Source organism: Arachis hypogaea, chromosome 17, assembly GCF_003086295.3.
Source record: "Arachis hypogaea cultivar Tifrunner chromosome 17, arahy.Tifrunner.gnm2.J5K5, whole genome shotgun sequence".
Classification (NCBI taxonomy): domain Eukaryota; kingdom Viridiplantae; phylum Streptophyta; class Magnoliopsida; order Fabales; family Fabaceae; genus Arachis; species Arachis hypogaea.
The window spans coordinates 127,370,800-127,441,247 of NC_092052.1; the positions used below are offsets into that span (position 1 = coordinate 127,370,800).

The following is a 70,448-nucleotide window of genomic DNA, read 5'->3' on the forward strand; positions in this document are numbered from 1 at the left end:
TATAAACTGCATAAAAATATTTTGAGAGAGATGGAGGAAAACATCAAATTAAGCGCAAAATTTTGAAGTGAAAATCGTTCGAATTTGTCACGGTGATTATTAGATCTGTGGTAATTGAGAGAACTCATCTCAAGTTGGCCACGAACAAATAAAACCGTCGAAAAATTCCAAAAATTTAGCCACGGAGGTACAAGACGTTGCAAGTGATTAACACGATCATGTAAATTTACCACTGTTTTTGATTTGTGGGTATCTTTCCGTTGATAACGCCCGTATTTCTGGTAGTGTATGTGAACTTAATTAGATTATAGGTTGACATCAAAAACTAAATCCATAAAACAGATTTGATAGAGAATTAATTTTTCCTTTTAACCAATAATCAATCAATAAAATAGTAGATGATAAAAAAAATATGCTCCTAGTAAATTGTACTTTTACGAATAGAAAATATTTTTTTATAATTATATGCTTTCTCCGAGTTGATAATACGTCTTCGCGGATTATATTTTTATGAATAAAAAATATTCTTTTTACAATACGCTTTCTATAAATTATTTGTTATGGAGGATGCTTCTATAAAGATATGTCTAAAATATCTTTTTGTAAAGATATTTACGTGTCGTATTATTATTGGACGTATTAATGAACCTATTATTTTTTAATTTCTTAATAAATTAGAATAAAATTGATTTTTTTATAAAATAATGATAAACCCAATTTTTTTAGCAATTTAATTGTATTTTTTAATTTTTAGGGATTTAAATGTCCAAAAAACAAAAAGTCAGGGATATAATTGTCTTTTTATAAAAAAATTAAAGATATTTGGTTTAGATGGTATGATTCGATCGGATCAAATCGGGTCTAATAATTATAATGCAGACAATTAGGTTTATTATTGTTACTATAATAAACCGATTTTGTTCTGGTTTATAATAAAAAATAAATTATTAACCAATTTAATAAGAATGTCCAATAATAACATGACATGTTTAAACGTTTTTTAAAAAAAATATTTTTAATGTCTTTATCAAAGTGTTCTCCTTGTTATAGACCTCCCAAAAATTTATTAAATACTAAATCACCCAACATTTAAGTTATTCACCAACATTAAAAAAATATGAAAAAAAAATAGCCAATTCACATACTTCATCTTTCACAACAGTTAGACTATCAATAATTTAAGAAAAGATTATGTTAGGTAATTAATGACTTTTTTGAACAATATAAACAATTACCAATAAAATAAAAATACACTATATTTTTAAATTATTTACCTAAATTTTAATATTAGAATAATCATCCACATATCTGGTGAAATGAATATTTAATATATCTATTATTCACATTATTTAATATTTTTATTGTCTATCTATATTTTTTTTTTTTTAAATCTATAAAGAGAACAATGAAAATTTTCATATTTGCAATGGATTTGAGATAAGATTATTGGATGTGATGATGAGATCACACCATAATTTCAGCGTGAGATTTGATCTTCAATCTTCCAACATATCTCATCTTTGCAACCTTCGATATTTAATTAGGTCGTTGTCGTTTTCCATCTTCTCTAACATGGAATTCCCAAAATTAATTCCCATTATTCTTGAAACAAATATCAAAGTATTCTTTTTGTTGGATACAAATTGGTGTACGTGTCAATTATCAAATAGCCAGGGCCAGGTAGTATATATTAAACTATTAATAATTCTTTTGGTTCTTAGTCTACTAACTCATTTGTGCAGGTGTTGCAGGTGGAAATGGTCCCGAGGGTATATCAAGCTACAGCTTCACTAGGACTATTTGGAAAGGTCTTGTCCCACCTAGAGTGGAGTTGTTTGCCTGGTTTGTTTTAATTGGCAAGGTCAACACGAAGGAGAGACTGAGTCGGTTTGGGGTCATTCACCAAGAAGATAATATATGTGTTTTATGTAATAATAGTATTGAATATGGCCATCACTTGTTTCTTGGTTGTAGCTTTTCTTGGCAGGTGTGGTGTGCTTGGTTATCATATGTTGGTGTGCAATGGACTTGTCCGGGTGGGTTAAAAGAGCATTTTCAAAGTTGGACTGAGATCTCAAATAAAAAAGAGGAGTGCAAGAGATGGATGGTGTGTTTTTGTGCGATCATTTGGAACATATGGTTGGAACGAAACCGGAGGATTTTCCACAACAAAGGAAGAGGAGTTGAGGAGATTATAAACATGTCCTTCATGAACTACAAGGAGTGGTTGGGAGTAGACCCTTTCTGTTGTTGATGGCAATGCCGAAGATGACAGAAGGGATACCTAAATTGTTTACATGTGTGTTCTACTTTTAGTTTCTATATTATTATCATCTATGCTCCACTTGTTGTGTTGAGCTTCTCTTTCAAAAAAAAAAGTTTATATTACAAGTTATTGATTTTTCTTTTCTTTTTTGTTAAATGTATATATAAATAATAATGTTTTAAAGGTGAAACTTCTTATCAATGTTTCATTGACATGTCTCTTAAGATGCTTAAGTTAGCTTAGAATATATAACATAAATAGAGAGAGCATAAAATTATGAGTAGTATATTTTGCATATATAATATAAAGATCTAAATTATCACAACATGAAATGATGATTAACCCCCACACGAAATTCTAAATCTGATTTCGTATAATAATAATAATAGGGGGTGGCCATGATTGCCATCACTCCCTTTTTTAGTTGACACAATTAACACCAATTAGCTTAATATAGTAGCTAGTAGTAAAATAAAAAAATGAAAAAAAAAAAGAAGAAGAGAAAAGTAAAATTAAAAAAAAAAATACAAATGGCAATCTCTTTACACACATGTATGGCGATCTCAAAATATAAGTAGAAATTGGGAAAATTAGCAACTTGATTTAATTTAATTTAATTGAAGGCTTGTTGTGAGGGGGACATTGATAGCACTTTGCAAATAGTCCGAAAGTGTTGATTTGGTGAATGAAATTAAGCATACTTGCCCATCCTCCCAACCCAAACCCTACCACCAAAACCCATACCACCACAAACACATTCATGGAGTACAATCCTACCCAACCTCCTAACATTGATGGTGGTCTCTCCACAGCATTCTGTCCAAAGTTTGCAAAGAAGAAAAAAATATAATTAACTTGTTACATTAACAATAAGCACCTAGTTAAAAAGAAAATTTAATTAATTAAAGGAATGCATGTATGTATAGGTGAAAACTCGTATAAAATTAATAGTTGAAAATCACTAAATAATTTGACAAATTTAATTAGAATGTCATTGATCTTTTTAGGTCTTTATACTTTTTGTTTTTCAGGTTTTAATTGTGTCCGTATATTATTTTTAATTTTATACAATATAAAAAATATTAGAGTTAATGGAATATTTTTTTGCAATTTAAAGGTGTTTATAATTAAAAACGTAATTAGATCTTTGATCACAAGTCTTTTGGGAGGAATATTTTGTTAATTTTAACGTTTTTAATACAAAAAGGATTTAATTACAAATTTAAAAACAGCATAGGGATCTAATTAAAAAAAAAAAAGTATAAAGACTTAGTTGCAAATTCAATAAAATTACAGAGACCAAAAAAATTAATTAAACCATTAAAATACAATGTATATATCAGTAGAAACTCACCTGTAATTGTCTTTGTATGAAATTAATAGTTGAAAATCATTAAGAGCTTGTTTGAACCATTTAACACGAGAAAAGAATTATATTTCCTTTAAGAAAAGAAGTTATTTCTGTTTGAAATTCAATTTCATAATTTGAAATGACTATAATATATTAATTGAATAGAATTCAAGTTTAAAGAGCTGTGTGAATGAATTTGGAAATCAGACGGCTTTGATTTACAAACGAAGAAAAAATGAGAATTAGAATTCTCAAAGAAATTTAAATCAAACATGAAAAAGAATTCAACTCTAAAGTGAATTCTAATTCCTAGCATTCCAAACAAACTTTAAATGATTTGACAGATTTAACTGAAATGCGACTGACCTCTCTAGCAGGGGCGGGAGCGAAAGTGATCATGTGAGCCAAGGCAGGGATGATGTAAACAGTGAAGCTGACCAAGAGAGATCCAACGGTTGAATTGATGGGACCAAAGAAGGGGAATATGATTGCAAGGAACCAAATTGGTATGACCACAGGAAGCCTGGTCAATGCTCTCTTGAACAAGCTCTTGGTCTCATGAACACCAATGAATTTCTCCCACACAAAGTATAGTGGGGTGCATGCAAACCCAAATGTTATGAACTGGTGAATCAGCATCAAAATTACGGCTGTGTCCCTGAACCCTGTTCTTGGGAGCAATGAGAGTGCATTGGCATGTGTTAGAAGCAGATCTCCAAATGCCCAATACACTGCTGAAGCTGATGGCAATGTTAGTGTCAACACATACAATGTTGCTATCAGATATATCATCTTAAACTTCTGTGGCTTCCACATTGCATGCATAATTTCCCTACATTTACATAATATATGAGTCAGATTCATTTTTCTAATTGTTTTTACGTGAAGATATTTTCTTTTTATCATTGGATGATGAATTATACCGTCTGATTTTGATATGTTATAAAAGCGTTGTTATTTTATTTAATTCGTTATTTTTTTACATAAATCACGCTTTTAAAATGTGGCTAAACAGATATCTTATAAAAAAAATTGAAATATGTATGTATTAAAATAAGGGATTTGGATCCTCTAAAGTTTGAATTTCAGTTTAGAGAGTAAAGTGTGATCTCTTACCATTGATTTCATAGGTGGGACCAAGAATAAATATGAAAGAGAAACTATTCAAAGATAGAAAATCACACTTTACTTTCTAAAGTAAAATTCAAACTTTAAATGATCCAAATCCTAGAATAAGTGCTTAACATGTGACATGAGTATTTTGCAATATATTATCGTCTAATTAGCAGAATGACGGATTTGATTTTATTTTGTATCTTTTAAAGACTAATTTAAAATGTTTGATTTTTTAAAACCAAATTAAAGCACTAATTGCCAATGAGTTATAACTCAAATGGCATAGTCTCCCTATACTCAATTAAGAGGTTACGAGTTTGAGTCTCTTATCTTTAGTAAAAAAAAAAAAATTAAAGCACTAATTAAAGATTAGAATACTCTAATCCTCACACTGTAACAGCATGTCCACCAAAAGTGTAGAGAATGTTTGTAGCACCGGTGAAATAGAGAACCAACTTGGTTGGCCCTGAGTGCTTCACCCCTTCAACCTTTATCAACAAAAAAAAAACATATTATTTATTATTAACATGAGTATGAGAATATGAATTTGTAACTTGTAGTAGTAACAAGTAAGGTTTGAATTGCCAATGAGTTATAGCTCAAATGGCATAGTCTCCCCATACTCAATTAAGAGGTTGTGGGTTCGAGTCTCATATCTTTGGTAAAAAAAAAAAAAAAAAAGTAAGGTTTGAATTGAATTAAATTTACCTGGCCGTGCATAAGGGAAGCTATGGTCATGTACCATGCTGTGTAAGTAGTCATTAACAAACCCAAGAATGACCATATCCTATAATTGTGGAAAGATGGTATGAACACTGTTGTTGCACAGCATGCTCCAAATATGTATGTCCAGGTTCTCTTGTCCAGATTGTCGTTTATGTAATATATGTTACTGAAAATAATATTCAATCTGTTACTTAGATCATTTTTTATTAGTAATAGATGTAGACTCAATTGTAATTAGTTAGTCACTTTAGCATATGTCAATTAGAATAGAAATTAGTTTAGTTTACTATACCTTGCACAAGCAATTAGTTGAATAACAGATCCAAAGAGAAGGAAAGTACAGTTGAAAAAGAGACCAAGATTCCTCCAGTGTTTGCCTAAAAGTCCATCAAGAACTTCAAACCACTGCAACAAAAATCAAAAGAAAGCAAACAGTATTATTAGAACAAGAATGAAGAAGACCAGATAATGCTAGGTAGATAAAAAAAACAGCTAGAATTTGCCTTATTTAGTATTAATTATTTATCGCAACAATTAATAAATGCTAAATAAGGTAAGTTATGGCTGTTTTTGGCTTTTGGCTGATTTTCTTTGGTTACCAAACATTTCCGTAATCTAAAGCAACTAACCCACCCTCCATGATTAATTTCTCACCTGAATTACATGGTTTCTAAAATCAACCTTTTCCCTCTCCTTTCTTGTTCTATACTCAACATAAAGAACACTTATGAGGTATGCGGTCCAACTTCCCATGAGTCCATAAAAAAGCTGAAATATAATCCCAGACACCATCCCAAGTTGTGAAAATGAATATGGCAGTGTTAATAGCACTTGTGCAACCTGCATTCAATTCAATTCAAATCAAATCATATTTATCATTAATAACGTTCTATATATATATATATATGCATATATTATAATAATATTAATTGATTAATTAACTATGCATGCCTGATTAGAAGCACAGCTAAACCATGCATCATAGACAGAACCACCATGCCAGAAGAGGCTAGAAAGTTTGCTAGCAGCAGATTTTGAATCTTCCTCTTCTCTCTCCATTTCTAAGTAATTCCCAGCAACAACTGTCTCAACCTTCTCGGAAGCCATTGTTGGTATTTGTGAGAAGGGTGAGAGAGAGGGAGGATAGGACTACAACAAGGGACTAGTTGAGTATATATAAAGAAAGATAGATAGATATATGCTTTGTTTTTTTTTTTTTTAATTTAACACATTGCTAGTTAATCTTATGCATACTTCACTTTCCTTATATAAACTTTTTAGTCAGCACTGTACTACTCAATTGGCCCCTAGTGGGGGACCTATTATATTGCTTAGTTCACATGCATTTATTTATCTTACCCTTTCTTTTTTTTTTTTTTTTGAAAAATAATATATAAATTGATTAATAGTTGCCTGCTTAATAAAGCTATTTTTTTATATTGAAATGTTATTGGTGATTTTTTTTTTAATATTACGATATTTTGGTGTAATACAGTGATATATGCAGGAGTAAATGTTTTTTTTTGTCCTTAACCATTTGTTCGATGGACTTCCCACCTCCTAAGAAATCTAAAAACCCAAATCGGTTCCTATCTACTTTGATATATGTACATTCCAGTTCCTGGTTAGGGACCGGAAAAAGCATTTACTCAAAGTAGATAGGAACTGGAACGTACATATATCAAAGTAAATAGAGACCGATTTGGGTTTTTAAATTTTTTTGGGGGTGAAAAGTCCATCGAACAAATTATTAGGGACCGAAAATGACATTTCCTCTATATGCAGTGTATAAGATAAGAAGAAATCGTGAGTAACTGATTTTAAATAAAAGAAAAGGTAATTAAAAATTGTGAATCATAATTTTATATTTTTTAATTAAAAAATTTATAATTTATAAAATGGTAAATCATGATTTTTTTTTTGTTATATAAATTAGTACTCGTAATATTTGAAGAATACCCTAATTTAAACTCATGTAAGTATATTATACAACTTACTGACTTAGTCCATCTTATAAAAGATAATTAGCGGCTTAATAACAATTCTCTCTCACCAATGAAGGTGCAACTTCATCATCATAACCAGTTTTTGTGGGCTCTGATGGGCCGTGGGCCCATGGCTAGCTGCAGTGCACGAGCGGGCTGGCCTACCATTACCCTATTTTTCTTTTTCATAATCTCAAGAGCCCATGCATACCCACTGATTGATCATGAAAAAAGAAGAGGGGTGAGAGTGTGAAAAAAAAAAAAAAAACATAATTTTCTGTAGTGGCTGATGGGATTTATTTATTTTAGTAATCTTCTTATGACCTTCTGAATTGTCATACTATACCTTCATATAGCTGGAATTTAATCATCAGTTTTTGTACCCCAAAAAAAAAAAATCAGTTTTTATTAAAAAGGATAGTTATTTTTTTTAAAAAAATAGATAATTGAGTAAGTAAAATACTTGAAGCATTCGTTATCGTAAACAAATAAAAGGTGTCAATATTATTCGTAGTCGCATTTTCATTTTCTGTCTATTTTGAATGTTTTACGTTTTTAAAATTTTGTTTAAAAAAATAAAAATAAAAAATAAAATTTTATTATTTTCATTATTTTTTTCAACAAATTATTAAAAATATAAAATATTAAATATCAAAATAAAAAATGAAAACGCAGAGGTGTATTAAAAAAATACATTATTGTTAGAATTAAAAAAAAAATCATAAATATCTACTCATGTATTATAATTTCCGCTAAGGTGTATTCATTTCTTGAAGAGGGAGCTTAGTGCTAATCATGATTAGCACCACACGTATTACAACTGGCTTCACTAAAAAATACTGTTATCATAACCCCATCTTCATATCCTTTATTATTTCACTTTTTTCCTTCATTATTAGTCGGCCATTTTAGATTATCTAAACGTTCTTCTTCATAATTCGGCCATCGAAGTGGGATATGTACCAATGATGATGCTAAGTGCCCTACAACTCTATAAAGTTACATGTGCTTCGAAATTTCCGTTTTCAATTATTTGTCATTGCCAAAGTTTTCTTCTATTGAAAAATTTTTTTAGTGTTTATGCACCTAGGAGTGATTTGACATTTTAACGCTAGTTAATGATATGAATGGCTCCAAATTACTCCTAACTTCATAGTTTCTATTTTTTATTTTTTATTTTTTTCACAGTATACTCCAACCTGACAGGTCAAGTATTAATTTATTGCAGATCTTAACTTCATTTAAAGGTCTGTAGCTCGTCAATAGATTGTTACTTGCACAAAGTGGGATAACTCGCCAATAGATTGATACTTGCACAAAGTGAGATTCGAATCCGACGAATAAACTGACCAGTTACCAACTCAAGTTAGTTTTTTTTTTTTTAATAAAATATATGTGAAGAAAATCGGAATTATGAAGAATTTTATTTTTGGGTAAGACTTAGTTATGAGATCCTTATCGTCTGGTCAAAAGAGCAAGGCAAGAAAAAGAAGTCTGATTAGATTGTGTGGTTCTTGATGGCCCAACTCTTACCAACCCATCAGGCCCATTAACAGAATAATTGCTGAATTGATGGGTTGTCCTTTTTTCTTTTAAATAAATAAATAAAATGTTCGGTTATGTGTCTAAATGATTAAAGAGAAATGGTAGTACCAATGCAAGTTGGCACAGATAGATGAGGTCATGAGGGTCTGTGCCTTTTAACCATCTCTTTCGGATTCGATACTTACTGGAGGATGTGAATGGAGTTTGCTTGTTTGGGAGGGTCACCCACTTTATCTCTGCAGTATTCGAAAAATTAGTCATTGGACTTCTGACATGATGGATACCTTGGTGCACACAAAAAAAAAAGAGAAATGGTAGTTGTTCTTTAATTTTTAGTCATTAGTCAATTTTTTAAGAATTTATTATTATTTAATTAATTTAAATATCCATTTTCACGTATTAGTTGGTCAAAAAATTAGAAAAATTATTTTTTTTATTTTCTTTCTCTTCTAAAAACTGAATAAAAAACAATAAAAAATACCTAATTGTACTGTTAATTAAATATACTAACAATAGAGAAGCATTATCATATTAAATTAAATTAACTTTATAATAGTTATCGTATCATTAATATATATAACTAATATTATTTAGTTAACTATGATGACTAATTTTATATTAATTATCATTCCAACAATTGATAAAGTAGAATTATTATTATACGATCCTTTTCCAATAATTTACAATTAATTATTAATTATAATTATTATTCTTAAGTATATCCACACTGTTATCTAATTATCATTTTATTTCAATTTATAAATTGTTATATCCAATATTATATAATTAGTTATTTGTCAGGAATTTAAGATTAAGATTTACTCTTAGGATTAAACTCACTTTTTCATATATTTATCAAATTAATATTGCATTGATTTACCTTGAACTATTTTTTTCGTAATTATGTTTAAAGTATAAATATAGTTTGACAAGTTTTATTTTTATCATTTAAAAAATTAATATTGCTTTTATTTTCTGGAACAATTTTGTCTTAATTATATTTATACTATTATAGAATTATTCATCTTTTGAAGATTTAATTTTGGATTTATGGGTAGGTATAAAGCTTTCATTTTCTGGGCATAATTTATTAGTTTTGAATTTTAGGGTTATTCATTTATAAAGGATTTACGTTGTATGGTTTATCAATATAGGATTAAAGCATTAGTTTAGAGTCTATAAAATTTTAACAGTGAGGGAAAAGTATACGTAGCATCATAATAAATTTTATAATTGTATTATATTTTTATAAAATATGATTAACAAATAAAATAAAATAATAAAATAATAATTTAAAATAATAACATAATTTAGAATTTCATTCTTTTAGATTTTATATTTTAAAAAATTAAATAATTCTTTTATTGTCAATATAATCAAATATTTTTTGTTTATATAGATCAGTTTTAAATTTTTTTTTTCTACATGATTATAAAAGCGGACTCTTTATGATCTTCATAACAAAAAAGATCCTATCAATTGATAGAGTTGTTAGGAACAAAACTAAATCTAACTTAAAAAAAAATTAAATGGATAAATAATATTAGAGAACAAAGAGAAAAACGATAATTTTGGAGTTTAAATTTAGATTACTGATTTTATTATTATTATTATTATTATTATTATTATTATTATTATTATTATTATTATTATTATTATATGTTTAATTGTTTTTTATTAAATAATTAATATAATATTTTTATAACATGTGCATATAGTGGACCTTTTATTCTTCAACTATATTACGAATACACTAAAATTCGTTACTAAAATCAGCAACTAATATATAATCCGTATTAGAATACAATATATATATATTAATTACTGATTTTAGTGTACAAATAACATTTTATTCTTATATGACTTAAGAGTATAGATCAAGAGAAAAAACTTAAGTGGAATCAAATTTGTTATTTGAGTGGGGTCAACAAATTTTTTTTAATACAATTTTATATTTATTTTATTTACATTAAACATATTAATAATGCTTTGATTATTTTTCTTGAAAACTATTTTTCTAAGTTGTATTTTAATTACATAGAGTTAATTTTTTTTAAGAAATTATGGTGTATGGTTAATTAAGGAATTGGTTTAAAGTCTTTAAATTTTAGGGTATAAATTTAATTTTAACTTTTTTCTTATTAGTGAAAAAATTAATATTTCTTATTTACCTTGCACATCATTTTTGTACATTATATTTATGTTATTATACAATAATTCATTTAGTAGGAAGTAAGTGTATGATTTAGGGATTTGATTAAAGTTTTATTGTTTTAAGGTACATATGTGGTTGGTAAATGTCTTTCTTTACAATGAAAATATAATATTTTGGCCCAAATAAAAGTAATGGTGTAAATAAGTAAAGGATTAATTAGCCAACTTTAATAAAAATGTTTTAGTCAAAGAATGTACCAAAGAGTGAAGAGTGAAGTTGGTTAAAAAATAAACATTATAATTAAATTTTTTAGAGAAGTGTGCATTGCAAAACATTATTATAGTTTATTCTTCTTCTTTGGTGTATATAAGTTCTAATATTATTTTAGGGTACATATGTAATTATCAAATGTCTTTTATTAATGTTTTAGCCAAAGTTTTTCTCAAGACATTGTTATAGTAGTTTTTTTTCTATTTTTTCGAAAAAGAGAGATAAGTAAAATAAATTACTTTTTATTCTTAACTAATTTGAGTGGATCGAGTGGTCAATTTATTCGTCTAAGTGTCAAAGGTTCGAATTTTATTTTGTGTATACAGTAATTTATTACTCAACAATAAATCCTTAAATAAAATTTAGATTTATTAGTCTGACAGATTAATTCATATCTGCAACTACTTGATATATAATGTACCAAAAATAATTCCCAAAAAAAAAATTCTCTTATGAATATCTTTATAAATTTTTATTCTTAAATTACTTTTAATTATATATAATCGCTTAGGTTCAATTTCTTTTATCAATCAATCAATCCCGCAACCAATATTCTGGTTGATGATAATAAAAAATCCAAATCAAAAGTTGATGTATGTGTTTGCTGCAATAATCACTGTCAATCTGAACAGAACTCTGTGAACTAGTAATCAATTTATGTCCCTTTTCATGTCCTTAATATTAAAGAAATGGCAGAATCAACTAAACGTCTAAACCACAAATAATTCGGTATGGTAACTTGCCACCCTATGAGGCAATCATTGAATTTATCTACAAAATGGTTGCCAGTTAGTCTCTCGTATTAAAAATTGAAAAGCGAAGATTCGTTGATTTTTTGTCTTTAAATAAAGTTGATAGTAGAGAATCATTAGAAAATAATTTAATCAAATTTATTAAATTATTTAATAATTATCGACTATCAATCTCATATAAAAACAACTAAAAATAAATTTTTATCCTAAAACCATACAAATCACATACTCGTCTTATTCTTTGAGGTCGCAGATAGTTACAAGCCAATAATAATAATAATAATAATAATAAGTTATTTAAATAAAATAATTAGAACCTAAAATTATTAGATTGTAACTTTTTAAACTAAAAATGTAATTATAATTTTTTCATATCTATACAAATTGTTACTGGTAGTAACGGATTCAAAATCAACATAAACCGTTATTATCAGTTGCGATTTACGTAAAAAAGACCGAAACAAAAATTGCTATATGCAGCAACAGTTTACATTAGTCCAGTAATAAAACAAAGTATAAATCGCTACAGACAGTAATAGAAGTTCAAAAATAAAAGAATATTCTCCAATTCTAAGGTCAGAGTATGCAACAACATGTATGCTGCTTCAAGCAGTTTACACAATTTGTATAGATATAAGAAAGTTGCAATTGTGTCTTTCAGTTTGGAAGAGTTACAATATACTAATTTTGTGTTCTAATTATTTTATTTGAATAATAATAATAATAATAATAATAATAATAATAATAATAATAACTTTATTCAAGATTTATAAATGAAGAAATGATCAAATATCAAATATATTGGATGGTTATTTTAATTCCGCAAAACTAGATTTTGATGGTGTTGGCACTGAGGGTATAAGCCTAATCGTTACTTTTTCTTTCTTTCTTTCTTTCAAATTGATCAAAAAGGGTTTTGTTGCCCTACCTTGCATATTGATGCATAAGAATGCCAGTTCCCTCTTTTCTTGATTTCTGACTCGGAAGACATCGATGAGGGACCAATATATTAATTATTAAAGAATCAAAAGATTAAAAAGCAAGGAAATACCCCACTTTGACTTCCAAGCTTGCTATCAACTCTTCACCTCACATTTTCATACTTGTTTTCCACATAAATTTTGTATTCACTTAATCATTGTTAGGTTGGTTTTTATAATTTTATCATTTTTTATATGAAAATTGAATTTTTTTATTAAATTAAAAAACTTAATTACATCCTTGTTAACTACTCTTTTTTTATCAAAGATAGGAGACTCAAATCCGCAACCTTTTAATTGAATATGGGAAAATTATGCCACTTGAACTATAACTCATTGGTCTTTGTTAACTACTCTAAAAAGATACATAATGTTTGTTTTCATGTTTGACATAAAATAAGTTGTAGAATGTTTTATAGGTGAATATTCAAGAATTATTGCCTTTTATGAAAGATAATAATGAATAGTAATTTAATTAATTTTTTTATCTAATGTAAAAATTACTTACAATTTTTAATTTAAAAATAATTAAAAATTTGATAAAATTATAAACAAAAATGAATGATTAAAATTTTCTATTATTACGTCGGTTGGATACATATTTTCTAGTATATGGGGGCATAAGATTCATAATTTATGCATAGTTTATCATTTATAAGGTTACATTATTTAGTAGTTGAGGAAAAATCAATAATAAACATTTTGAAGATGGATAAACACAAAAACGTGTTTAGAAAAAATTTTATACACATTTAATAATAAAAGACTGAATTAACTGGCATATTAGCGCCTAATGATACATTAGTATTTATAATTTGAAATTAGAATTATATATAAATACTAGAAAAATTAAATCTTTATATAAAAAGTATGTTTATATAAAATAATAAAACATAATTTTTACAATTTTTTTATTTTTTTAAATAATTAAATTTGTTATATTTTTTAATTTAATTTTAATATAATGTTAGATAAAATATTTTATGTATCTGTTTAATTATATATTATAATTAAAATATTTTTTATTATTATTTTTAAAAATAAAAAATATATTTTAAATTAGTAAATTAATCCGTTCATTTTAAAATTTTATATGCAACATAGGTACATATAATAGAACAAAAGATAAAAAATAAGTAATAAAGATGAATAAATCGAGAATAAAATAAAATATATAAAGTCATAAAAAAAATAAAATATTAGATTGATACCTAAACTATAATTGTTTGAATTAAAAATTGCAATTAAAAATATCAAAAAACAAAAATAATGAAATTGAAAGATATATAGAGTTATGGAAAGCTATATAAAAAAATTGGAGAATTTAAAATTTACTTTTTGACGAAGAGAAGATGACCATTAGACAAGAAATAAAAAAAATGTTGAAAATATAAAAATAAAAAGAGGGTTTAAGAAAATAAAGAATTGACGGTACAATAATTAAATTTGATTAGATTAAATAATAGTCAAAATGATAAAAAATAAAAAAATAAATTTAAAACTTTAACAAATTGAATTTATTTTATTTGTAGTGGAGTTATTTAAATTTAAAGTGGGGACATATTATATATAACTATATTTTTTAAAACAAAAATTAAAAACATCATAGGAGCAAGTGCCCCTCGTTGTTATGCTTGGGTCCGTCCCTAGTGCTCCATTAACATTTATATGCCAAAAATTGTCTCAATGACTAATGTGAGTTACGTTTGCAAAATTTGAAAACTAAATAGAGACAATTAAAATTTAAAAAACTAAATTAAAATTTGTGTATAAATTCAGAGACCAAATTAAATACTAACACTTATCACACCAATTACTTTGCTTAATTTCAAAATTTGAATCAATTTGACCATGAGACCATTCAATACTTTCAAATTCATCTAAGTTAAAAATTGAGGTGTAATTATTTTCATATAAAATTAATAGTTGATAATTATTATATAATAATTTAATCAAATTTATAAAAATATCAAATCATCTAATATTTTTTAATTATCAATTTTCCACAAAAACAACCTCATATAAATTTTCACTTTTTTCTAAACACACGAGAATCAATATTTTCTAGGTGTTGCTTCGACACACTTCTTATCTTATTTGGATATCGAATGCGCACTTAGCCGCCTACCTTATATTTTTTTACTTATTATATTTTTGACTGGTAAATCTTTTCATATCTAATGCATACAGTCTCCTTTTATCAATATAGACAATATATTTTTCGAAATAATACTAATATTGGAAATCTCATCTCATATGCGTCATTCACTCACGAGTTCATTCATTTACTGACATTTTCAAAGAAATTAATTCCACAATAAGACTTTTTGACTTTTCTGAAATTCTGAAATTCACGTACTCGAATTCTTAGGGAGGCCTTTGGTGTGGTTTAATGTGTGAGTTTCTGTGTGTTATATATAGGAATAGATCCAAAAAATTTTAATATGCAATGACTGTATTTTAAACGAATTTTTTTTATTATTGTTTTTTATTTATATTTTTTCAATACATAAAAATAATTCAGATATTATATGTATTTTTATAAAAAAATCTAAAATTACCAAAATATAATGATATAAGTCATTATTAATATTCTATATCATAATATAATATTAAATGCGTTATTATTTTAATATTATTAAAAAAACAAATGAATTTTTTAAAAATAAATACAAAAATAAATATATAAAAACTAATTTAAAAAGTACAAAAAATGAGTATATAATATTAAATTGGTTAAGTAAAATATATTAATAAATAAAAAAATTAAAACATAAACATGTTAAAAAATAATACATATAAAATCACTAAATTATATTATATTTTTTATTTCTTTAAACACATATCTCATATATAAATATAATTTTAATTTTAAAATTTTGAGGATCGAGACTATTACTTACTCCTTTTATATCCATTTTTGATTATAAATATGACAAAAAAATAAAAAAATAAAAAAATGAAGTGATGAAATATCAAGAAAAATATCCATATACCATCATTTCATTTGAGAATGGGATGAAATGAATACATGAAGCTTGAATTTTTTTTTTAACAAACATAAATAATCAACTTAATATTAATCAATTTTTTAATTGTAAATTTACATTTTAACTCTCACTTTTGGAGGGTTTAAGATTTAAGGCGGTTAATGTTTAAAATTTAAAATTTATAATTTATAATTTACAGTAAAAAAATTAATTTAAAAAATTAATTATTAACTGAAAAATAGTTAGCTCTCTAATCAAACTCTTTTTTTCTTATTTTTTTCTCATTAAAATAAAAGGAGATTGGCAAAATCATTTGAAAAGTAATGACATCTTTTACTTGGTCCCTTTCCCACTTAAGGAGATTAGTATATATGAGAAAGTGTGCAATCAAAGAGGCCATGAAAGATATGCCTGCAATGATTTCTGCTTTACACATATCTGTAACTTTTATAGGTTCTATCACTATATTTTTTTTTTGGGTGACTAGGTTCTGTCACTATTTAATTAATGAATTAGATATACATCCATTTTTAGGCTAATTTTGTTGTAAATGAAACAAAAAATTAGTGTTTTTGTTGGAAATAGAATTATTTGGTATAATTAGACTCAATTTTATGGTTATGGAAGCCTTGTATATGATGTGCTCGGATATGAATTCATAGAGTACAAGATAAATTTGTGGAACAGCTTTTTGTGAGTGTCAGAATGTAGAATTCGGACCCTGTGAATTGCTTGATTTAAAAATTTTGCAGAACAAATTGGATGGTCCGATTTGGAATTGAAAAAATTTGAGTTTCGAAAGAAGAAAATCGGATCCTCTGTGTTCTTTGTCTTTAACAACTCAGACCATCCGTTTACCATGGAGGAACTCGCATGGTCCGAGTTCTGTTACTCAGACACCACACGGATGTGAAGTATCTGTGTTTTCCATATCCCAATTTAACCTATTATTACCTCCATATTCAAATTAAAAAACGGTATAATTACATGTAAGTAGATTTTATAGGTAGAGAGTCAATACGTAATTTATTGTTCACGTGATAATATCTTGACCAACACGCAGAGGGTGTGTTAACCACGTAACAACATCTTGGTCAATACATAGACAGCGTGTTAATCACATGTTAAGTTACAGCAACACACTCCTATATGTTGTATTAACATTTTTTACACATCCACAATATTATAATATACTCTAAATATTAATATTCAACTAAAATACTATCTCCATCTCTATATTAAAAATAATTTTTGCCATTTTTAATTTGCAACAAATTAAATAATCTATATTTTTGCATAATAATAAATATTTAACAGTGGATCACCAACGGGAATTGGAACTCTATTTTTCCTTGTACGCACTTCTTTACTTTGGATCCAACAACATGTTTTTGGTCAAAATCCAACCAATTTATTAGCACAATAATGCATGCAATAATGAGTGTTTCTTGGCTTGAGGACCCATGCATATGACTACAAGCATCGATGTCCATGCAATAATAGTTAGTTCTTCAAAGTTCAAATTCAATGTTTGACACTTGAGAACCCATACCATCTCAGATCTCAAATTTTCACATGCATGCAAAGCCATTTAACAATTACCTGTTAATGTTATCTCCCAAATATATACCAACATCAATATAATAAAATAATAATTATATTACGTGTACACTAAAATTAGTCATTAAAATGAGCTACTAATATAAAATACACGTTTAATTAAAAATAAGTTAAAAATAACACAAATATATATTAAAAATAAGTTAAATTACACATAAATTTATACACAAATACATTAATGACTATTTTTAGTGAACTAATTTTAATTTATAAATAATATTTTTTTATAAAAAATACAATCTCACTACGTATGCGCTCGATATATTAAACATGGTTTTGATATAAGTATTTTTTTTAATAATTAAATACGTATTTTTTTATTTTATTAATTAAAAAATAATTTAAATATATAATTAATTAATAATAATTATATTTTATATAAGAAAATATTTAGTATATAAATAATATTTTTTTTAAATATATAATCTGACTGATGATAGCATAAACGTTTTCGAAATGTTGTTTATTAATTTTGTTTGGAATAATATGTTGGCGCACATGCATCTCTGTGTTAAGTTATATTTGATGTGAGAAAATATATAAATATTAAAAAATCTTATCGCTAGATAGACTAAGGTATCTTAATTTGTTAGGAAATTATTAATTTTTTAATTTATTTATCGAAATACATATATTAATTATAAGAGTTTTGTTAATTTATAACATATGCTAAGCATATCATAAAAAAAATATTTTATAAAAAATTTAATACATTAAATACATTAAAAGTATTAAAAAAAATTTATTATTATATTTTTAAAATGTGTCCTTAGGACACTAGTTAGTTAAATCCTAATTATAATCACAAATTAAATTATTTTACACTAAATAGTTTATATAACAATAATTTTATTTATTGTCATTTATTGTCATAAATAATGAATTGCATAATAAGTTATTATTTTTTTGATTTAAAATTAAATAAAAATAATATAAATATACTATTTTATTTGGATTTAACAAGTGTCATATTTAAATATAAATAGCAGTATTCTAAAAATTGAACCGAATTGATCGATTCAATTGAGTTAATCGAAAATCGGTTCTCTATTCAGTCTAGTTGATACAAAAAACTGCTTGGCGAAAAACCAACTAAAAAACTAGTAAAACCGATAGAATCGATCGATTTTTTAACGATTTACCGAATTTTAAGTAAAAAACCCTCAAATACCCAGCAACCCACTCTTTCTTTCTCTCTCTCTCACAAGGAGCAACAAGCCTAACATAGTTCCAGCGCCACCAGTAACAGCAGCAACGAGCGCCCCCGCCCTGCCGTATCTTCTTCAGACGCTCGGCCCTCTTTGTAACATCCTACCACACAGAACTTTACGCTTAAGTCGTAAAATAGAGGTGGTGTGGTATTACGACCTCTAAAATAAAATGTATATATATAATAGCAGAAGAATTATAATATACTAGGAGCCTTGAAGAATAGAGAAAATAGAAATCGCGAAATAAAAGCACGACGCTCGAGAAACGAGTTAACTTGCGTGCTAAGAAAGCTACCGCTGTCAAGTGTAAAGTAACCCAAAATAGAAATAGAGAGTCAAAGATACAAAATAACGAGCTCCTGACTTAGCCTACGAAGTCAAGACTGGCCGGAGAATATACACACATATATACATATATATACATACCCAAAACCCAAATGTACATAAACAAAATCTTGCCTCTCCATACACCTCTAAGAGGATAAAAAAGAATAAGTTATGTGGAGAGAAAGCTAAGTACATATATATAATAACAAAATAACCCAGTAACCACTCCGCTTCAAGAGTCCAGACGCCTAACGAGATGCCTCTCGACCTGCATCTGAAAAATAACAACATAGTATGGAATGAGAACCGGAGGTTCTCAGTATGGTAAAGGTGCCACACACATAATATATAAGGTCCTGGGAATGCCAGAGGCAATCCTAAAACGCCGACACTCAGATTATAGAGCTTAAAGTATTAAACAGAAGCCATAAAAGGTGGTTTTCTAAAAATATTTAAACCTTACTTAACTTAACCTTAAATCTAAGTCCCATACTGCCATTCTTCCATACCTCCAACTCCATCATGCATTTTCATAGACAAATAGACAGATAAAGGCAAGCACAAGAAGGTTACAAATACTGCAGGTAACAAATACACATTTAACATGGCAAGTACATATAGGCACACCCAATTAAAGCACAAGCAAGTAATTCAAGTAATATGCAGATGATGCATGCCTGTCCTATGGCTGATGAGGCTCATCTGTCGGTTATCCAGCCAACCCGACAAGTCTGAATTGTCCTTAGACTGTCCTCCGACGTGCATCCCCAAGAGTCTATGCATAGCTTTATCTCAAATAATCAATATTACTCAATGGGGGTAACATTTTTGGGAATTTATATAGTGCCCGGTCACACTTACGTCGTAGGGTCAATAGAGTATCGAGTTTTTAACCACGTGGTGGCAAGCCAAGGCACTTAATCCAGGGAACCTCATATCTCGGATCATTAAATTATTCAAGCCATATAAATAATTCAATTATAATTCATCAACATCCACATCATTCTCAATCGCATCTCATTCATTATCATACATCAATCATATTCAATCCTTATCTTTCATTATCACACCTCCCATTCCATCTATCAATAGTTTCAATTCAAAACATAATTCATTCTTTTCTAAATGAATCAAACTTAAAACATGCTCATTTTCTTAATAACTCAAAATCAAACCATATAACCTTTGAATTTAAATCTTTTTAAATAATCATCTAAACAAAATCTCTAATTTTTATAAAATTTCGACAGCATCTCCTCTAAAACTCGGACTTTACCACCCTTTTCGGGTCCAAACCTACATTCTTTCCAATTCAACATACCCTTCCTTGTCATCATAACAATTATCACAATAAATCTACCTCAGATCAATAATTATACTTATACAATATTCAAATCCAACAACCAAAATTTAACTAAAAATCAAAGTTCACAAATCCTAGGCTTTTAACACAAAATACCTCATTTTTCATTCAAAATTTCTATTCCAATTATTTTCAAACCTATTACCACCAACCCAAATTGCCAACAATAATCCTCAACAAGCTCCATATCTTTTCATCAATCATCATTCAACCAAACCAAAATATAGCCATATAATCAACAATTCAATCACATATTCTTTCAAAGATCCAACTAGCAACCAATATCATCTTACAAACAAATCACCAAACCAAACCAAGCATATTCATCAACCCATTACTAAACATTAAATATACACCTGCATTCTAACTTATTCTATGGTCATCTAGCCTAAGTTTTCACAGAACATTATATATTAAATACAAGAAACCTAAACTATACCTTAGTCGATTCCCAAATATTATTCCAAGACAATTTTCCTAAAGAACACAGCCCTCAAAACTTCAACTAATCCGCTTCCTTCAAGTTCCAGTATTCACAATTTCGAACTCCAATTATTTATTTTCAACCTAATACACATTCATAACACATATATATCCAATTTAATACTCAAATCTCAAATTCAATTAAATTAAAATAAAATTATCATATCCTCACCTTACCCAAGCTTCACATAAGCAAGAGTGAACATTTTTCTCAAGCTAATTAGATCCTAAAACATCAAAGAATAAAGAAATTCAATATCTCCACTAATTTTCCAAAAATTGGAGAACAAGAGGTTGAGATAAAATAGAGGGTTACCTATAAAATTGTTCCGATAGAAACGTAGAGCTCGACGCGGTGAACGCGTGGCCGCAAACGGTACGGCGATTGGAGCTCGGACGGAAAAGTTACGGGACTTTGAGTTTTACCGTAAGGGTTCGCATGGCTTCTCTTCTCCTCATTATGCTTCAGCGTGATTCTGCTGATTGAGGATGAAGAGAGGTTTTAATTCATTTAGTTGCTGGGCTGGTTGGGTCCACGGGCCTGGTTTGAGTTCGGTTCAATCGGTTCGGTCCGTTCGGTCCAATCTTGGACTGATTTCTTTGAAATTAGTGTCAAAATTCTCGTTTCGATGAGCTCTACTCTAATTTAATATAATATTCGCGTTTCTAATCTTCCTTATTAAAAGCTAATTTATTGACTAATTATCTACTAATTTAACCGGGTTTACACTTTTTTCCTCGCGTTGCCAGAAGATCTACTCGAAGCTGTTGTTGGCGTCGCCATCTCTGTCCTCACCGTTGTGTCTCTCTCTTCAAGCTCTCTGTCTCTCTCCGAGCTCATTGTCTCACTCTCACTGCAAATGTCTCTCTGAACCATCACCTCTATTCCACTGCTCGCTTATTCATAGTAGAGACCTTGCTTTCACCTTCATATTCTTATGGTTGCTTACTCACAATAACAACCTTATTCTCACCTTCATCTGATGATTTTGTTCAAGTCCACTGCTCGAGTTAATTCTTCTGAAATAATGCTGTTGATTGTTGAAGGTACTTTATTAATTTTGTTTATTTCTGATTTTATTGTTTAATTGTATGAATTTTGACTTTTGAATTTGTCTTTTGAATTTCTAGATGTAAATGTGTGGATTTTGTGTTTTGATGCTACATGTATTGTTGGCTATTTGACTTGTTGATATAATTAAAAATTTTGTGTAAATTTATGTTCAATAATCCATACTTAGTTATTGGCTGTGTTTAATTTGTGCAAATTTGTGTTTGTAATAATTGCTAATTAAAAAATTTTATTTTTGAAAATGGAACAACTAGTAATTAAGTGATCAACAATCACATATATTCAAATTTTAATAATTTTATTTTATATTTAATTAAATCGATTGAATTTTAATTGGACCACTCAATTATTAAACCAGTCATTTTATTGGTTCATTGACCGATTTAATTTTCGTAACCTTGATAAATTAATAACTTCAGAATTTTAATATCCAACACATAAAAATATCTCCACACTCAAATATTTCTTTCTTAATAATTTAACATTGATGGTCATAAAGTTAAAGAATCTCAAGACAACATAATTATCAGGATAATAAGTTATCTATAATTTAATTAAAATATTTTAATTTTAAATTTTAGAAATAAAAAAATATTTTTTTATAAATTATATATAATAAATAGTATTTTAAGAATGAAAGTGTTAACTAACTCTTTTTAATTTTTATATCTCCATATAATTAATAATATTTAACAAAATTTATTATTATTATTATTATTATATATATATATATATATATTTTGCTCCCACTCCTAAAATTTTCTGGGTCCGTCACTGGAGCACTGATATAGACAGTTAGATACTACGTTGAAATTTGTAAAATAACGTTGTTTTGGTTTTGGCCCTCAAATAGTCCAAAAATGATGTTGAATCACTTGTTTTGGAAGAAAAAGTTTTAATAAACACCACTTACGATGTTGTCTTTAAGCTCTTTAAATGCCAAAATAAAAATGATATCGTTTTATAAAGTCTAACGTGATATTCGGCTGTCTACATCAATGTTCTGTTAATATTTGTGCATCAAAAGTTATCCAAAAACTAATATAAATCACATTCACAAAGTTTAGAGATTAAATAAAGACAGTTAAAACTTCAGGACAACTCGTTTATAAATTTAAGAACTAAATTAAATATTAAATATTGAGAAAGTCTAGGAGACCGCTGATAGGCATCAAGCATACATTGGACACGTTTTTTATAAACGGAAGGGTGAAAGATTGAAAAATGGTTGGAACTTTGCTATTAGAAAAACACTTACAAGCCCACACGTATTAGAGACTCATATGCTTGAGTAAGTTCATACTATTGTCAAATTTAAATTATTTTTATTTTTTTACCATTCTTGTAATTTTCTTCTATCTCAATTTATACATATTTATTTGGTCCTTTTAAGGTTGTACTTCTATGAAAATTAAGATTAAATGATAGGGGAATGTTAGGAGGACAATGAATTTGGTGAACAATATGAACAACGGACCTGAAATTAGCCCAATTAGTTTACTAACATAGGTATTCTCGTAAACACACACCTTCCCTAAATCCTAATTTTAATTATCTTAATTACTTCCATTGTAATCACCCCATCCACTCCCCCCTTGTTTGACCCAACAATAAAAACCTTTCCCCTTCCTTACGTTTTGAACACCATTCAGAAAAGGAAACATTAGCCTTCCCTCACAGCCATTTGAAACGGCATTGACGAAGGGAGACCTTCCCACGTTAGCCGCTTCTTTTTCATTGCAACCCATCGTCCACCCTGCCACCCGCCGAACCGACCATCCATCGGCGCCTCCATTGGGAAGACGTGAAGCAGCAGGCGAGCATCCATGGCCCCGTCACCTGGAAGTTGGCCAGAAAACCACCGGCATTGTCCTTTACCCACAATCTCCGTAGGTTATAGCCCTTGCATGTTCGTGTCACTTGGAGTCATCCTCAAATACAACAAGAGTAACCGTGGGCTGTTTTTCCCTTCCCAGATTGAAGGTCGGTAACCCGATAACCGTTAATTGAATGTTTAGATGTTCATAGTTACTTTTATATTCTGGTTGCATATAATGGTTTTGCTGGTTGCGCAAATTTCTGGCCCTGTTTGAGTTTTGCAAGTCTTTGTGAACATATGGAAGTTGAAAGGAATGAATAAGGACACGTACATGTTTATGAGCATCCGGATTTTTTTGCGTCTTATTTTTTAATGATTTACCGTATTTGGGTTTGTTTTGGCTCCGGGTGTTAGTAAGTCAGCAGTTCGTGTGAAGCACGTGCTATGAATATGTTGATTTGTGAGTTGTTTAACGAATCTAAATCGGATGGTCATTTTTATACATGAATGGATGGTTGAATATTTTTTACAGGTGTTTGAAATTAGGTTGAGGATGGTAAATATTTGATGGAGCCTGGGATTGATATTTTAGTTGTGAATTCTTTATCTATTTCTGGTTCATTTGATTGACCTTTAATTTCTATAAATAACAGATGTTCAATTTTGTAAGAAAAGATGAATGAAAAAATGTTACATTCTCTACATCATTTAGGTAGGAATTTCTGATGTTGGAAATCTATGGAGCCTAGCAAGCTGGTTATATTAGGACTTGTTTTCGTTACTTACATAATTAGAAATTCAATTTGTAACAGCTATGCTTCCTAGTACCTTGTTTAGCTTGATTTTTTTTAACTGCCTTTGTACTCTTACTCTACACGACTGTCGGTGTTATGCTGTTGATTTTCAATTTTTTTTTAAAATTAAAGCATGGATAGTAATATCACATGGTTCATGTATCCTTGGATTAAAGCAAACATGTTTGAAATTTGATGGAGCCTGGGCTTGATATTTTAGTAGTTAATTCGTTATCTGTTTCTGGTTCATTTGATTGACCTTTAATTTCTATAAATGACGGATGTTCAATGTTATAAGAAAAGATGGATGAAAAAATGTTACATGATCTACATCATTTAGGTAGCAATTTCTGATGTTGCAAATCTATGGAGCCTACCAAGCTGGTTAAATGAGTACTTGTTTTGGTGACTTACGTAATTAGAAGTTTAATTGTTAACAGCAATGCTTCCAAGGACCTTGTTTAACTTGTTTTTTTTGTAACTGTCTATGTACTCTTACTGCACACGACTGTGGGTGTTATGCTGTTCATTTTGATATGATTTTTTTAAATTAAAGCATGGATAGTAATATCACATGGTTCATGGAACCTTGGATCAAAGCAAACATGTTTGAAATTTGATGGAGTCTCGGCTTGATAATTTAGTAGTTAATTCTTTATCTGTTTCTGGTTTATTTGGTTGACCTTTAATTTCTAAAAATGACGGATGTTCAATGTTGTAAGAAAAGATGCATAAAAAAATGTTACATGATCTACATCATTTAGGTAGCAATTCTTGATGTTGCAAATCTATGGAGCCTACCAAGTTGGTTATATTAGTACTTGTTTTGGTGACTTACGTAGTTAGAAGTTTAAATTGGTATACATACATTGCGTAAACTCTTCCACTTTCTCTCCATGGATTTTTTGATTGATTTATCCAACTCATATCCTAGCCTTTTGCCTTTTGGACGACCCTTAGTGGTTACCTTTGATGGGGCCTGAATGTCCACTGTGCCGAAAACGGTTGAAGGGACTGTGGCGATGCTATTGTGTGTAGTAGGGACGGTGTTATTTTGCATCCTGCCACGGTAATCTACTAGCTTGGCCCTTGCATCCTCTAGAACATTATGCAGCATGTCTGCCTCATCATCACAATCCACGAATTCCTGCGCAACGTTGTAGAAATGTGCACACAACCCTCTGAATATGTTGTGGCTTTCATCTGAACGTCTAACATCGTGGCTACTCTTAATGTAGGTGTGCTTGCGCTTTATGTTCTTGCTCCAACGAGGTAAAACATAGCAGGAAGGAACCTCATTAACTTTGTAAGATGAAAGTACTACAAGACAGTGGCAACATAATATACCTGCACTCTCAAACAAGTTGCAATCACATCAAACCTCGTGAGTCGAATGGTCAAAATGGACGTCAAACGTAACATAACGGGTCGTCTGATAGACTAGTATTTCCTCTTCTACCTTTATCCAAGCTGAGTCACCCTGTTCATCCACGGCACGAATAATGCAACCAGCCTTCTTCTCAAACTCTGTTTGGACATCCCTAAACATCTCGTTGGTATACTCTTTTTGAAATCGTCTCTCGATGGCTGATCTAGTTGAATATGGGATTAGACCTCTCGAGTCTGCAGCATCGTCCTCCAATTCCTTCTGCTCCTTCGTTTCTAGGACGTTGTCGAACTCGTGGATGAACTGGACCAAACTAGTCTTACAATTTAAGTATCCACCAAAGAATAAATGCATCCCCTCACTCCTCTGCGTACTCCTCATGGAAGCCCAGAATTGACCCTTGAAAAAGATAGGCACCCACATGTGTCGGTCCTCAAACAGATCTAAAACAGAAACAAACCCACCAAAAACAAAACCATGCATAAGAACTTTTTCAATAACAGAATACAAGAACACAACAACATCTAAGCACTTCCGGCACATGATTTTCCTAAAAAGACACAAACCTGATAGCCATCTGTTGTCATGTAAGTTGAAGTCATCAATGAACTCAGTCCAATGATCCTCGAAATCCTCAACCGACTTAGAGTTTCATATAATGTGATTCAACTCAGCATTCAACTCTTTGAACCTAGAATAACCTCCAAGCTTGTTGTGTATTTTTTTGTTATATGGCATATGCACCACTGGTGTCGTGTATTGGGCAGGACCTTCTTAATTGCACCAAACATAGACTTGCATTGGTCTGTGATGATGCCCTTCGGTGCTGTTCCCATGCACTCCAGCCATTGTGTGAACACCCACTCAAAATTCGAGATCTCCTCACTGCCTAGCAGAGTGTAACCTAGCAAAGTAGACTTACCATGGTGGTTCACACTAATGAAAGCAGCGAACGGAAATCCATGCCTAAAGGACGAACAACTATATTTAGAAACATGAAACTAATAAAAAATAATAAAATAATTAAACAATGTGAACTTAAATACATTTTACCAGTTCGTGCTGTATGTGGTATCAAATGAGACCACGTCTCCATAGTATTCATAAGATGCCCTACACCTTGCATCCACCCAAACTGCACTCGTAAACTTGTTATCCTCATTTATATTCACTGCGTAAAAGTAGTTCGGATTCAACTCCTTCATTCGCATGAAGTAGTTCAGCATTTCCTTGACATCTGCATTGACATTTGTGGATCGGAGTCTTGATGAAATGTAATTCCTGACGTCCTTCTCTGAGAAGCCCAAGTTCGAAGGCCCACCAACTTCATTGGCTAATGCTAGAAAGGTCTTGTTGGGTCGAATGCCCGCCTCATCATTAACCTCAATGATACACTTCGCATGCATTGTTAACTCCCTGTTCTCGTGGTAGTGCATTGCCTTCTTAGTTGAACACGGGTGCGAGTGATTTAGTTCAACCTTCAACAAGACCCAATCATGCTTTTTCCTGTCGAACTTTGCATATATTCTTGCTCTGCATCCCACACCTGCCATTGTGTTCTTCCGTATGGGTGACTTGACACGAGACGCCCGGAAACCCTTCCGATTGCAATGGATAGATTGGTTGATCGGTTGCTTTGTCATCTTGTCAAAATCTGTGGCCCGTATCTTACTTATGAAACCAACTTTTTTTTGCATAGGTCGCATAAAAATTCTGGGCCAACTTCAAATGCTCAAACTGCATCCCAACTCTTGGTATTTCATCGTCAGCAAGGCAACTATGGTCTGGTAACTGCAAATCAGTTCAAAATAGACATCATTTCAGCCACACGATGATTAATGGTCTATTCAAACATGCGGTTAACGAAAAAATAACAATAAAATAGAGTCCGAACCTCATCAACAAGTTCCATGTCATCACATCCCAACTCAGTAATTTTCGTACATTCTATGCCCTACAATCAAACATATAGAATGTAAGTAGATAATATAATAAAATATCAACTAAATAGATTTTATTAATACTATATCCAAAAATATGATATTAAAATTTATTAATATGCATGAATTAAACGAATTCAGAACAATGAAATTATACTCATACAAAGTGCACCTAATCAGTTAGTATTGTGTTAATTATTTATATAGAGAATGCATAAATCCACCACATATCAAGTATCACTACACAAACTAAAATAGAGTCTTCTTAAATCATGTAAAAAGTCTCATTATTAGCTTCTATAATTTTCTTTCATATATATCCAAATTTGTTAGTGCATGCATGGTTTGATAGCATACAGATGGGAATTGTAAAAATTTTAGTCGCAACCATGGGCAAAATTTTCTTATTTAATACTATACATATATTCAAAACATGTCAAGGTAACCTATTAAAGAGGTATTGTAACAATTCATCAAATCCAGTAAATAAATTTCTAACTTCATCTCCTTTATAACTTGTCACATAGTTCATTGTAACTAGTTATAAAAATTTAACAAGAACCCAATCTGTAACTAGTAAGTAGTAACAACTAACTAGTACATTGTATCATAACATTCCACCATTCTAAATATGTATTTGTTTTCTCTTCTTAGGTAGAAAAAATTCAAACTAATTCTTTCACGGGATCATCCACTTATATATTACACTTTAACTAATAACCACATGAATGGACAAGAACACCATCCAAATTGTTCCGTCTGTAACAAAATATCATAATGGATTAAGAATGTTGATCTTTTAATAACCATCTAATTTATATGAAAATAAACATACGTCTAAAAGAAACAAGATACATTGTTTACCTTGTCCAACTGTTCACTTTCTCCGTCGAACGACTCGCCGGTGAAAGAATCTGGCACGAGACAACTCGGTTCAACAGAATTGTACTCCATTAAAATGGCTGTGATAGGTAGAGGCCTTGGGCTGCAGGGGCTGCACAGGACGTGATCGCGGTAACCTTCGCCGGGCTGCACGGTGCACGGGTTAACGGGTGTGGTGAAAAATTTTTTTTCTCCACTTGGGGGCTGGCCAGACGTTGGAACAGGGGTAAGAATGGGTTGTGGGTGGACTGAAAAGTGAGTCTTCTTTGTTGGGAAGGAGCACGGCAAAAGAGAGGAAATATGGTATGAGGATATGAAAGGTGTTACCGTTCCTATTTTAAAAATATGATATTTTAAATTTTAAAAAATAATTATTATTATAATTAAATTAATTACATCATTAATTAAATTTATGAGTAATTTACATTTATAACCCCATTGTTTATATTGTTCATTAGAATTATTGTTCACCTATACTTTTCCTAAATGTAACACTTTGAAATTCGGTAAAGTGGAAACAATATTTCATTTCAACAAATAATATAAACTTTATGACTTTATCTACATTGTGTATCCAGTCATAAATATGCAATTTGGTTAACTATTTGTTATAATGGTTAGGGATCGTTTAAGATTTTTTTTTTATTTTATATATATATATATACATATAATTAAATTTATTGTTTAAAAATTAAAAAATATTAGTAATTTTATTTTTTTTATTTATAAAAATTGAATAAAAAATATATATTAATAAGAATAACATTTTTAATTGTTATTATTATTCTTATTTATTTGTTATTAGTTATTTCAAAACGTTGAAATTTAAATTTTTTATGTTATATATACATGAGTAATTGACATAAATATTTTTATTTATTGTATCTATTTTAAATAAAATATTATATCAAATTGTCAATTTTTTTATTATTTATTGTAAAATAGAATATGTACTTCTTCTAATAATAATGAGTTTATGTAAATTATAATAGTTAATTTAAATTGAGTACACCTAAAATTTAACATAATCCTAATAATATAATATCTTAATAATTTTTCTAAACAATAATGAAAAAAATTAAAAATATATATCATCCGTTCAATTTTTATAAGTAAAAAAAAATCTTATATTTTTCTTTTAAATAATATCTATCTACCTTTTATTCTTATTATTTTTCTTATTTTTTTAAAATTTAAAAGGATCACATCATAAAATAAAAATATATAAATGATATACAAAATTTAATTATAAAAAGAAAAATGATTTGTTTGAATTAGATTAGATAATTTTAAAAGTTAAACCTAAAATCTAATTTAATTCAGTACAATCTAATCTAATGCAAATGTTTTCAATTTTAATATATTTTATATTTAAATTTAAATTAGATAATATTAAATTAAATTTTAAGTTTTTAACCCTATTCAATTTATTCATGTAAATTATCCTTATGTACCTCGTGCTTCAATCATTCTTAAACAAATAGAAACCCTTTATTATTAATTAATTAATTAATTAATTAATTAATTAATTAATTATCACCAACCAATTTTGTCTCACGTATAAATAAATAAATAGATATATCTAATAGTAGGATTCAAAATTTCTACAATTATATTCCATTATATGCTAGCAGTCATTCAACATAATAAGCTAATCTTTTCAAATTTTTTTGGTACAATACAAGAATTTTATATTAATTTTCTTGTTAACACTATATATGTAATATCTTTAGTTAACATTTGGTTATTTAACCGATATAATAATAATAATAATAATAATAATATATTTAGTTACTGAAAATATTATTTTTTTTAAATATTGTCTACGAATTTTTTTTTTTTGGAATTGAATATTGTCTACGTTTGGAGTGTTTCAAATATCAATTGCAACAAAAAAAATTGGTCCAACCACTATAGCCCAATATTAAATTCTCAGTAGGCCCAAATAGAATAGAAGAAAGAAAGTTTGCCAAAAAACATAGAAGAAAGACTGAATTTGAAATCTTTAAAATTTGAATTTTATTTTAAAGAGTAAAATATGGTCTTTTCTTATTTATTTTATAAATGAAACTAAAAATAAATATAAAAAAATTATTTAGAGATAGAAGATTTTATTTTATCTTATAAAATACAAATATAAAATTTAGAAGATTTAAATTCTAAAATAATAGCTTCGGAGAAACGCAGAAGAAAGAATAGAAGTAAGCACAGAAGAATCGTGAAGGCAACAAAGATGGCGGGCGGTGGCGGAAAGGTGTCGTTCAAGGTGATACTCACCTCTGATCCCAAGCTTCCCTTCAAAGTGTATGTATCTTTTTGAATCTCATCTTTTCTTCTTCTTCTTCTTTTTTTTGTTAACAAATTATTTTAATTGTTATCTGAAACTATTTCAGGTTTAGCGTTCCAGAGGCTGCGCCTTTCACTGCCGTTCTCAAATTCGCTGCCGAAGAATTCAAAGTCCCTCCTCAGACCAGCGCTATCATCACCAACGGTAATGTTCCAGCAGATCAAGCTTTTCTTTTTGTTGATTTATTTATTCGTTTATCGTTTAGCTTCCGTTATTTGATTATTAATTTGGTTTCTCAAGTTTTAGGGTTTTTGGCGGTTATATGTCGCGCTTTTCTAACTTGCAAATTGTGGTTTGATTGGATACTGAATGCTGAATACTAATTTCCTTGGACATTTTTTTTTTTGTCAATTATTTATATTCTAACTTTTGATGAATGGAATTAATTAATAACGCGATTAATTTGATATATCGGATGCAATGAGGTGCACTTAGGGTTTTCGGATTTATCGCATGCTCTAAACTCTGATGCTGGTTATTATTATTATCAAAGTTTGCACAATTCCTAGAAATTTGATGGTCATTTGTTTTGTTTGCCCAATTATTATATATTTAGATCTTAAATTACAGGGGATCTTCTCCCTTCCAAAAGATAGAAGCTTTAGATGCTAATTTGACTAATTACATAATTGAGATTTAGAAAAGATCTCATCTACTGATTAAATTGTTCAGCCCATCATAGGTGAATAGGTGTTCTTTTGTCACTTGAAAATTCTAATTTTTGTTGATCAAGAAGGAAAAAAGGAATATGGCAAACATAAGCTACCACTACCAGTACCAATACTAACATGGACCCTGTGATTGTGAAACCACCAGACTTTTAAGAGTACTTTTGTGAATTCAGACTTGGTATTACTTTTATGTTATTCTTATAGTAATTTCCATCTCGTTTTCCTGCATTTCTTATATTACTTTTTATGCATGCAGATGGTGTTGGCATAAACCCTCAGCAGAGTGCAGGTATGCCAATGCTTTACATTTATTTCTTTTAATTTGAGGCTGTGACCAAAGAACTGCATCATCTTTCACTTGAAATTTGGCTTAACATTATCGTTCTTCATTTTGAAACATTGCTTAAAAATAAGCATGTGGAAAGGGAAAAAATATCGCTCAAAACATTTGGGGTGATCTATTCTGATTTAGCTGAATATATATCTTGAAACTGCTTGATTTTACATGGCTCGGGTTTGCAACTATGGGTTCTTATAGAAGGATTATATCATGAAATTGAATAAAGATTATTTAATACCATATAAAAGTTGATTATAGTAGTTACATTTCATTTGACACATTGTAAATTTCTTTTCCAGGGAATGTCTTTCTTAAGCATGGATCAGAACTGCGCCTGATTCCCCGTGATAGAGTTGGAGCTTCTTGCATGTTACGGGGTGTGTGAGCGGAAATCAAACCATTTTATTTATATATACCTGTACTATTGTAGTCTGATAGTTAAACATATTAAGTACCAGTGTTACTGATCTCATAGATTGGGATCAAAGGGTATCTTTAACTCATAAGTTTATTTGAATAATGAAATAAGTTTTTGGGAGATTTTTTGTAGTTAATTATTATACTGCTGTGCTTTAATTTGAGGTAGCTTTTCCTTTGGGAAACCTCCAAGCCCCTTCTTCTCCAGGTGAAACCATAACTCAGAGCAAATTTGGTTAAATCCGATCTTTAATAGAATGTTGATGTATGATGTATCACCGGTAGTTAGTAGGCTTGTGGGAAGTGGGAGCTCATATACATACATATTCTAGGTTTTGAAGATAAATTAAATTAAAATATGAGTGATTCAACATCTATATTATATTACATGTATATTAGGTTATATATATTGAGCCAAATAAAGCTTGTCTTGCTCAAGCACCCATTTCGACTAAAACTCGACCTGCACTAGGCAGGGTAATTATTGTCTTGACCGGATAGAAGCGATTTGGATACCTACGAATGTGTTGCCACAATGCCACATGACCATCTCTAAAAGACAAACTTAATTATTTCTTCATATAAAATTTAAATTTCAAGGTTGAAATTTTCCTAGTATGTGACCAAGGTATTTAACATTTAGAAGCATATCAAAATAATTCTAAAATTGATATAGGGTGCATCAGTATTCAGTAGTAATGCAAAGAGAAGTTAATTATAGGATATCTATCCTTTTTAATAGCTGCTTTGAGTGTACATTTTTAGACGTAAAATTTTATACAAATTGATGCGTTGAACTTGAAGTTTTGTATTTTAGTACGAAATTTTCTTTGCACATCATGTAACTGAACTGAATTTAGTAACTTTAGGCGCAGTGCATTGCTACAATTCAAGTTTCTTGCCCTTCTTCATTTCTTGATGTTCATAGACCTTCTATACCAAACTTCAACCATTTGCTTCTTTACAAAAACCAGATCTTCTCAATACATGTATATGATTTTTTTTTTTTTGGTGTCTACATGTATATGGATTGATTGCAAGTTTGTGTTTCATTTATATAATCTTTTTATTTTTTTACTTGTTTTTCTGTCTCATTGATTTTTTATACGTGAAAAACAGGTACTCAGGTAGACCCCCACGGGTTTTAACAAATCCAGTGACCCGGCCTGCTTATATAATCCGGATCGGATCATGCTTAATTAAAAAAAAATTATTCGAAAAAACGACCTTGTTTTAAGCATGGTTTTAAAAATCGGACTTGACTGATCGGTCGAATCGATTTAACTGAGAATCGATAATAAAAGTGGTCCGGTCTGCTGTCTATAACCACTGGAAAAAGAATCACTTGAGAATCGCAGAATCGGCCGAGAACCGACCGGTTGGATCGGATTGATAACCGGCCGGCCCAAAAAAACCCCTTCTTCCCCCAATTCGTGCACTCCCTGAGAGTGAGACCTCTGAAGCAAAGCAAAAGTGCAAAACCATAGCCCCTCATTGCCGCCGCGGTCCCCAGGTTCTCAGCGCCGCCGCTTCTTCCTCTTGCCCGTTTTGCAGAACCTAGATAGCTCGGCACGTCGTCTTCATCTTAGTAGGCTTCTCCGTTCGTGGCTTGGAGTAGCTCGCTGTCGGGTCGCCGCTTGCCGTCGTCTCGCCTATCGCCTCGTCTCGCCGCTTGCGGTCCGTCGAAGGTTAGTGGCCTCCACTTCTTCTTTTGAAGTTCTGAAATTGTTGTTCAATCATGGTGGTTCCATTTTTTTCTTGTAATCTTCTGTAATTGCCTGTTGCTGATGGATTGTCTTGTATTTGCTGGTTGGTGATGGCTGTAAATTTTTTTTTTCAAATTTACGGATGGCTGGCTCTGTTAGTCTGATTTAGTGTTTTACTGTTTTGTAATTGCTGGATTTAGTCTGAAATTTTTGTCAAAAACTTTAATAAGAGCATTAACTTGTTTTACTGTTATCACATTCAAGAACTCTAATAAGAGCGTTAAGTTCATCAGTTTGTGACTTTGTGCTTTCCATCTCGCTACAAGAGCTGACTGTGAGGAAACAGCGGATTCTAAGCTGACCACTTTGTTGACCAGCTCATCAATCTTCTCTGCCATTTCTGTCACAGTGAGAGTTGTATGAGAGCCAGCCTCAAAGTGTTCTTTAATCTTCTCCTGTAGTAACTGCACCTCCTGTTGATGCTGACTTATTTTATCAGCATCTTCTTCCAACTCTTTTGTTTCAAATTTACTGATTTAGTCTGAAATTTTTGTCCAAATTTACTGATGGCTCTGTTTTGTAATTACTAGGTGCTGATGGCTCTTAATTTTTTTGTTCAAATTTACTGATGGCTTTGTTTTGTAATTGCTGGTTTTGCTGGGTGAAGGTTTAGTGTTTTGGAATGTTTTATAATGTGCTAATGTTTGTAATTGCTGGCTTTGTTTGTAATTACTGGGTGAAGGTTTAGTGTTTTGTGATTATTGGTTAATGTTTTGGTTGTTTGTTGCGAAATGCTGTAGGCGGAATTTAGATATGGTCTTGTTGATAATTTTTTTTATTTCTCATTGTGCTGCGGCTGTTTTTAATGTTGTATCTATTTTACAAATTTACAAGTTCTTGCGGATTTTGATGATTGATAAATCATGATGTTGGGATTTAATATTTAGATATGTCTTTTAACTATTTAACTTTTGAGTTTGTATTTTGATAAGATCATATGGCTTTGGTAGATGATATTTTATGTAGTGTTTTAAATTTCGAAGATATTTGAAGATTTATATTACGCTATAATTATATTTTAGGATGTTTATTTATAATTTATTTATTATTCTATTCTAAAATGGTTTTTTCGGTTGAACCACCGGTTAGACCAATAAACTAATGAACCAATAACTAGAGCAGTTTGATAACCGGTCCGGTTCTCAGAACCTTGAGTTTCAAGTGAATTCCCTGGCCCCCAGTCTCTCTTCTCTGGAGTCACCACTCTTACCACTGGCCTCGGTCTCTTTCTCGTCACTTTCTGACTCAAGCTCAAGCTCTCTCACCTCTCTCACAGCTGGGGTTGTCGCACTCAGGCTCTCTCGTCTCTGGTCTCGCTCACTCACTCACTGTCTCGCACTCAAGCTCGTCATCAGTCGCCGGCGGCAGAAGCAGACGGAACCAGCATCTGGTCCCTCGGCTGGTGGTCGTTGGCGTCTTCTTGCTTCGGCTCGGTTGGTCAACTTCCTTCACCGTCAGTTGGTTCCTGGGCAGGTGAGTTCCAACAAATTGCCCTGCTTTTCGTTGCTGTAAATCATCACTCCACCTTGAATTTGTTGCTGAAAGTTGAAGTTGTTGCTGAAAATATCACTGAGCTTGGAGCTAAAGTTTTTATTCCTGAAAATTATCATAGTTGAATTTGTTGTTGAAAATTATCAATGAGCTGAATTTGTTGCTGAACATATCAGTGAGCTTATTTTTTTGTTGTTAGAAAACATCACTGAGTTGAATTTTTGCTGATTATCATCACTGAACATTGAATTTGTTGCTGTCTTGCTTAAATAATCACTTAGCTAAATTTTTTGTTGCTGTAATTCATCATTGCACCTTGATTTTGTTGCTAAAAGTTGAATTTGTTGCTGAAAATATCACTGAACTAATTTTTTTGGGCTGAAAATCATCAATGAGTTGAATTTGTTACTGATTATCAGTTCATCACTGAAGCTTGAATCTGTTGTCTTGCTGAAATTAGTTAAATTTTGTTTCTGTAAATCTGTAAATAATCTTTTGAGCTAAATCTTTTATTGCTGAAAATTATCATAGTTGAATTTGTTGTTGAAAATGAGGTTCATGCTCTCTGCAACTCAGAATGTTTTTTTTTTTTTTTTGCTAGAATTTTAAAAATGTTTTCATCACAACTCAGTTGCTATTATGAATTGTTCTTGGTATTGATTTTTGAAAAATACACTAATATAGATATAGATGCAAATCAAAATGAAGGAAATGTTGGTCAAGCTTTAAATTTGTCCAATGAAGATATAGATGTTGACTTTAAGATCACCTCTTGGATTTGATTTACTGATTGTGTCTCTTGTTCATTTAAATTGAAAAAGTATTTTGTACTAGTGATTAGTTTATTATATATTTTTAAATCGTTAGTTATGTCTAAAAATTGATACTTGATTGTTATTAATATGTTTGTAAAGTCATGCATTTTAAGTTTTAACTTTTGATTTTAATTTTATTTTTATAATTTGATATTTTTATTTAATTATGGCCGGGTCAACCAGGTGAATTAGTGACCCACCGATTGAACCAGTGACTTGATGACCCGGACAACCAGGTCAATTATCGGTTTGGTTATGATAACTATGGTTCAAAGTGACACATCTTAAGGAGCTCCTAAAAATGGCTAGTTCTCTGTTCCATTTAATATTTTGCATCTTAGCTTTATAGGTAAATCTTTTATCTCCCACTTTTACCATATTATTAATACAATTGCCAACCTCACTTTCTTGCTTTTCGAGCATCTATTTCATACTCATGTTTTGTTAGCACCTGAAGTTAAACATTCTTTGACCATTATTCTTGACATTCACTTAGTTGAATCAGAGGTTTTCAATTCATTCTCTATTTGCTTTTGCGAGTATAAAAGTGGTGGATTGAGTATAGAACATCGATGCATTTAAAGGAAAATGGATATAAACAGAATCCAATTAGCTCTGCGCTCTTGTGGGATCTTTCAATCTATCAAACACGCCAAATCACTTCACTCTTGCATCATAAAACTTGGCTTTCTGAATCATGTTTTCCTCGTAAACAACATGATCTCTGTCTATGCAAAGTGTCTCCATGTAGATGATGCGCGAAACCTGTTTGACGAAATGCCTCACAGAAATATCGTTACTTGGACCACAATGCTCTCTGCATACACCAATTCTGGGAGTCCCCACGTGGCCCTTTCGCTTTACAATCAGATGCTGCAATCCGAAACAGAGGAACCCAATGGGTTCTTGTACTCGGCGGTTCTCAAGGCCTGTGGTCTAGTGGGTGATGTTGAACTGGGTAGGTTTGTTCACCAGCATGTAGCTCAGGCGAAAATGGAATTTGACACTGTTCTGATGAATGCACTTTTGGACATGTACGTCAAATGTGGGAGCTTGAAGGATGCAAAGCGAGTTTTTTATGAGACCCCACTTAAGAATTCGACTTCATGGAACACGCTCATTCTGGGTCATGCTAAAAGTGGCTTGGTGGGCGATGCTCTGAAGCTGTTTGATCAAATGCCGGAACGTGATCTTGTTTCTTGGAATAGCATCGTTGCTGGTCTAGCAAGTACTGGAAGCCCCCATGCATTGCAGTTTGTTGCTAGGATGCACGTGCAAGGCTTTAAACTAGATGAGTTCACATTCCCACGCGCTCTCAAAATTTGCGGTCAGGTTGGTGAAATAGCAACGGGGAAACAAATTCATTGTTATGTTATCAAGTCAGGGTTTGAGTCTTGCAATTACTGTATATCATCGTTGATTGATATGTATTCGAATTGCAAGTTATTGGATGAAGCAATGTTGATCTTTGATCAGTTCTTCGACAATTCTTTTGTTGTCGAAAGCTTGGCACTTTGGAATTGTATGCTTTCTGGATATGTTGTCAATGGGAATTATGGAAAGGCTCTTAGTCTGATTGCACATATCCATAAAACTGGTGCATATTTCGATTCCTATACCTTTAGTATTGCTTTAAAGGTTTGTATGTACTTCCAGAACTTGAGGTTGGCATCTCAGGTGCATGGTTTGGTCATCACAAGTGGCTATGAGTTAGATTGCGTTATTGGAAGCATTCTTATTGATCTCTATGCGAACCAGGGGAATATTAATATTGCTTTGAGATTGTTTGAAAAGTTGCCAGATAAAGATGTTGTGGCTTGGTCTAGTGTGATTGCTGCTTGTGCTAGATCTGGCTTAGATTCATTGGCTCTATCCCTCTTTACGAATATGACTCGTATGGATCTTGAGATTGACCATTTTATCCTTACAGTTGTTCTTAAAGTTTGTTCAACCTTGGCATCTCAGAGAATTGGAAAGCAAATTCATGCTAACTGTCTTAAAAAGGGATATGAATCAGAGGGAGTTATTGCAACTGCTCTTATTGATATGTACTCAAAATGTGGTGACATTGAGGATGCCTTAGCGTTGTTTGGCTGTCTTTCAGAAAGAGACACTATGTGTTGGACAGGGATTATTGTTGGATGTGCACAAAACGGAAGAGTAGACGAGGCAATCAATCTTTTGCATAAGATGATAGAATCTGGTGAAAAGCCAAATGAAATCACCATTCTAGGTGCTCTTACGGCTTGTAGGCATGCTGGCCTAGTTGAAGAGGCATGGGCCATATTTAATTCTGTTGAAACAGACCATGGATTGAAAAGGTGCCTAGAGCATTACAGTTGTATGGTTGATCTACTTGGTCAAGCAGGACGCTTCGAAGAAGCACTAAAATTGATTAGTGACATGCCATTTAAGCCTGACAAGACGATATGGTTCTCCTTGCTTGGCGCTTGTGGAACTCACAAGAACCAGTATCTTGCTAATGTTGTTGCTGAGCATCTTCGTGCTACATTTCCAGAGGATGCTTCTGTATATGTAATGCTGTCAAACGTTTATGCAACTCTTGGAATGTGGGATAGTTTAAGCGAAGCAAGGGAAGCCTTGAAAAAAGTAGGCTTAAAAGGAGCTGGAAAAAGCTGGATTGAGATCTCAAGTTGACAATGCTGGTTTTGTTAATGGCTTGGTTCAGCTAGCTTCCCCCGGGTTCATAGTGTGTGTGATTTTTCAAGATGCATTGCTGACTGTTCTAGTTTAATAGCTAGTCTGGACCATCAAAGCCAGTCTAAATTTATAATTTGGTGACTGCAATAGTTCAATGAGAAGGTAAAAATCATATATCACAATTTAAATGGCAGCGGGTAGCAGATATTACCACCTAGTGGGATAGGCTTTGTTGTTGGTGTTTGTTGTTGTAGCAGATACTGCACTTTAAAAATGCATGAGTTGATGCGCTGAATGCAGCAGTTCCCTCTGATAAGATTGTTATACCTGCTATTGCCACGAGGCCTCATCAATCAAGTGATTGCATCCCCCAATGAAATATGAAAAGGTAAAAACTTAAATTATTCTTAATAGTAATAGCGGATTCAACTTCTAGCTTTCAAATATCAGTTCCAGTTTTGGGTTACTCACATCAGAATCAGCTCTTGTATAATGTTGTATTAAACAAACTTTTCCTTCTTTTTTATTGTATTCAGGGCTTTTTACAGAAGTCATCAAGTCTCCACTTATATTTTAACATGGTTGATCAGCTTGACATTTTCAGCATATCTTTGAAAAGCTTCCATCTGATGAGATTGAGCATGTGGTAAGATTGGCCTTCCTCATTTTTGTCATTAAGTGCTATGGTTCTTTTTACTTTCTTTGTTGAAACCTCTATCTAAATATATTACTAGATGGGCTTTACAATTGGTTACTGCTGGGTTTGATGCATAGCAAGATAATACCTGGGACATTTTATACCAAAATAACTTTTTAGGTTTTCACATTTCTGGTTCCTATCTCTGAACTTTACGTCTTTATCTGTCTTTTTATAGTAATTTAAAAAAAAATATTGGGTCACTGAACTTTTTCACTTTTTCTTTAGCCCATTTCCTATTGGATATGTATAACAAATCTAGAATGATTGAACATGAATATATCTTGTTTGACAAAACACCACCACCTTATTTTTATGTCCTTATTGGTTCCGTTCTCGTTACCCATGCTGGAGAATAGATTAAGACACCACAAAGCAGCATTGAGAATTTGTTGGGGCAGATACAAACATCTCTTGAGCTATGTCCACCATTGATTGTGATCACAGATCAGAGAGGATTTTGGTTACGTGGTCAGAGCCCATCCCCCGAGGTAATCAAGGATATCACCTTGCTCATCATTTGACTCTCCAACAATTATTAAAATGCAAAAGCATTTATATTATACTACATTCCATGTCTTTGTTTTGCAGGGTCATTTCATGCCGGGGTTTTAACATTATGAAGCTGCATCCAGGCATAATCTCAGGTCTTTCTTCCAAGCCAAAGCCATAATATTGAATATACCAATTTAAAAAGGGTGAAAGCCCACTATACACTTCTTTTTCTTTCATTTTCTTGTTACGTTTTTACCAACTGATGCTTTAAAACCACTGGTTGATTTCTAAATTGAAAACTTCCATTGAAATAAATGAAATTTAACTTCTATTAAAATTCTTAACCAGAATCCTTAAAAAAAATTAGTCAGCAAAATGCTACTTTGTTAATACCTACAGAATTCCATTCTGACACCATGGCAAATTGCTAGCTAGCAATAATGCAAGATTCCTATTCCTTAAATTATACCCAAATGAGAAAACCTAGTACATAGAGCTGGAAGAACATGAACCCTAGAAGAACATAGGTAAGAACAACAGAAAAGTGGTCCTAAAACAATTAGGTTATGCCCTGTCCAAACATGAGGCAGAGCAATTATCACCACATAGCAAAAACAATGAACATGGTAGACCCCACAAGTGAACCCCACCTCCACAATTCATCACAGTGGCTTCTCTGCATAAGGCCGACTCATTGCTATGATGTGCTATTGTAATGTCTCTACCATGCATGCTAGTGGCAGTGCCTTGTATGGAATTTATTTCTTGAAGTCTTCCCACGGAATTTTTATTCCCTTGGCCATGTGTGTGATTTTTTTTTTTCTGTATCAATCATTACTCTCACCATGTCTTAAGGCACAGGCTTCATGTTTCTGAGTCTGACTTTCCTTTCTCCTTTAAAAGAGCCTTCCATTTTGTTTCGGTCTTCAGTCACAAGCATGACATGTCAAGTTGTTGTGATAATGTGTTCCCTTCACAGCTTCCAATAACTGCAAAGCACAAACTGCAAAAGTTACCGCGAAACTCCCACGCCACAATTTTTTCTGCCCGCCCTTTTCGCGCCATATTTGGTTAGCTATAATGAGGTTCAGAACATCTTAATGGTAAAGTCAAGGAAATATATATATATATATATATTTTTTTTTTTTTGGGGGGTAATAAAGTAAAAGGTTGATCTCAATCACCATTGAATTTGTAATTTTTATCATCTATGAGTCTCATTGTCGTGATTTAAAGAATATTTAATCTTCGCTTTTTTGCGTTATTAACTTCTTCATTTTAGAGAAGTTTGATCTATCAAATTGGTTCCCTAATGTAGCGTTTGGTGGAGAGACAGAGACAGAAAGACTGAGACTAAGAGATAGAATACTAAGATTTATTTCAATCTCTGTCTCTCAATCTTAGTTTTTCCGTCTCTGTCTCTCCACCAAATGCTACTTAAAGATACTGATGGAAGGACCATTCACGATGTATTTTTTAAGGGCAATTTGAGTGGTTAGATCTTTTAAAAACCAAATTGACTCATGTATGTATGATTTTTTAGAAATTACTTTGATTATTTATTCATATTTTCTTATTAGAAAAATGTTATATTTAAATATTGAGTCAATATTTTATAGCTAATATTAGCTAATATTAGTACGCTTTAAAAAAAGTAACTGAGTATAACACTCTTAAGAAAATGTCCTACAATTAGAGGTAACAAACAAATTAGGAGTTTTGAACTTTATTTTTTTTAAAAAATCTTACTAAAAAAAAGTGGTTAGCCTAATTAGTTGATTATTTTTTTACATGTGAATCATTAATATAAAATATAACAAATAAAAAATTACGATTTATTTAATTAACATGGAGTATAACATTCTTGCTTAATAAGAAATGATTAAAAATAGTCATATCTTATCTCACACATGATATACATGCATAATACTTTCTGTTTTTTAGCTACTTGTTTTGCACAGACTGGTCATGGGGTATGTCCAAAAATATAAAACACTATATTTCACTAGTTCTTAGTGAATTGTTTCTTCTTGCTGTCTTGTTGATTAGTGGGAAATTTAGACTTGCGCTTTAGTATTAATATTTCTCTTGATGTTGGTGGTTATTGTTACTAATTCATGGAGAGTTGCGAACTTTGGGGAACAAATAATGGTTGGAGGACGTTAATGATGCTATAATGAGTACAAAACAAGAGTCAAGCAATGGTTTCAACTGGGCTCCTTATTCGATGGAAATTAGAAGAGGAACCACACAAATCTAGGTCCCACGCACGAATTGAAGTTGCCTTAATTCGCGTTACTATGCTAAACAATGTACTAATACGATGGCTAAACTATGATTATATGAGATAATGCACATCAATTCCGTTAATCATAATACCATAGTACCAAAAGGTTGCTGCTACATGTATCGAGCTATTATAAGAGTCATGAAGAGTTTCCTGTTAATGAAGTGAATTCAACTACACAAGAAAACAAGCACTATTTTATTTTATTCATTTACTTTTTATTTTTTTTAAAAAGTGATTTGGCAATTTAACGCTACCAAATTACTTCATTTATTTATCTAGATACTTTTTGGTCCCCCATTTGTAAGGGCAAGCATTTCTAGCTGCCTCCAATCTTTATTGGTTTTAAATTTGTCTATAATAATAATAATAATAATAATATAAATAAATGTTTTATTTCAACTAATATTCTTTATATTTCGTTTTTACTTTAATAATTGCTGTAAAGTTATTGCTTTACTAATAGATTTAGTTTTGATTCAGGGACTAAACCAAACTTAGCTACTAACAAAAATTAATTTAGGTTAGTTGAGTGGTCACTTGAGCAAGTGTCAGAGAGTTTGAATCCTATCTTGTGCAGATTCGCGACGGATTAGTTCTTGACATGTTGGGCTAGCGGATATCGTGGGCAACCAAACCAAACTTAGCTACTGCTACATAGATACAACCATGGTTATGACAAGATTATAAGGTGAATTTAAATGCCATAATATACATTATACAACTATAGATAAAGTCTAACATCTATTACCATACCTACTAACAGTTACAAAAATCAGTGGAAAACTGATATATTAATTCCCCTAGAAAGTGCTAATAATAATAATTCAAGCAGATGATGTTAAACTTGGAATTACAGCTAATAAATCAAAAGAAACTAAGAATCTAAAGAAAGTTGACATAATAATCATATCAAAACCCTCTATAGATTACAACAAAGCATGGCAATATAGCTCTTGGATTAGACACATACAACTCATCCAAGTTGGAATAAGCTCCAACTTCTCCTGCAACTGAATCATACTCATCCATGGTGCTGCTGCTGCTATTACTATTACCACCTTCTGCATTGTTCTTCTTAACTCTCCCTGCTATCACCCTGCAAACCAGCATTGCCCTCTTTTCGCTTCCTTCGTCAGCCGGCGACAATCCGGCCATGTCATGAGCCCTTCCACTTGTGGCCGTGGTTAGAATGCCGCTGGCAGCTTCTCCGGTTGTGACCTTGAAACCATGCTTGATTATGCTGCAAACATTGCAAAGAGGTATTGAATTGCAGAGGTTGGATGAACCGTTTAGGCCGAGTGAGCATGAGAAGGTTGTGGAATGGAATCTGAGTAACTCATTTCCATCTGCTATGCAACGAGCATGTTTCTTTGTGAGCTTTGTAGCCTTTGCTTTAATGGAGTCTCTGTACTCTTCAAATTTTCCTATAGTCCTTTGAGTGTTATGAACCTTGAGAATTCGATCGATCTTGCACACTGGTGTCTGCTTCTTTAGCCAGCTTGAATGGAATATGATCTCAACTATGTTCTTGCTTGTATCCTCAGGTCCAAGCTCAGAAACTATTAGAGAAAATTGAAGAGTTAATGATTGTATGAGGAAATTGAAAGTGTTTGGTAAGAGTTTGATTTATTTACCTGCATGTTTAACAGCTTGATGATGCTCTAAGCTCTCAGCTTTCATGATTTCACCACAATCAGGGCATGAACAAATGGTGGTTCTAAGAGAAGGGTCTCTGGTGAAACCAAGAACAGGATCTACCACCATTCTACACTCATAGCAACCAGAGAGTCTTCTGAATGGCATTCCCCTGAAGGAAGAACCACCGGCAGAGGAGGTAGAAGATGCTGAGAGTGAAGAAGAAGATGCAGAAACAACACCATTGTTGTTGGTGAGTTCATTCAGAGGTGCCTTCATGGATCTGCTTGAAGAACCATCATTGTTGGTAATTGATGTCATCATCCTTCTCTTGTGAATATCCGGTGTTCCGGTCTCCGGCCTCGTCGCCGTGATCTTGGTGTTGTTGCATAGAGAGCCTGAACACTTCATCTTCTTGCACTTCTTGCTGTTGTTGTTCTCTTCCTCTTGAAGAAGCTTTCTTTGTGCCTGCTGTTTCTTCTTCACTGCTTCTTTATTACTACTTTCCTGATTCTGTTGCTGTGGCCGTGGTTTTTCCAGCTGCACATTTTTACAAGACAATAAGCCTCTTACCACTGCCCAAGAGGGTTGTTTTTCTGTTTTCTGAGGCTTCTGGTGGTGGTGGCTTACATGCTTAGTTACTGTTGGTTTAAGAGGTTTTGGTTTGCTCATTGTTGAAAAAGTTTGCTTCTTTTTCTGCTTGAGACTTCAGCCTAACAAATAATGGCTAATGCCTTAAATTGCAGCAGATTGGGACTTGGGATTTGAAGCATTGTTTTTGTTTTGTCTAGTGTTAGAATATTTTTTCACAAGTGTTGGGTCTATGAAGCTTTGGAGGAATCTATAGTTATTGTTTCTTGGGAGATATTAGAGATGTATGATCTATCATGATGTGGTATCTAGCTATTGGTTTTTTTCTTGATTCAAGAGTTTTTTTTTTTTCTTTGAATTAATGGGAAAGTAAAGAGATGTGGCCTACTACTGGTCCCCTTCTTTTCATGATTTGGCTGTCCTATTTGTAATTAAGAAGTTGTTAAATATCATACTCACCATCTTTTTTTGCCTCAAGAGGTTACTAATTCCCACGAATGATTAAAGTACTTGGATTAATTAGTGGCAATTTGAGTTGTGTCTCTCTAATACACACTTCTGATTGTTTATTAAATTCTAAACCTTTTCTTCTTTTAAATTCTTTTAAGAGAAAATACTCTGTTTGATCCTAAAGTTATACTCGAGTCTCAATTTAGTCCTTAAAGTTTCAATTGTCTCAATTTAGTCTCTGAACTTTTCAAATTTTAATCATGTTAGTCCCTACAGTGATTTCTGTCATTGAGTCAATTGAAAAGTTTGGAAACTAAATTGAGGCAATTAAAATTTCAAAGACTAAATTGAGATTCGAATATAACTTCAGGGACTAAATTGAGTATTATCTCTTCTTTTAATATATATATTTTTTCTTTTTTATGAAATAACTCATTAATCAAGTTACACATTTAAAGAATAAATGTTTATGAATTAGAGGTTTAATTTAAGATTTTTACTATCAAAATTTTTAGTGTTTTTAATCTATGTCAAGAAATAAAAAAAAAACTAACTAATTTAAATATGTCGAGTAGTTAATTTATTCGTCTATTTAAATAAGTATCAAAAGTATAATTTCACATTTTATATGTTCAAATTCACGACATATTAGTTCTTGTTTTGTGATACTAAAAGATACCAAAAAAAAAATCCATCAATGCCATCTAAAATACCTTAGCAAGTTTTTTTATTATTATTATTTTGGTGTATTTTGAGTTTATCATTTTGAAGAGAGAGAAAAAATAGCACAAAAACATAAATTTAACTTTTATTTTCAACCATTTCTCTTCCAAAACGCCATCTTTCAATTTCCAACTTTGGATGTAAGATTTTATTACTATATATACCCTTTTTCCTTTTTCTTTTTTTACTGGGATAAAAGATTAAAAACCTTGCCCCTTGGGGATCATTATTATTACTAATTTTGCTTGGTCAGAATGCAATATACTGTACTAGGGTACATTTTTTTCATATTTTAAAGCAGACCATCACGTTTCAATAAAAAGTGGATCATGTTGGTGCTCAAATTTCCATGATATTATAAATGCTTTTTGATCCTCAATGCAATGAAATTTATTGTGAGAACCAAGTTACCCAACTACCTCTAGAACATACACGTATATTTGTCCATAAAATTTTAATGGAACCAATGCATCGCTCAAGTTAATAGTGCATAGACTAGGTTGTCTTTGTCTTCAGTTTAAACAGATAAAAAAATTTTAAATGAAATTAGTTCTTTATACTAATTTTTTCTTAGTAATAGGTAGAAATTTAGGTGAACTTCATATGAAGTTAATAGATTAGAATTGTTAAATGAGTCAATAGATTTGACTAAATTATCATCTAACGACTTTTAATTATGAATAATTTTCCATATACAAGCGTTTTTTTATACAAGTCTTTACAAGTCATTTATATTAACGCGCTTCAAACCGTACTGTATGTTTTCACTGCACCTTCTTCTTCTTTTTGCTGCACGTTCTTCTTCCTCTTCCTCCTCGTCTTCTTCTTTTCTTTCGTTTCTTGTCTTCTCTTTCTCTTTCTTCATTTACTTGCTTTTCTCTCTATTTTCTTCGTTATTCTCGATTTCCATTATTTTTTGACATCAAGTTTTGAAATCATTTTTGAAGAAGAAGAAGCAGCAGAAGATGAGGAGGAGAAAGAGAAAAAGTTCTGAATTATGCATAAGGTGTACTTCAACGAATTTTGGGTGTATTTCTGTAATCTTTTGGGTGTATTTCTATAATCGTTTGGATGTATTTCTGTAATCGTTTGAGTGTATTTCTGAAGTTTCATTATCTTCAAATTTGCCAAGAAACTCGTTTTCATGGAGGAAGAAGAAGAAGAGTCATTCATAATGCATGGTGAGTAGTGCGCTTTGAAAACAGGAAGTGGTTGAATAAGATGCGTTTATTTACTCTTGAATGTGAGAGTGTAATGCGTGTGTTTTGTTGGACTTGTGCCAACTTGTAAAACTTGTAAGCTAAAAAAACTTGTATGTATAGTAACCTTCTTTAATTATTAACTTCATATAAAATTAACTGCACGTGAGTTTTCATTTTAGTAATATTTTATATCTCATTTGACCCTTTTTCTTAATCATGAGTGATTCTTAAAGATGGACTATTAGAGTTGGTCAAGTTGACTCAAGTAATATTAATTACTTACTAATAAAGGCTAATAAGATTTAAACATTTAAGTACTATAGTTTAAACTAAATATATAATCAAATCCAATTTAAAATTTTACTCACATTATTAAATAGCACTCCAATATTATTTGAATCTATTTATAGTTATCAGTTTTGGTGCTTTCTAAGATGTCTTCAATTCTTGAACGGATCTTTATATGGGACAGACTTGAATCACCATTATTAATTACTACAAACTTTCTGAAACCATTTAATTTCTTAACACTATTTTGGTAGAAGGGTTGGATGAACCTTTCTTAGTAGTTTCTACTGCCTCCGAAAATCTTAGTTAAGACTTCAATTAATTAAAGACAAAGACCATGTCACACTGTCAAATCAGCCATAATCGCTGACATGCACCATATCATAACAGATCTCATAGATATATAATAATTGGTTAATAATAATAATTTAATTTCACTATATAGGACAAACATTAGTAGCATATCTAAGTACAAAAGTTAATGAGTAATAGCTCAAATGGCATAATCTCCCCATACTTAATTAAGAGGTTGCGGGTTCGAGTCTCCTATTTTTGATAAAAAAAAAAGTACAAAATTTTTATATTTTAATAAAAAATATACCCGAATTATATTGACGTTGGTAAAAATATTTTTAAATTTTGTTCTCGATAAAAATATCATCAAATAATTTTAAAGTATGTCAAAGATGTCTGATTATGATAAAAAATTTACTCTATTAACATAAAAAAATCTTATTTTTCATATAAAAAAATTTTGTTTGTCACATCATTTTTTTTATTAACGTAGAATATTTCAATTCACAATTGTATATTTGTCATGTTTTTAAATAATTTGAAAATTTTTTTATCGATAATAAAATTTGAGAATATTTTTATCAATAACGAAATAATTTAAATGCATTTTTAGTGAATTATCTTTATATTTATTATATAATGTGCATATACATACATGAAAGAAACTGTACACTTGTATTTTATTTATTATTTTGTAGAGTAAATATCCCACTCGACCCCCGACAATTATCTCGAAAGGACAACGAGACTCCTAAGAAAAAAAAACACTCAATCCGATCCTTGATATTTTTTTTTGGGACTGATTAGTTTCTGTGCCAAAAAAAACAACATTGATTTTTTTGGCACAGAAACCTCGTTATCCTTTCGAAGTAATTGTCATGGAACGGGTTGAATTTTTTTTTTTTTTATCAAAAATCTCGTTATCTTTCGAAGTAATTGTCAAAGACTATTTTAAATTTTTTTCTATTTTTGTACTAACTAGCTATAATAGTTTTTTTTTTTCTCTTTCATTTCATAGCTCCAACCGGCACGAATTTATGGTTGAGAGGGGTGAAGAATTAATTAGGGTTGTCGTTATTGAAACTGAGCCCAAGGTTGAGTTTATTGGGGTAAGAGCATTGCAGCAATTGCAAGGAACTCCACTAATTACACCATAATGGGGAAAAGCTGATTTAGTAGTAATTTGATTCCTTTTGCCTCAAAATCATGCGAGACCCATATGCCATGGAATAAAGCCGTGCACTTTAATTAACATAAAAATCAGTAATATATAAGTAATTTAATTAATGCCCTACAAAAGGTTTTGAAAAATTTTGCTTTAACCGCTAACTTTATATTATTCCAAAACTCTAGCATCAATGTGTGTGGAATGTAATTTCTAATTAAGCAAGCATACACACATGCTATGGCAACTAATCTTAGGCCAGCGGCAAACCCTTAAATGGAGCTCAGTACCGCGACGGATTAGTCCTTGACCTGCCGGGTTGGGGGATACCGTGGGAAACAAAAAAAACAAAAAAAAAAAAAAACTAATCTTATGTTTTTAATTGATTTTTATTGTGCAATTAAACTAATTTAGTTAAGACTTAGGAGGAGGGGTCTCTCCAAGTGTCAACAATAGTATACAATAATTTCGGTTTATAAAATAATTTAATTTAGAGTAAACTTTCAAATTTATTTTCAAAAAAAATTAAATTGTCTACTTTAATTTTTAATAAATTTTTATTACTCAAACACATTGTTTGGATGGGGTGAATATGGAAGGAAAGAAAATGTGAAGAAAGAAAATGGATGGAAATGTGAGTTTTTTGTTGTTTGGATGAGGAAGAAAAATAGAGTGGAAAGAAAAAAATTGATGTGGGACCCATAAAAATGTTTTCTTCTCAAAGATGAGATGAAAATAGAAGGAAAATGTATAATAAGTATAAAATTATTAATTTATCTTATAATAAAATTTATCAAAAATTTATCCGTTTAACTTAGGAGTGCACATGGCCCGCCCCGGCCCGAAGATCAGACCCGGTTCCGAATACTTTAGGAACCAATTTGGTATGATTTCACTGGGTTTAGGGTCGGGTAAGGGTCGCAAAAATAGACCCGGTCATTATTTCGGGTCGGGTCCGGGGCCATAGCTCGGGTTACCCGAAGTCGGCCCGGTGGCCCGGTCATCATGCACAATTAATATTTTGTGTTATTAGTGATGGATCATGGCTATTCTTATGTGGAATTTAACTATTGTAAACTTTAATATTTTGTGTTATTAGTCATTATAAGACTATAAGTTAATGTTTTATGTTTAGAATGCATAAGATTTTAGACTAATGCATAATATTGTGTTATTTGTATTGATTTAAATATTTGGTGTTATTAGACAATTATTAGTATTGATTGTGGTTATGCTTTAGTATTGATTGTGGTTATGCTTTAATTTTGAAGAAGGGTTGGTTTTTATTATATTTTTCTAAGTGAATTTTACCATGTCAATTAATGGTTGGAGTCTTGAAAATTTAGATATTTTTACATGCTAACTTACAAGAACGTATCAACGTAATGTAATGTTAATGGCCCGATTTTTATCCGGTTTTCACCCGATATAATTGTGGCCCAAAAATGTGTTAGTTTCATCGGGTTTAGGGTCAGGTTCGGGTTTAATAAATAGACTCGCTGTATATTTCGGACCGAATCTAAATCACATCAAACCCGGCTTCACCATGCCCATGTGCACCCCTGGTTTAACTTATATGTTAACAATGTTATTGAAAATAATAGAAAGAACAATCTATTTAATAAGAGTATTTTTCAAAATTTTTAGATTATACAATTTGAACTCAGTCATCCATATCTATAGTAAAAGGCTTTAGATTGTGGCATTATTATGTGCTTTTTTGTCTCACAATTCCGTTGGGAAAAGCAAAATGAAACTCTGCAAAGTTGATAATAATATATATGCAGTAGCATACATATATTTAATCTCTTTTACTTGTTTTAGTTAGACATTAAGATAACAACTTTAGAAATGCAGTCACTAACTATCTTTTAAATTTTAAATTGAGAAAGTATAATATGATGTGAGCATGGTTATAAATTAAACTATTCAAGTGCTAATACCCAGTAGTAGGAAAAAAAAAGTTAATAATGTAATGGAGGAATTGTTTGATTATTTAAAACAAAGTAAATTATATTTTTTACTCTTAATTTTTTTAAAAAAATTAAAAAATATTCTTAATGTTAATTTTATTTTAATTTGATTTTTAATGTTTGAAATAATTTTTAATTTTACTTATACCACCAATTTTTTTTATTTGTTTTATACTAAAATTATTTCTTTTAAATTTCTAAGAATCAAATTTTAGATTTTTCGATTATAAAAATTTTGATACTATGTCATAAAATTATTTTTTTAAAATTTAAAAAATACATAAATAATTATATATCTAACCTAAATAAATCATCATATCTTCTTTATTACCACACCATATATACCACATTTTTCAGTCTATCATAATCAACACTACCTCCGATCACTGATCACCCACCACACCTTACAACCTCTCCCTTAAAAAACTGAGCTGGAAGCTAAGCATAAGGACTGCTTTCTACTATTAAGCTTAAGCTGTCATTACCTTGTTTATTAAAACTTCATATTATAAAATATTCTTACGTATTGTTTGGTTTAAGAAAAAATAAGAGAAAAAAATAAAAAAAAATTAATGAAAAATTTATTTTCTTTTATTTAGTATAAAAAATAGATAATTTTTTATATGAATTTCATAAAAAAATTACAAACAAAAAATAAAAAAAATTATAAAAATTCAAATACAAAAATTTAAAGAAAAAGAAATGAACAAAAAATTTATAACAGAAAGTTAAAATTCAAAAGACAATAAAATAGAGAATAGTATATTGAATTTGAGAAGATTAGTTTGAATAATAGTGTACTAAACCATTAAAATTATATATGAGTGGATAGAAAATAAATTATCAAGTCATAGCTCTCTTGTCTAATATATAGAGCTACTACACCAGTTAAAATGGAAATTACTTTTAACCCCTTCTTGTTATTCTACTTTTTTTTTATATCCCCAATATCCCCATTCAAACTCAAGTTGTGTCGAGGAACAATTCTGAGTTTGGTCTTAAGTCTTTCAAACGATAAAGTTGAAAGGAATTTGGTAAGAATATCAGTTATTTGCTTAATCCTTGGTATATTGACAATTTGTATTTGCTTCGAATTGACTTTATCTTTGACGAATTGAATGTCCAATTAAAGATGCTTTGTCTTATCATGCAATATTGGATTAGTGTGAGAAACACAATACTTAAATTATCACAGTAAATGGCTGGATTTGTAGGTATTTCAATCTGTAACTCCAAAAGAAGGTTCCTGATCTGGACAAGTTCAACTTCACATGCAGCAAGACTCCAAAACTCATCTTTAGTGGAGGACCTGCGAATAGTAGTTTGCTTTCTGCATGACCATGAGATTAGATTAGTACCTAAGAATGCATAATAACCAGAGACTGACCTTCAATCCTCCAAAAGCTGACCTTGAATTGCCGTCAATACTTGTTGTTACTAAGTCTTGTGATTTCTTTCTCCTAATTTATCACTAATCGGAGTAAAGGGTCGGGAGTTGAATAATTGAGGTGGGAAAGAAAAGGGATTGAGATTAGCAAGATTATTGTTGTTGTTGTTGTTGCCAGAATTTTCAAGATTTGAATTGTTGTTGTTGATTCCAGGAGGTGAATTGTTAGATGAATATGAAGATGCATCCACAGTTGAGAAAAATCAGAAGCTCTTGATATCATATAGAAACTCAAGTATAAAAGTTTAAAGAACAATAAAAGAACAAAAAATTAATAACAGAGAGTTAAAATCCAAAAGACAATAAAGTAGAGAAGAGTATATTGAACCCAAAAAGATTAATCTAAATAATAGTGTATTAAATCATTAGAATTGTACATGAGTGGATAGAAGATACATCACCAAGTCATAACTCTCTCTTCTAATATATAGAGCTACTGAAAGGTATCAGATTCTTGAAGAAAGAAGGAGAAGAGTAGATAAGAGCTTTGAGGGCTCAGAGAAGGAAGATAAGAGAAGAGCGTAGAAGAGTGTGAAAGAGAACAATATTGTTATTCATTACTAATTGTGAAAAAGCAGATCATAAAGGAGGTACAGTGAAGATATTTATAAGGTGTGATTACAGATTGTTTAGGCTGGGAGTAACTAACTAAAGGTGAGTGTAATTGATTTAGTGTAACTAACTACTGAGCTGTCATTAATAACTTCCAACTGCTTTGACAGTTTGTAACTACTTTTGCTTCTGCATTCTGTGTATGGAGTTATCTGGCTATATACACTTACATGCCCCTTGAAACCAAGGGCTACCTCAGCTACTCCAGACATTAGGGTGCTGCTTCAAACACTCTTAATGAATCCCCACACCTCAGGAAAGCAGCTACTGGAAGAGGCTTTGTTAGAGTATCTGTTAGTTGATCCTGAGTTGGAATATGCTGCACAAAGATTTTTTTTTTTGGTGACAAAATCTCTGACAAAAGACTGACTTAGTGCAAAATGTTTGGATTTGTTATATAAAATTGGATTTGCTGACAATAGTACAGCACTCTGATTGTCACAGTAGACTACAGGCTTGGTAGAACAAGGGAGTTTTATTTCTCCTAGCAAGTTTTGTAACCAAATGATCTCACTTACAGCATCTGATATGCCCCTGAATTCTGCTTCAGTGCTACTTTTGGATACTGCAGTTTGTTTTTTGCTCGCCCATGACACCAGGTTTGATCCCAAGTAAATTGCATAGCCATTTGTTGACTTTCGGTCATCAATATCACTGGCCCAGTCCGAGTCACAGAATCCATATATTCTGAGGTTGGTGAATTTGCTGAATCTCAGCCCGTGTTGTATGGTTCCTGCTAGATATCTGAAAATACGCTTGACAGCCTTCCAATGAGATTCAAGGAGATTGTGAAGAAACTGTGCTACTTTGTTCACTGAGAAGGAGATTTCTGGTCTGGTTATTGTGGCATATTGTAGGCCACCAACAATTGACTTGTACAATGTGGGATTGGTAAATGCAGTGTCCCCAAAGGCAGAGAGTTTCAGGAAGGAGGTCATGGGGGTTGGGATGGATTTTGCATTGCTCATATCAACTTTCTTTAGTAGGTATCTATATTTAGTTTGTTTTAATGTGACTGTGCTTGTGGAGCTTCTGTGGACTTCAATTCCAAGAAAATAGTGCATTTTTCCAAGGCTTTTTAGTGAGAAGGTGTTGTGCAATTGTGCCATGAAGGTGGTAATCTCACTTTCAGAGGTGCCAGTGACTAGTATATCATCAACATAGATAAGAATGTAGATGGCAGAGGTGGCTGTCAGTTTGGTGAAGAGGGATACATCAGATTTGGTGCTTGAGAAGCCAAATTGGTTGAGAGCAGCACTTAATTTTGTGAACCATGCCCTTGGAGCTTTCTTGAGCCCGTAGAGCGATCTTTGGAGCTTGCAAACTTGCTATTTGTTGGAGGAGACAAAACCCTCAGGCTGTTGCATGAATACATCTTCATAGAGATCACCATTCAAGAATGCATTGTTGAAATCAAACTGGTGAATTTTCCATCCCTTGGCTAGCGCTATGCTTAACATGATTCTAACAGTCATAGGTCTCACTACTGGACTGAAGATCTGATCATAGTCCGCTCCTTGCTTCTGATGAAACCCCTTTGCCACAAGCCTGGCCTTGTACTTCTGGATGCTGCCATCTGGATTTTTTTTTTACTCGGAACACCCATTCGCAGCCTATGGGAGCTGAGTGAGCTGGAGGATCGACAAGCCACCAGGTACAGTTGTTTTGTAAGGCTGATAATTCTTCTTCCATAGCTTCTCTCCAGTGTGGGGTACTAAGAGCTTGTTCTATTGACTTTGGCAGGTTTTGATCTACACATTCCTCCGCAGCTGAGGCTAAGGTAGTTGTGAACACTCATGGCTTAAAGATGCCATTTTTGCTTCTAGTCACCATTGCATGTGTGTTCTGGGCAGTGGGTGCTGGAGGCATTGATTCTACGGCTGCCTGCAACAGAGAGTTAGAGAAATCTACAGTGGTAACAGAGTCAGTGGCTGCATTGTGCTCAGTGACTGCAACAGATGTATCAGGTAATGAATTAGATACAGCATTGATATTAGTGGAATGTGTATCATGAATGTCTATGCATGCAGGTGAGGAAGAGGGACTAGGGGAGGGCTGGGGTTGAGAGATTTGACGAAATGTGAAGTTTGAGGGTGGGGAGAGGACCGGGTTGGTTGGTTTAGGTGGTGGGGTTTTGAATAGAGTTGGATAAGAAAATTCATGCTCCCAAAAAATTACGTTTCTTGACATGTAGACTCTGCCAGATGGGGATAGGCACTTATAGCCTTTGTGGTCTGAACTGTACCCTATGAAAATGCATTTATGAGATTTGTGATCGAATTTGTGTTTATTGTATAGTTTTAACAAGGGGTAACATGTGCACCCGAAAGATCTTAGGTGCTGATAGTCAGGTGTGGTGTGGAAGAGGGTTTCAAGAGGAGTTTTGAAGTTGAGGACTTGGGTGGGTAAGCGATTTATCAGGAAGGTTGCAGTTAGGATGGCTTCATCCCAAAAGGAGAGAGGTAGAGAGGCTTGAGAGAGTAGGGTGAGGCAGGTTTCGATTAGATGTCTGTGTTTTCGCTCAACACACCCATTTTGCTAGTGTGTGTGAGGACAAGTGAGTCGGTGCTGAATTCCTTGGTTTGCAAGATGCTGGGCGAAGGGTTTTAAAAGATATTCACCACCATTGTCTGTTTGAAGAGCTTTAATTTTGTGGCCAGTTTTGGTTTCAATCATGGTTTGAAATTGACAGAAGGCTGAGAAGGTTTGGGACTTGGTTTGCAGTAGATAGGTACATGTGTATCTGCTGAATGCATATATGAAACAAGCATAGTATCTGTAACCGGACTTACTGGGTATTGGGGCAAGCCCCCAAAGGTCGGAGTAGATAAGTTCTAAGGGTGTGGTGTATTGTGTTTGGGAGTGAGGGAATGGGATTTGGTGTATTTTGTTGATGCAGCAAGGTTCACAGGTTGTAGTAATGGGAGTGTTGTCCTGGGGTAAGTGAATATTGAGGCTAGCCAAAACGATTTTTGTGACTTTGGTGGAGGGATGACCAAGTCATTTGTGCCAAAGGTCTAAGGAGTTGTTGGTATTGGTGCTTGTGATTTGGTTGAGTGAGATTTCAGTTGTTGTTTTAGTAGTGGGAGTGGTGTGTGTGACTTGATTAGGTGAGGTTTTGGCTGGGTAAGTGTTATGGTAAAGGGAATTGGCTGGGTGATTGCTACAAGTATGTGGTGCATTACTTGAGTTTATTGTTATTATACAAGAATTCAATGCAGCATTAGTTGGAGGTTTGCCATGGCAGTCATTGTTCATTGTAGTATTGGAATCAGATGCACAATGATTTAAAAATGCAGTAGTACATTTAAGAGTGTTGGAAAAGGTGTTTGTATTGTATTGAGAAGAAATTGTATCAAAGTTTGCATTTGTATTTGAATCTTTGTAGAGATTCTTATTGACACTGCTTTGAACACTGTCAAAGTTTGCATTTACATTTGAGTCTTCATGGACATTCTTATTGATACTACTTTGGACACTAGAGTTGATTGCACTATTGGCACTTTCTATTGACTTGCTGCAACTTATTTTTTTTTCACTTTTCTTTTCTTTTGACTAATGACAGCAGACCACATGTTTTCCTTCTTTTCCACCTGGTACAAGTTTGATACTGACATTTGCACAAATGCTCTTTTCAGCATTGGCTGCTTTTTCTTTTTCAACTTTGCAGCTTGATCTTTGAACCTAAATGTCATCAAATCTATACAATCCATTCCTAAGTCTGCCTTGCAGCTGAACCTTTTTGGACTCCTGACATTTTATAGCACATAAGTAAGGCCAAAATTCAAAGAATACTCCATTATCTAATGCAAACTTTGATACACTGATTAGATTTTTTGAAATTGTAGGAACATGAAGCAAATTCTGAAGTTTGAAGGTTTTGTTTGACACAGATGCATGAATGATAGACCTTCCAATATTAGCAATGCTCATACCTTTCTCATTACCTCCAAACACCTGTTCAGGTCCCTGATATTCTGAGCTGTTAATTAGGTTCAATTGGTCGAATGTAATGTGGTGAAAGGCTCCTGAATCCAGATACTATCTTGGATCTGAGCTGGTGCCTGGAGTTGTGAGCAGTGCTTGAGGATTTTGGTTTGTTTGTTGAGGTTGTTGAGGTGGCTGCCTGTATGGCTGAGCATGTAGGCTTTGGGGTTGGTAATAGGGCTGGGCTGGTTGGTTGGGTTGGTAATAGGGCTGGATCAGTTGGTTTTGTTGGTGAAATTCATCATTTGGTGGTGGAGGTCCAGTGTTGGGGTGTTGGAGCTGTGGATTCTGGTAATCCGGATTGAATTTATGATAGCACTGCCATATAGTGTGACCTGTCCTCCCACACAGTTGGCACTGGGGTCTGTTGTTCTGCCACCACGATCTGCCTGATCTGAAGGAATTTCTTTCTCTGCCTCTTCGACCTGTTTGACCTCTGCCATGGTCTCTTGCGTAACTCTCATACGGTACTTCAGTTTGATACTCCATTGCTTTCTTGCTTGAATCAGGTTTCTTGTGCACTAGATTTGCATGCACTATATTCAGATTTGTTTTGCGGAATCTCTCATTCACTTCTTCCTGTGCTAACAGTTGTGATTCTAATTCATTGATGGACATATGATCGGATCTTCCATTAACCATGGTGATAAAGGCACTGAATTCTTCATCTAATCCTCCGAGTGTGCATTCAAAATATTCTTCTTTTGTTAACGGAGCCCCAAGGGCAGAGAGAGAGTTTGCTACCTTATTAATCTTTGTGATGAACTCTGCTGCGGATGAATTGTGCTTCTTGATTGATTTCAGCTGAGTTTTCAGCAACTTGATCTTTGATTTTATTCTGGCTGCAAAGTGTTCTTCAAGAACTTTCCAGATTTCATGAGCATATTGATATTCAACTACTTTGTTTACAAAAGAATTCATCCATTGTAGACAACATCCACGCTACAAAACATTCATCTCTTTGCTCCCATTCTTCAAATTCTAGAGACACCCGTTCAGCTTCTTAATCTTCCACTAAGTTGAATTTTCTTGGCATTGAGCGTGCTGAGATGTGGCTTTGTAATCGATTTGCTTTGATGCAGGCCAGAGCTTGTCTATTCCAGACTTTGAAATTGTCTTCATCTAATTTGATTGTTGTAGGAAAGTTTGCAATTGCAGCCATGGATGAAGATGAATGAGCTTGCATCGCGGAAAAGTCTGGTAGAGCCATTGGATCAGAATCGAAGCTCTGATACCATGAAAGGTATTAGATTCTTGAAGAAAGATGGAGAAGAGATAAGAGCTTTGAGGGCTCAGAGAAGGAAGATAAGAGAAGAGTGTAGAAGAGTGTGAAAGAGAACAATATTGTTATTCATTACTGATTATGAAAAAGCAGATCATAAAGGAGGTACAGTGAAAATATTTATAAAGTGTAATTACAGATTGTTTAGGCTGGGAGTAACTAACTAAGGGTGAGTGTAATTGATTTAGTGTAACTAACTACTGAGTTGTCATTAACAACTTCCAACTGCTTTGACAGTTTGTAACTATTTTTGCTTCTGCATTCTGTATATGGAGTTATCTGGCTATATACACTTACAGCTACTACACAGTTAAAACAAAAAATTATTTCTAATTCTTTTTTATTATTCTACTTTTTCTTTTATATCCTCAATAAAAATGTTATTTTTTATGTATTTTTAATATTATCCTTAATTATATTATTATTAACAATTATTAATATAAACTTAGTTTTAATATATTATTATAATAGAGATTCACATTTAAATATTGTATGTATTAGATAAATAATTTAAATTAAATATATAAAATTATAATATCTTATAATATTTATAAAATACAATAAAAAATAAATAAAAATATTTATATTTTATTTTATAATAAAGATAAATTTATTATTTAACATATAATATACATTTTAATTTGGATATAATGTAGCTAAGAATTTTAACGTAATTTTATTATATTATAATTTATTCTTGTTTCATCTTTTTTGTCTAAACAAAAAAATCTTTGTTTCATTTTTTTAATTTATTTTTTCTTCATCTAAATAATACATAGATTTACTTCTCTTTTTATTTTTTTCTTTTATTTTTTTTGTATTTTTTATCATCTATCCAAACAAAGTATTAGTCATAGAATTGATTAAGCGTGATAATTGAAGAGTTTTAGAAAAAGATCTTCTCTAATGATATGATATGAAATTGTCTTGGCCATGTAATGATTTAACAAATACACTAAACGTATTAAAAAGATTTAATTTTGTATTTCTTGTTATAAACCTTGTAATTTAACATGCATTCTTAAAATATAAATTAGCTAAACTCTTTAAAAATTATTAACCAAAGTAATGGTAGTATTAAGAATGATATTCAATAATGTGGATAATAGTTAATATGTTTTAAAAACATAATAATTATTTATTATTAAAAAAAGCATGATAATGATGAAATACAAATTTTTTAAATAATCAAATTAATTTTTTTTTTAAAAAAATTAGGATAAAAATTAAAAATAAAAATATTTAATAATAAAAAAATTAATAAATAATAATCAAAACTTATCTTATTTAATATTTATTAATTATTATAAAATTAATAAAATAAATTATAATATTCTTTTTTGTCTTTCTAACTATACTCAATTAACAAATATATTTGACCTCCAATTAACAAATAAATTTGAGCTTAAGAAAATAGAAGGAAACAGAGTAGCTGTTAAGACATGTAATTGGTCCTCGTGGGGATGCATTAAAGAGAAGTGTGTCAGTTATTGAGGGCACCAAAAGTGATGCCAGAAACAAAAATGTGACACACGCAGATCACATATTGATTTTATTGTCCTCTCTTCTAACTACTAATATGTAAGTAGCATATCTTACTTTATTTTATTTTTATGTTTTTTAAATTTAAAACATAAATTGGGACTCTTAATATTCTATTTTATGACGTGTTTTAAATTATGTTTATGCTGATGCAGAAAAAAAAAAGGAGCAATAAGAAATATAAATTTCGAATTAAAAGATTACAGAAAATATTATTTGTGGTAAAATATTAAATTTTAATCACTGTAATAATATTTTATGATAAATACAAAATATGTTCATTTATTATTATCATAATTTAATGTTAAAATATGGTGGCTAAATTTCGTTTTTGTGGTAGAACAAGTGTAATTTTATTTTTATAAAGTCTAACTAACTATATATATTAATTCAGAAATGATAAAAAAAAATATTGAATTAAAGTAATCTAGGTATATATCATTTGTAGCCTTATTTAAGTATTTCTTTTCGTAATTCTTTTGATAAGAAGGATTTTTTTTAAAAGAACACAATTGATCTTGTTTAAATTTGTTTTAGTACACAATTATTTGTAAAGATTTTTGTTTTAGAAAATCCAAATTGAATAATTATTTTACACTGCTGGATGCAAAAACATTACAATAATGAGATCATATAATAATTCTAGGAAAACTATTTCTTATTTAATATTTTTAGTGATAAGAGTAAAGTATCGTTTTTGTCCTCAACGTTTGGGGTAAGTCTTATTTATGTCCCTAATGTTTAAATCGTCCTATTTATATCTTTAACGTTTATAAAAGTGATTTAATGTTATCCTACTAATAATTATACTAACAAATCAGATTATATTTTTCAATTATTCTCACTTGGATGTATTCATTCTCAATTAGGTCTCACTTGGATGTGGTCGATTTTAATATTATACCCACTATTTGTGTTTAGATTCAATTATGTCCCTAGAAAAGTGAATTATGTAAATGTTGTAGGAATTAGTTTCAACATTTGATGAGCTATTTTTCGGAGTAGATCATCGATTCTATCACAGACATTTGTATTCTAACTTCAATAAGAGATTTTTAAAACTCAAACTAAACCACTTATGATGTGTAATTGACGGTAGGATAACATTGAATCACTTTTACAAACGTTAGGGATACAAATAAGACGATTTAAACGTTAGACACACAAATAAGATTTACTCCAAACATTGGGGACAAAAACGATACTTTACTCTTAGTGATAATAATGGAACAAAATGTTAATTATTTTTTTTCAAAACCTCACTAATTTCAAACTCCAAAAAAATCTATATAATGGCCAATGTACATTTTGTGATTTGATACTTTCCAAGTTGCCATGCAAAAATTGTCGGAACAAAGATTAAAAGTACAAATTATTTTGAACCAGTACACCATGGGAAATTAATTAATTTCACTATTTCTCAAATTAAAAGCCAAAACAGATTCTCTTTGAGTTCTCTTACAGCTTTAATTTCTATATTCACAACTATGCCCTTACAAAGTATCTATTGAAAGTAGGGTTTCTCAGGTTTATGTTTGAAATTTGAAAATTGAAGACAATTAAAAAGAGTGTGCTTGACTGGTAGCTATAGATTGTTCTTTCATTTCGGTAATAATAAATACTAATTTCTTTCTTTTTCTTTTTGTAACGTTATGGGAATATTTCTTAGTCAGTGCTTTAATGGTTAGTTCCAAGTAGGAATATACATTGATAAGAACAAAACATATAAAGTTTTTTTTTTTTTTAATTTATTTCCCTAATTAAAAAAACATAAACCAATTTGTTGGGTTTACTTTTGGGGTAGTATCTGGAAATATTTTGGTGTCCTTTTTCTGGTGCCTGAAATTTGCAGAGAGGGTAAGATTTTCAATTTGTCTCATTGATAAAATGAATCAAAGACTTGTAGTTGGAAGATTCACACTTTATCCTCAGTTGGTAAGGGTATCATTTAGCTTTCACTAAGTATGTGTTGACTTATAACTGTCTCATGCAGACATGTATATTAAATTTTAGGATAATGTCTGATTCTTATCTCACATTTAAGTTTTAAATGTACCAATTCCCCTCCCCCTTCCAAAAAATTTTACAAAAATATTTCTTACTCCATTTTGATTGTTAAGAGGGAGAATCAAATCTTTTACTACCATGCCATATAGTTCACTATTGAAAAGGACAATTAATTATAATTGAGGGCTCAGAATTTTAATTAGTTATGAGTATTAAGTTGGTTTATATTTTTTATAACTGAAATTGTTTCCTTGTAGCAAAAGTTGATCATTTATTATTGATTTAGTAAAATTTTTTGAAAAAATATTGTAATTTTTTTTAAAAGCATAAATACTATGTTTTGTGTTTGATAAATATAAAAAAAAATTATATATTTATACTTATAATTTTTAAAAATTAGCAGTCATTTTGAAAGCATTTAAGAGGAGCATTTTAAAAGTAACTTGTACTTATTAAAATAAAAAAGTATAATATAATCTCATACATTAATAAATATCTAAATTTATTCTTATATATATATATGATATATCTATTGTGGTATTTTTAACATTTTAAAAGTTATTTTATAAAAAATAATTATTATTGTTTGTACCTATTAAAAGACACTTTTAATTTGATTTATCAAATATAGATGTATTTTTATAAAGATATCTTTTAAAAGTCAGGTTTAATAAGTTACTTAAAAAAAGTTTCTTTTTTCAGTATTAAAAGGGGCTAAATCCCCATAAGAGAACAAAAGAAAATAAAACTAGATTCAAGTTATTCGGAGCAATGTGGTCTCTAATTCGAAGCCCAAATGCATTATGAGAGCCCAATATGAAATGAGTTTATTTTGGGCCTAGAAAGAAGAAAAGCGACAGAAACGAGCCCATTATCTATTGGATTTGATAAAGCACAATTGAAGCCCACGAGCCCACTCTGACAAAAAAAATTAGAAGCCCACGAGAAGATGGGAAGAGGATAGTGGGAGCGCCAAACGAGCATTTTCGTTTCCTTTTCAAAATTCTGGGTTTCTTCTTCTTCTCCGTTTACAGATTGGAGTGCTTTGGATACCTTCTTCTTCGTCGTCGTCGTCATCATCATCATCATTATCAACATTGTCTTCTTCATAGATAGGATAAAGTTACCACTTGCTTTTTGAGTAGTCGAAAATCAATGGAATGGATCCGTCGAAATAAGTAAGGGGGTTTTCCCTTCATCAGCATGCGGCGGAGATTATTGCTCCATGGATGGGAAGGCTAACCTTCCGACCAACTCCGCCACTGGAACCGCAGCAGCCACCACCACCACTTCCACCTCCACCTCCACCGCTACCTCCTCTTCATTTTCCTCTTCTTCCAACTCTCCTACTGACTTCCTCCGCCATGTTCAAGCTGCCTTGAAGCGCCACCGCCCTCTCGGTAATCCTCTTTACTATTCATTGTTTAATTGAGCAGTAGCTTCGTTGATTCTTAAACTTCAAATTTATTTTTTTTTCTGTCTTTGAGTTTAATGTTACTAGAGGTTAAGTCTAGGGTTTATGTTTTTCTGTTTTTTGGGGGAATTCTCTCAGGTTCAATGCAGTCCAATTGCATAAGGCCGAAGCGCTCAGTGCTTCCACAACAAAACTTGTCCGGAACTGCAACTGCTGCTGTGGATGTGAACAAGCCTTTAGATGTGTCGTCGAAGCAATTGCTTCCGCGCAGAATAAAGAAAGCAACTGCTGCAGCTGAAGGTCAAAACAACGCCTCTATCACGCCTCCTTTGATTTCAGGGACTTGCAACGATACCTATGATGGCGAAGGTTGTAACTCATTCAATGCGCATGTGCAACAACATCAGGGGAAGGGTGTTAACAATGCTGGTGTGGCTTCCCTGCTTGCAGGATCTTCCAATGTGGATGGTCTGAAGAAAGTTCAGTTTTCGATTGACACCAACACTAGCGTGCAGGGTAATTCTTGCTAATTTTTTCCCCCTTAAGGGATTGTTTTTTGGAAAGTTCATTTTTGCAGTGTCAAAGAATTTATTTTTCTTTTTCGGGTTGGAATTAGTTTCTGATGTTGTGCATACACCAAACATGTCGGTATTGCCTGCCATATATTTTCTCCTCGTTTAACATGCAGGGGCCCATGTTGCAAAGGGCACTGAGTTGGAGAACTTGTCATCTTATATGAGTTCACTTGGATTGACAGAAATGGATTGGGTTGAAAGCAGCCAACATGATCCACCAGTTGGATTCAAGCAAGATTCGAATAATCAAAGGGTAGAATGTAACATGAATTTGAGATCCGAGGGAGGAATAAGTTCTATGTTGCCTAAGAGAACTACTGTTACTCAGGACAATCTCCAGCAGTTCAGAAACTTTTTAAGTCAGCCAGCAACTCAATCTTCAGTTGTGGGACCTTCTTGTGCTACAACTACCTCAGTCCATTCAACTTCTGCTCCCATGCTCAATTCAACAACTCGTTATTCTCATTTGCTTGTAGATAGTGGTTCATGTGTAACAGTGGAACCTATGGGGGAGATTAATGTTAATCCTAAAGCTGTAGCTGAAGGGGTTATTGAACCTCCAAATACTTCCCTGAAGGACATTAATAGAATGTCAATTGATAAGGCAGCAACAGCTGCCCAAGCTCCCCGTTCTGCTGATGCAGAGTTGGGACTTCAGGAGCACAACCAATCTAAGGAGCAACAGGGAGGCAAGGTAAAAGAAAATAGCATTTCAAAATATTCATCATGTCTTGACAATAAGTCAACTATAGCAAAAGAGCCTGCAGAGATTTCCAAACCACAATCCCAGGCTCCAGGTCCCCAAACTTCATGTTCAGATGTGAAGTCAGAGTCTTCTAACTTAGAAAAACGAGAGAAGGGTGCAAGTAGTAAAGGTCTAACATCTCGGAAAAGGACCTATGACCCTGATTTGTTTTTTAAAGTCAATGGCAAGCTTTATCAAAGGCTTGGCAAGATAGGCAGTGGAGGAAGCAGCGAGGTACATAAGGTGATCTCTTCAGACTGTAAGATCTATGCACTTAAGAAGATCAAGCTCAAGGGTCGGGATTATGCTACAGCATATGGGTTTTGTCAAGAGATTGAGTATTTAAATAGGCTGAAAGGAAAGGATAACATTATACAGCTTATAGACTATGAGGTACTCTATTAAATTTTTTATTTTTGAAATGTGGCCTGCTTCTAGCCTTCTAGCTATTGCTATTGATGTTTCATATATCTCCAGATGTCTGAGTGTATGACAAGTTACAGTTGATGATTTTTGTGATTTTACAATTCTGGAGTTGGGTTTATAGATATTATCTTATTTGTGTCCTGATGTATGCTGTATTAACTCAATCTCGTAAATAGGTGACCGACAAAGCTTTGCTAGCAGAAGTCATGAAAGGATCCTTAAGTAACAAGGATGGGCGAGTCAAGGATGATGGATATATATACATGGTACTTGAATATGGGGAAATTGATTTGGCTCACATGTTGTCCCAGAAGTGGAAGGAACTGGATGGATGCAACCAGACTATTGATGAGAACTGGCTGCGATTTTATTGGCAGGTTTCAAATCCTCACTAGCACGTTTTATAACTACTGCTATTCCCAGTCACTAAATTCTCTTGTTTGAATTATCTAAAACAATGTGTGTGCAACTGACTAAAGTGAGAGATATTGCAGAGGGTATGATATCATTGCTTATGTGCATATGCTTCAATCTCAATTTGTTCTTGTTTGAGAGTGTGATAGATATTCAATCATTCTTATGGTGATCCATTTAACGTTTTGGGATAGAGTTTGTATTGTTTTGGAGCTTTCCTATGCTTGGCGAGTTACCTAAGGATTTTATTGAATCCTTTTTGCAGCAAATTCTTCAGGCTGTCAACACCATTCATGAGGAGCGTATTGTGCACTCTGATTTGAAGCCAGCCAACTTCCTCCTTGTCAAGGGTTCCCTGAAACTAATTGATTTTGGCATAGCCAAAGCAATAATGAGTGATACAACTAACATCCAACGGGAGTCACAGGTAATGCTTACCTTCCTTTTTATTCACATGGTATGCCTGAACTTTATTTTTCTTTTATTTATTCTGTTTGTATTGAGCTATTCCCACATGCGGTGAATACCTGCATACTTGTGATGTTACAAACTTCTTAAGCGGTTTTATTAAAATGGGTAAAATACTCTTTAGGTTCCCAACATTTCGGGTGAATCCTATTTTGGTTCCTAACGTTTTAATCGTTCTATTTTTATCTCAAAACCTTTAAAATGGCATCAATGTTATCTCACCATCAAAGCCCTCACTAACACTTAACGAAATTGATGTACTATAAATAATGCTTTTGTTAAAACTATGTTTGCTCAATCCCCCCTCTCTCACCTTCACCTCCTCACAAGCCAAAACTCCATTCTCCTACTTCCTTCTTCCTCCTCCTCAAACCCCTCTTGGAGAATTAATTGTTTAGAAGGGAATAGGAGAATAGGGTTTGGACTTGTTGAGAGGGTGAAGGTGGGAGATGGAGGTTGAACAAATATAGCTTTAACAAAAGCATTATTAATAGTACATCAATTTCGTTAAGTGTTAGTGAGGGATTTGACAGTGGGATAACATTAATGCCATTTTAAACGTTTTGGAATAAAAATAGGACGATTAAAAGTTAAGGACCAAAATAGGATTCACCCCAAAGTTAGGTCATATTTTATGAGGTCTTGATTGCAGTCTTTATAAAAATTTACTCATATAATCTTTATAGACTATGTTCCAAATTACACCTTTTTTTATAAAAGAAAAATAAAAGGAGAGGGGGGGGGGTGTTTAGGGGGAATGTCAGTAATTGTTTACTGAGTTGTTCAACTCTTGCAGGTGGGAACTCTTAGTTACATGTCTCCAGAGGCATTTATGTGTAATGAGACCGATGCAAATGGAAACGTAATTAAGTGTGGACGGCCGTCAGATATCTGGTCCTTGGGCTGCATCCTTTATCAAATGGTATATGGGAGAACACCTTTTTCTGAATACAAGACATTTTGGGCAAAATTCAAAGTCATAACTGATCCAAACCATGAAATTACCTATGAACCTGTCCCAAACCCATGGCTTATGGATCTTATGAAGAAATGCCTTGCATGGGATCGCAATGAAAGGTGGAGAATCCCTCAGCTACTCCAACATCCTTTTCTTGTTCCTCCTGTACCAAGTATTCCATCTTTCTCCCAAGACCAAGGCTGTAAGTTGCTTCAGCTTATTGCTGAAACTTGTAAATATGACCCTGTAACATCCCAACTATGCTGTCAGCTCCAACAGGTCCTTGATGATCCCGCAAATTTGGTAACTCCTCAGTCATTAAATTCGCGAGATCAACAAGGAAAACTGCTATCCAGAGCATCAGAATTGTGTATTCAGCTGCAGGCACGTTTGGCAAATTCGGATAACAAGTAGGTAATCAAGAAAGGTAGAGATTTTCATCAGGAGCAATTAAAAAAAAATTGGGATTTGTTAAACAAGTTCTCTTCAATCTACTTGTGAAAAATGCAGTTGTATTGGTCAAGCCATATTGTGTGGAATTCTGTACTTTATACGTCACAAGCAAATCAATTTATTAGTACAGGATTTGTATAAAATTTCTCTGGAACAGCAGGAATAGGTTCATTAATTATTGGTTTAAAAATGCAAATTACACTTAACACTTTGCTATTAAAACCTAATAATATGAAGTATTGGGGAATCATAGTTGAATCCTACTGTCCTACTCTTTAGAGGAAGATTTGTAAGATGCTTCGGCACGGGCTTCTTCCAACTTCATCAAAAGTTCCGTCACAAAATGTGTGTTTGTCCCATGAGTAATCCTTAGTATATCCACTGCCTTGGTCAGTGATTTCACGGCTTCCTCTGTTTCTCCCAGATACCTGTATATTAAGTCCAATAACCTCACTATCAAGTTGAAATTAACAAAGCCTTTCACCCGCTAGGTAAACCAAAAGAACAGAACAGAGTTTCTTGCTTAGAGATATCTTTTCCCTAAACCCTACAACACATCTCATGCTATATAAGACGCTTGCAGATGCTCCATCAAGTTAAAAAAGAAAAAACTTAACACAATCCTATACCCAGTTTAAGACAGAGTTTAGAGTTGAAGCTTCAGTTGAGGGATACTAACCATTCAAGTTTTCCACATGTATAGTACTGCAAACCGAGCAGAGGGTGAATAGCTGGATATGCACCTGCAATGGAGTAAAGAAGTTCAGAAATGGATATAAGCAACTAATGGTAAACTTCATACCTAGCAGACAAAGCAATTTGGGAAGCCGAACTATGATAAATATAGTTAAGATGGTTTAGGTTTTGCACCATTCTAGTCACTTAAATTATACATAGCACATGCACATACTTTGATAGACTGGTATGGTCAATTTGCAGTATGCTAAAGCCTCACTCCAATGTTCCAGCTCCATCAATGACTGCAGAGGACAAAAACATCATATTATTCCATCCATTATTTCAGAGTTGTAACATAAATTATTGAGCAAACATTGTTACATTGCATGCCAACAAAGAACAAGCCCTTCAATGTAGAGATAAGAGATAGCACAAGACCAGAGGTTTTTAATTTTTATTTGGCAAAGAAAAAGAAATCATAATAGAAGTTATGCAAGATATTACATAATAAGCAAATAATAGCAGAATAGACAGAGAACTAGAAAGAGGAGCCTACCTTCAAAATCTTCTCTCGAGTTCGCATCAAGTTGATGGAGAAAGGATGATAGAGTTTTGTTTGCAGTTTCTCAATCATTTTATATATGGAAATAGCTTCTTGATAATCTACAAGTAGTGAAGGAGTTGACTTCTTGCCTTAATATTTAAGGTGCTAGCTAATTGCATTATAAGTTTTTCTGTTTGTTTTGATAAAATAATGACATTGTAAGTTCTTCTGAGAAACATTAAAGGATACAGCCGGCAGATGAAAGCTTAGAAGCTTCTTCCTCTGATAGTGATTTTATCTCGGTTGCAGTTTTCTTTATCTCTTCCTTTTCCCTAACCAAACCACATTGTTGGCATTGGAATCCTTTTCCATCTTCAAATTCAGCAAATTATTTGGAAAAAGAAGAAATGTCATTGATAAGAAAGATATAAAACCACCAGGCAGGTTGTCTATCACTCTCTATCTTAGATCTCATTCTTGTTCATAAGGGGAAGATGTAACATGAAATTACAAATTTAATAGCCAGTAAATGATGATAATGTTTTTCTTCAACATATTTGACATTTATGATGGCCATAGTCAGTCACATACCAGTAGTACGAAGCAAGAAACCATCACATTTTTCATTTTTACATCTGTATCCTTCTAGAATTGCACTTTCTCGGATATCATCATACTGGCCCTTCAAAACTAACTAAACTGAATTAGCCAATGACAGCATGTGAATTTTACTGAAATATACCATGCTATGAATCAAAGAAGAAGATCTTGTGTGTAAATGATCTAGCAGGTACCAGTTTAGAACAGCGAGGACATGTACAATTGAATAGGTACTGCTCTTTGAGAGCTTTCTGTCGAGTCATAGTGCTTCCAGCAGTCTCTATGTAACTTATTAGTACCTTTAAAAATAAAGAAAACTGTAAGCATTCAATTTGCTGCACAAATACCAGTAATTCATATTTGTACCAAGGCAAGACATAGCAATACATACCTCACTACCTTTGGGAACATGTTGCACAGCTCGAACTGACGCTGACCTTCCCTCAAAAACCAACACAGAATTGGGCAAGCAGCTATATGGCATAACCATCATTAGAAGACTAACAAGAAAAAGTAGGATGACAGTGCTTTTTATTTTATTTTAACCCCACCTGTGATTGATAATGGAAATAACCGGATACAATCCTGTTCCCAATGGTCTCAACTCGCTGTCACAAATGGTATGTGCATTGCATGCAAACTGCAGGATTAGAAGGATCTGACCTTAGAATGGTTTCATCAGAGTCTCAATTCTACATAATGTATGTACCACATAAAGACAACTTTTTCATCAATCCAGTGTGCTGTAAGTGATTTTTCCAAGACAACAACTTATAACAATTACATAAGCAAAATTAGGTTTTGAGGAACAACCTTAGAAAAATTTTCTGCAATCTCTTTTATATTGATTTCAGGCCACTGTAGTATCACGTTTACTAGATTAGCCATCTGCGCATACAGCAGCAGTTGCTCCTTGGTGATGTCAGACATGTCTTCATGGAAAAGAATGTT

At 31.9% G+C, this 70,448-nt stretch overlaps 7 protein-coding genes and 1 long non-coding RNA gene across 20 annotated transcripts in view; 3 read left to right on the top strand and 5 right to left on the bottom strand.

Moving 5' to 3' along the window:
- Positions 1-2,540: 2,540 nt before the first annotated feature.
- On the bottom strand, positions 2,541-6,699 carry LOC112766186 (auxin transporter-like protein 3). Its single transcript, XM_025812072.2, has 7 exons — positions 6,411-6,699; positions 6,114-6,299; positions 5,752-5,864; positions 5,442-5,625; positions 5,124-5,221; positions 3,984-4,449; positions 2,541-3,082 (listed from the first exon to the last, which is right to left on the bottom strand). Exons 1-7 carry the CDS (start codon positions 6,564-6,566, stop codon positions 2,870-2,872), a joined length of 1,416 nt encoding a protein of 471 aa, XP_025667857.1. The 5' UTR covers positions 6,567-6,699; the 3' UTR covers positions 2,541-2,869.
- A 12,540-nt stretch (positions 6,700-19,239) lies between these two features.
- LOC140180870 (uncharacterized) lies at positions 19,240-21,615 on the bottom strand. Of its 2 annotated transcripts, XR_011874932.1 has the most exons (4): positions 21,457-21,615; positions 21,313-21,367; positions 21,097-21,224; positions 19,240-19,568 (listed from the first exon to the last, which is right to left on the bottom strand). It is a non-coding gene; the product is annotated as an uncharacterized lncRNA (long non-coding RNA). The 2 variants fall into 2 exon arrangements; XR_011874933.1 differs by lacking the exon at positions 21,097-21,224.
- A 2,260-nt stretch (positions 21,616-23,875) lies between these two features.
- On the bottom strand, positions 23,876-27,855 carry LOC112763918 (protein FAR1-RELATED SEQUENCE 5-like). The gene is made up of 5 exons (XM_025809461.2): positions 27,266-27,855; positions 26,983-27,178; positions 26,305-26,854; positions 25,793-26,172; positions 23,876-24,097 (listed from the first exon to the last, which is right to left on the bottom strand). The coding sequence occupies exons 1-5, from the start codon at positions 27,853-27,855 to the stop codon at positions 23,876-23,878; spliced, it is 1,938 nt and encodes a 645-aa protein (XP_025665246.2).
- Positions 27,856-31,045: 3,190 nt separating this feature from the next.
- Positions 31,046-32,932, top strand: LOC112766300 (ubiquitin-fold modifier 1). The gene is made up of 4 exons (XM_025812209.3): positions 31,046-31,338; positions 31,428-31,525; positions 32,309-32,341; positions 32,692-32,932. Exons 1-4 carry the CDS (start codon positions 31,268-31,270, stop codon positions 32,775-32,777), a joined length of 288 nt encoding a protein of 95 aa, XP_025667994.1. The 5' UTR covers positions 31,046-31,267; the 3' UTR covers positions 32,778-32,932.
- A 2,784-nt stretch (positions 32,933-35,716) lies between these two features.
- On the top strand, positions 35,717-45,727 carry LOC112762479 (pentatricopeptide repeat-containing protein At4g08210). 8 transcript variants are annotated; one of them, XM_072223575.1, is made up of 7 exons: positions 35,767-36,048; positions 37,065-39,930; positions 40,079-40,188; positions 40,599-40,730; positions 40,831-40,886; positions 43,602-43,712; positions 44,674-45,727. In XM_072223575.1, the coding sequence occupies exon 2, from the start codon at positions 37,470-37,472 to the stop codon at positions 39,537-39,539; it is 2,070 nt and encodes a 689-aa protein (XP_072079676.1). In that variant the 5' UTR covers positions 35,767-36,048; positions 37,065-37,469; the 3' UTR covers positions 39,540-39,930; positions 40,079-40,188; positions 40,599-40,730; positions 40,831-40,886; positions 43,602-43,712; positions 44,674-45,727. The 8 variants fall into 8 exon arrangements, with proteins under 8 accessions (XP_025664111.1, XP_025664107.1, XP_025664112.1 ...); XM_072223577.1 differs by lacking the exon at positions 43,602-43,712 and having other exon boundaries at positions 35,790-36,048; positions 37,065-37,230; positions 37,633-39,930; XM_072223578.1 differs by lacking the exons at positions 43,602-43,712; positions 44,674-45,727 and adding an exon at positions 42,858-43,424 and having other exon boundaries at positions 35,796-36,048; positions 37,065-37,230; positions 37,633-39,930.
- On the bottom strand, positions 43,695-45,331 carry LOC112762480 (uncharacterized). The gene is made up of 2 exons (XM_025808329.2): positions 44,659-45,331; positions 43,695-44,583 (listed from the first exon to the last, which is right to left on the bottom strand). Exons 1-2 carry the CDS (start codon positions 45,329-45,331, stop codon positions 43,934-43,936), a joined length of 1,323 nt encoding a protein of 440 aa, XP_025664114.1. The 3' UTR covers positions 43,695-43,933.
- A 17,469-nt stretch (positions 45,728-63,196) lies between the features above and the next one.
- On the top strand, positions 63,197-67,818 carry LOC112764047 (serine/threonine-protein kinase MPS1). Of its 2 annotated transcripts, none has more exons than XM_025809570.3 (6): positions 63,197-63,622; positions 63,775-64,152; positions 64,394-65,349; positions 65,559-65,759; positions 66,062-66,223; positions 67,061-67,818. In XM_025809570.3, exons 1-6 carry the CDS (start codon positions 63,448-63,450, stop codon positions 67,634-67,636), a joined length of 2,448 nt encoding a protein of 815 aa, XP_025665355.1. In that variant the 5' UTR covers positions 63,197-63,447; the 3' UTR covers positions 67,637-67,818. The 2 variants fall into 2 exon arrangements, with proteins under 2 accessions (XP_025665355.1, XP_025665354.1); XM_025809569.3 differs by having other exon boundaries at positions 63,205-63,622; positions 64,325-65,349.
- The window catches only part of LOC112764048 (histone-lysine N-methyltransferase ASHR1), a 4,208-nt gene continuing 1,511 nt past the window's right edge, over positions 67,752-70,448 (bottom strand). Inside the window, exons 5-14 of one of the 4 annotated variants that reach the window (XM_025809574.2) lie at positions 70,311-70,429; positions 70,049-70,137; positions 69,889-69,970; positions 69,692-69,796; positions 69,489-69,579; positions 69,147-69,269; positions 68,910-69,016; positions 68,586-68,655; positions 68,355-68,418; positions 67,752-68,103 (exon numbers count right to left, since the gene is read on the bottom strand). In XM_025809574.2, the coding sequence (XP_025665359.1) occupies positions 67,944-68,103; positions 68,355-68,418; positions 68,586-68,655; positions 68,910-69,016; positions 69,147-69,269; positions 69,489-69,579; positions 69,692-69,796; positions 69,889-69,970; positions 70,049-70,137; positions 70,311-70,429 (1,010 nt within the window). In that variant the 3' untranslated portion in view covers positions 67,752-67,943. Of the gene's footprint in view, positions 68,104-68,354; positions 68,419-68,585; positions 68,656-68,909; positions 69,017-69,146; positions 69,270-69,488; positions 69,592-69,691; positions 69,797-69,888; positions 69,971-70,048; positions 70,138-70,310 lie in introns of all 4 variants that reach the window. The other 3 variants (XM_025809573.2, XM_025809572.2, XM_025809571.2) reach the window with 3 other exon arrangements.

What these genes read in the sequence shown, in the direction of transcription:
- LOC112766186 (XM_025812072.2), bottom strand. Translation starts at nt 6,566, where the DNA reads ATGGCTTCCGAGAAGGTTGAGACAGTTGTTGCTGGGAATTACTTAGAA. An exon ending in TTAGAAACCATGTAATTCAG is followed by an intron (nt 5,865 to 6,113) that starts GTGAGAAATTAA and finishes TTTTTGTTGCAG; the next exon opens with TGGTTTGAAGTTCTTGATGG. An exon ending in GGTGGACATGCTGTTACAGT is followed by an intron (nt 4,450 to 5,123) that starts GTGAGGATTAGA and finishes ATGTAAATGTAG; the next exon opens with GGAAATTATGCATGCAATGT.
- LOC112763918 (XM_025809461.2), bottom strand. Translation starts at nt 27,855, where the DNA reads ATGACAAAGCAACCGATCAACCAATCTATCCATTGCAATCGGAAGGGT. An exon ending in ACCACATACAGCACGAACTG is followed by an intron (nt 27,179 to 27,265) that starts GTAAAATGTATT and finishes TTCGTCCTTTAG; the next exon opens with GCATGGATTTCCGTTCGCTG. An exon ending in TCGTGCCGTGGATGAACAGG is followed by an intron (nt 26,173 to 26,304) that starts GTGACTCAGCTT and finishes TTGAGAGTGCAG; the next exon opens with GTATATTATGTTGCCACTGT.
- LOC112766300 (XM_025812209.3), top strand. Translation starts at nt 31,268, where the DNA reads ATGGCGGGCGGTGGCGGAAAGGTGTCGTTCAAGGTGATACTCACCTCT. An exon ending in CAGCGCTATCATCACCAACG is followed by an intron (nt 31,526 to 32,308) that starts GTAATGTTCCAG and finishes TTATGCATGCAG; the next exon opens with ATGGTGTTGGCATAAACCCT. An exon ending in AAACCCTCAGCAGAGTGCAG is followed by an intron (nt 32,342 to 32,691) that starts GTATGCCAATGC and finishes TTTCTTTTCCAG; the next exon opens with GGAATGTCTTTCTTAAGCAT.
- LOC112762479 (XM_025808322.2), top strand. Translation starts at nt 37,470, where the DNA reads ATGGATATAAACAGAATCCAATTAGCTCTGCGCTCTTGTGGGATCTTT.
- LOC112762480 (XM_025808329.2), bottom strand. Translation starts at nt 45,331, where the DNA reads ATGAGCAAACCAAAACCTCTTAAACCAACAGTAACTAAGCATGTAAGC. An exon ending in TCAAGCTGTTAAACATGCAG is followed by an intron (nt 44,584 to 44,658) that starts GTAAATAAATCA and finishes TTTCTCTAATAG; the next exon opens with TTTCTGAGCTTGGACCTGAG.
- LOC112764047 (XM_025809569.3), top strand. Translation starts at nt 63,448, where the DNA reads ATGGATGGGAAGGCTAACCTTCCGACCAACTCCGCCACTGGAACCGCA. An exon ending in GAAGCGCCACCGCCCTCTCG is followed by an intron (nt 63,623 to 63,774) that starts GTAATCCTCTTT and finishes GAATTCTCTCAG; the next exon opens with GTTCAATGCAGTCCAATTGC. An exon ending in TACAGCTTATAGACTATGAG is followed by an intron (nt 65,350 to 65,558) that starts GTACTCTATTAA and finishes TCTCGTAAATAG; the next exon opens with GTGACCGACAAAGCTTTGCT.